The 72,089-nt window shown below is 44.4% G+C and overlaps 1 gene segment (V, D, J or C); it reads left to right on the forward strand.

Moving 5' to 3' along the window:
* The first annotated feature begins 17,541 nt into the window (after positions 1 to 17,541).
* Positions 17,542 to 18,034, forward strand: LOC134612241 (Ig kappa chain V region 3374-like). The segment is given in 2 exon segments: positions 17,542 to 17,626; positions 17,709 to 18,034. Coding segments are annotated over 2 exon segments (369 nt in total).
* The last annotated feature ends 54,055 nt before the right edge of the window (positions 18,035 to 72,089 follow it).

Here is a 72,089-nt window from a genome sequence, read left to right on the forward strand (position 1 = left end):
AACTAAATATAAATCAATATGGGGGTCTCTATGACCCCCAAATTAATAAAAGGGAGGTTAATTCCTCCCACATGCCCCTACTCGCAGCATGCCATGAGTAGGGGCATGTCGCCTAAACAGCGAACAGCCAGTGGCTACTCGCTGTCATTTAAAACTACTAGTCACTGGGCATGTATTGTCTCTCCTGACCGTGATTAGGGGCATGTGGGAGGATTTAACCTCCCTTTTATTAATATGTGGGGCATAGTGACCCCTAAACGTTATAATGCGGGGTGGGGGAGGAAGTAATATTTATTACAAGGAGGGAGCTGGTAGTGCTGATGGCTCCCTCCTTGATTTTTTTGTTGCACATGTGCACCGTTATTTCTCTGTGCTGTGGGGGTTAATTCCCCTGCAGCAGGGAGTCTATTAAACGAACGAAATGAAAAGTTAATGCATTCGGCATTTGCCCTTTCGTTTAGTTTATATTTCGCTTGTAGGGCTTTTGTTTACGTTTTAGTAAACGAATACGAAAAAACACGAATTTTCTGACAAAATTGTCTGAAGTGGTCTGGGTGCCAGGTCCATCTAGTGTTACCCCTGCTGCAGCTGTAAACATAGCAGTTATGCTATGTTTACACTAGGGTTAACACAGTCGCGAGAAAGCATTTGAATGCGCGAGCGGTTATTTCCATGCGCGAGCGGTTATTTCCATTCCATGGGGGGGGGGGGTTCCCCAGCACCGAGGGAGCCCGGCGCTGGAAAAAGGTAAGTGTTTAACCCCTTCAGCCCAGCAGGAGTGGGACCCATAGGATGTGGGGGGGGGGGGGGGGGACCTAAAGACCCTATAGTGCCAGGAAAACTAGTTTGTTTTCCTGGCACTATAGTGGTTCTTTAAACGAGCTTACAGTCTACAGGAGGTGGAGTGTAAAACACAATAGGACAAGAAATAGCAATCAAATAAGGTGGGAGTGAAGCAGAGCTGGAGGAGAGAGTAGAGTGCTGCCCTTTAGGAGAGAGTAAGAGACAGGTATGTGAGGAAGAGGTTACTCTGGGAGGCCATAAGCTTTCCTAAAGAGATGGGTTTTAAGGCACTTCTTAAATGATTGAAGGCTAGGTGAGAGTCTGATGGAGGTAGGCAGGCTATTCCATAGGAAGGAAGTCACCCACGAGAAGTCCTGCAAGCATGAGTTGGCCATATGCGTGCGAGCAGCGGACAGGAGAAGGGGCATACCTATGAATCTGTGAAGCGATATAAGAGGGGTTAGAATTGGTCAATGCTTTATAGGTATGGGTTAGCACTTTGAATTGACTCCTATAGGATACAGGAGGCCAATTTAAGGACTGACAGAGGGGTGAGGTGTGAGAGGACCGACAATACAGGAAAATAAGTCTGGCGGCAGCATTCATTACAGACTGTAGCGGGGCAATATGATTTTTGGGAAGACCAATTAGGAGAGGGTTACAATAATCCATGTGGGAATTTACAAGAGCTTGGACAAGCACCTTAGTAGCATCTTGCGTTAAAAAAAGGGGCAGATGCAGGCTATGTTTTTAAGATGGAATCTACAGGACTTGGTAACATGCTGGATGTGAGGCTTAAAGGTGAGGCCAGAATCAAGGCAGCATGCTTGCGAGGGAGAGCAAAAGGGAAGGATCAGTATTAGGAGGAGAAAAGACAAGGAGCTCAGTTTTAGAGAGATTTAGTTTAAAAAAGCGGGAGGAGGGGAGAGGTCCGAGGAGGAGAGATATATCTGGGTGTTTTCAGCGTACAGGATGTAGTAGAATCCACATGAGGTAACAAGTTTGCCAAGAGAGGCAGTATAAAGAGAAAATAGAAGGGGACCAAGGACAGAGCCTTGGGGGACTCCAACCGAGACAGGACGAATGGAGGAGGTATCATTAGAAAAGGAGGCACTGAATGAGTGTTGGGAGAGATAAGAGGAAAACCATGAGAGGACAGAGTCACACAGACCGAGTGATTGAAGAGTTTTAAGAAGGAGAGCATGATCAACAGTGTCAAAGGCAGCAGAGAAGAATTAGTATGGAGTAGTGACCTTTGCATTTAGCTGCAATTAGGTAATTAGTAACTTTGATAAGAGCAGTCTCGGTAGAATGGAGGGGATGGAGCCAGATTAAAGAGGGTCAGAGAGGAGGTGAGACATACGGGTAAAGATAAGTCTTTCCAGAAGCTTTGAGGAAAAAGGGAGGAGGCATATGGGACGATAGTTAGAGGGGAAGGATGGGTCGAGAAATGTTTTGTTTCAGGATAGGTACTACAGTGGCATGTTTAAGGTCAGCAGGGACAATGCCAGAAGAGAGAGAGCAGTTGAAGATGTGTGTTAAGGAATGCACAAGACAAGGGGAGAGAGATCTGATAAGGTGAGATGGGACAGGATCAAACGGCAAGTGGTGGGGCGAGAGGAAAGGAAAAGCGCAGCCACCTCTTGTTCAGTAGCCGGAGAGAAAGTCTGAAGGGTAGAAAAGGCATGATCTACGTGTGGTTGAGAAATAGAAAGGCAGGGTGGAGAGAATTCTTTTCTTAGCCATTCAATCTTGTTGGTTTAGTAGCATGCATAGCTATCGGCTGTAAGGTTAGTTTGGAGGGTGGCAACAGCAGGGCGAAGAAGAGAGTTAAAGGTGTCAAAGAGACACCGGGGATTGATGGAGCATGAACTAATGAGAGAGGAAAAATATAACTATTTGGGGGGGGGGGCAAGGGCTGCGCTGTATGAACATAATATGAATCTATAATGGAGAAAGTCTGACTGGGTGCAAAGCTTCCTCCAGGAGCTTTCAGCACAATAAGAGCATCTTTGCAGCTAGCTTGTTGATTTAACATGCCACGGTTGGGGGCGTGTCCTCCTCGAGGTGCATGTTTGGAGTGCGGCTGCAGTGTTCAAGGCAGAGGTTAGGGTAGTGTTACATGTGGAGATGGCCAGTGAGGGACAGGAGAGGGGAGGTGTAACAGATGCCCTCTTCTCTGGAGTTATGTTGTGTTGCCATTCTGAACCTTATTTGTAACGCCATTCATCTAAATTGTATACGAACTAAAACGAACAGACTTTACCCTAGCTGATTCATATACCGAACGTTTTACCAAACCTTTCGACCACCCAAAGCAGTCGTGTACCGTCAATTTACCTATTTGACCATATTCCAAACTGCAACTCTGAACATTCAAAGTGGTTCACTGGGTGGCCGTCGATTCGTATGCACGAACACGTGACGGGGGCCATCTTGTTTTGTCAAACGCGTCCAGCGGGGTTTGGTCGTCGAGTGTATGGAACTATTTTCGGACACTCAATGGCCTGAACACCACTGAGACTTCCAGGATCACTTAGCTTTGTCATAATTCATCCGAAAGAGGCAGCATTCGGTAAAAACAATTCCTGAACGAAGAGGCACACGACTACCTTACACACGAATGGTTATTCAAGACATTGTTCGACATTTTGAAATACACGAAAAAGACCGGCCGCACCAACTGATTTCATGGCACTATTGCGGGTAGGAGCCTCGTGTGCGGCCGGTAAAAATGGGACTTCCATGCAACTTTTGAACCCCTGAATAGATCTGGTTGATTTTTGAATTGGTTGTTCACCCAGATCGGGGCTATCAGGGGGTATACTTTTTAAGGTGTTCTTATGTGATTTTGGGGGGTTTCCAGAAATGTATAAAATATGTTCTTTTTTCGTTTAGAGATAATTGAGTTAATACAGTAATTAACTCAATTATCTCTCAAGCATAGGGGAGGGATTGTATGCCATCTGTGGGAGTGCCTCAGATTACAATGCAAGGTCAATGTGGATGTCACCTTGCTTGGGGACATGCATAAAAGGCCAGTGTGGCTACAATTAAAATTCAGTTCTGGTTAAGTCTCAACACGTAGCCTTGTCTCGTACTTGTAGGGAACCTGCTTCACAACTATATCACTAGCTCTTGTAAGAGCTCTACTGCCTTATTGTATATTTGGTCGACTGAGATGACAACTGTAAAAATACTGCAGCACTGCTCCTCCCAAGGAAAAAGGACGTCCCTAACGGCATACACCCCTTGATACTCGCGGTGGTCGTTACAGGAGGGATGGATAGGAGCTGTGAATCAATATCAGCTGACAACTGCTGGAGGTCAATAGAATTAAGATTCCTCCTGAGTTGAGGGGGGTTAGGCTGAGGTTGTTGGGTGACGGGGTTCAAGAGCATATGATAAGAGGTGGTGGTCAGAGAGGGGAAATACAGTGTTGAAAATATTAGACACTGTACATGCATAAGAGAAAATGAGGTTGAGGGGATTGCCAGCTACATGGGTGGGAGAATTAGCCCACTGCAATAGCCCAAGGGAGGAAGTAATTGAAAACACTTTAGATATGTTGGTTTAAATCCACTTTATTCTGTATACAAAAAAATACTGCCACTCCAAGGATTTCCAGAATATAATCTTTTTTTTATCACTTTATTCTGTAGTCTTAAAAATAAAGTTCATAAAAGGCGACTTATTATGTGATGACTAATGCATCAATTTTCAAAGTAAGTAAGAGGTTTATTGTTTCTGTGGTAGTCTGTGAATATTTTTTCATTTTGAGCTGTAGTTATCAATTGTTGGCATTATTTATAATACATACTTTGCCTCCGTCTGTCCATGACAACCACATAACTGCCAGTGATACATTTGCATGAGGAACTTTAAAGTATCACAGAACTGTAGATTCAAATTGACATCTCATTCCCGAACATAAATACATCACTCTTTATATGTTGCACATTGATCTGATTTCATGTACATACCAGTTTTGTTTCTTAGTAATTTATTATTGTAACGGAGCTCCTGTACTCCGAACATGTACCTCCACCCAGTCCACTTCCTAGCTGCTTGCAGGACCCTGGAACGCTTGAGCTCTTTCACCTGACCAGGCTGCAGCCCTTCATCCAGGCAGGGATCATCCCCTCTGCCTATTCCTCTGCAGCTTTTCTTCCAGGCAGATATTGTCCCCTCTGCCTATTCTTCTGGAGTTCTGCCTATCCCAGGGCCAGAGGCATCCTTCAGCCAGTAAACATTCCCAAACACTCTGTCACTAAAAGGAACTAACATACGAAACTTTATTTTTACTTGGGACTAGCCCATATGTTCATTACATATAGATTACTGTGACAACTCAATACAAGTAATACTACATTATTTTCATTGTGCCCTGATGGGCATAAATGGATTCATCAGTTTTATATTTTCATGTAATTGTTTGTTGTGCCTTGATGATGGACTGGCGTACATTCTATCATCTATCATCTTAAGTTTTCTTTTTCTTTTCTTTTTGTTGTTGTTTCCCTTTTTGAGCAGGAGCTTTCCATATGATAACAATTATATTTTTATATGCTGAAGTTACTATCTATAAATACCCAGGGGCTTAATACCAATGGGAAAAGAAATCGATTATATAATTCCTTGGTGGATCATAACATCCAGGTTGCTTTTTTACAGGAAACTCATTGGCTTAAGGATTCCAGACAAAGATGGGGTGGAGACAAATACCCAACTATTATTCATGCCTCCCTAATAGGAAAACAAAAGAGTGGTTGCACTAGTATTTAATAAAGATCTAAAGATAGACAATATACATTTGGAATTGGACCCCAATGCTAGGTTTATTATTTTGGCCTGTAATATCGATAATAGGCTCTATACTTTGGCTAATGTATACCTACCCAATGTTGACCCAATGGCTAAATTCTCTCTAATTATGGAAAAAGTTGATAAGATCTCTAAGGGCTCCTTGATCATTGCCGGTGATTTTAATTGTGTTAATGATCCCAAATTGGATAAGTCAGCTATATCTTCATCTATAAATAATAAAAGAATCAATAAACAGGCCAAAAAATTACATAGTATTTGTAAACAATTTAATCTCTTTGATATTTGGAGACTACTACATCCCTTTCAAAAAGATATTTCACATCTATCTAGCGTCCATGGTACCTATTCAAGGATTGATTATTGTCTAACTGATTCAAACACAATTCCTCTTTTTAACTCTATTATTATCATCAAAGAAAATCCTTGGTCTGATCACAGCTTTGTTTTATTTGATCTTGGCAATAATCCACCCTTGTCCCGTACCACCTGGAGACTGAATGACGCCCTTATTAAGGACGAACACAATAGGGAGGAGCTGGCCAAGTCATTAGATTATTTCTGGGCTGAAAATAATCCAGTTAATACTTCCCCTTTGATCAATTGGTGTACTCATAAATCTGTCATGAGGGGTTATTTAATTAAAATGGGTCATATATATAAGAAAAAAAATGGTAAGAATTTGAAAGATTTATATATTGAATTTTATTCTTGTTCTCATTTAAATAAGCAATATTCTACTCCAGATTTAAGGACCCGCTTAAATCATCTAAAACAATTAATTAATTTAAAGGAGGAAGAAAAGATTAAGTCCAATATTAATAAACTAAAGCTAAATAATTACCACACGGGCAACAGAGCCAATAAAAATCTAACAAAAATACTTCAAAATTAATATGCGAGGAATAGGGTGGAAAGATTGGTTATTGACCATATAGTTTACTCCACCCCCTCCCAAATAGGACAAAATTTTTATAAATGTTATCAAGAATTATACAATTTAAATCTCTGTCCAAAAACAAATGATATCCAAAATTATTTACATAATACATTAATTTAGAAAATCACCTTACAAGACTTCGTAATACTAAATTAGAAAATTACTATGGCGGAAGTTAAGTTTCAAATAGACAGATTACCTATTAATAAAACCACGGGGCCTGACGGCTTCACAAATTTATATTATAAATATATGAAGTCGCATTTATTAAATCATATTACTCAATTTTTTCATTAATTAGCTGAAAATAATATGATACCAAAAGAATTATTACAAGCCAATCTTGTCCCTATATTGAAACAGAATAAAAACGGTACGGACCCTAGTAATTATAGACCGATCACGCTAATTAATGTAGATATGAAGTTATACTCAGCTATTATTGCTGAGAGAATTAAAACCATTATATCGAAACTTATCCACCCTGACCAAATAGGGTTTATTCCTGGAAGATGGGCATCAAATAATATTCGTAGATTGATTGATATTATTGTTGGTCCAATAGACATAATATTCCCCTCCTGGCCCTGTCACTAGACGCCGAAAAAGCATTTGACAGGGTCGGGGATATTTAAGTGAAGTCCTAAAGGCATTCGGATTTGCGGGATGGATACATGGTGCTATTTTAGCTCTGTATTCCACCCCCTCTGCCAGAACAGTGGGCCTGAATATAACTGCAGGCTGGTTTGATCTTAAAAATGGTACCAGGCAGGGGTGTCCACTCAGAATAACAAATTTATCTGGACAGATAAGGAAATAAACTATTTGGGCCTAGTTATTCCTGCAAGTATTCCGACCATAATGGAGAGAAACGCCTTGAGTTTAATGAAAAATATGAACCTCAAATAAAAAAAATGGCAAAATCTGGAAACTTCTTGGATAGGTAGAATTAATATTATAAACTCTTATATTCTACCTAAGTGGCTAAAAAAAATTTCTATGGTCCCACTAAAAATGCCTAAGCCTTGGTTAGCAATGATTCAATCAAGTTTTAACAAATTTATCTGGAAGAACAAAAAACTTAGAATTAGCCAAAAAATTCTATCTAAAAAATTATCTCAGGGAGGCCTTAGTTTCCCAAGTATTACTTATACCTATTTCGCTAATATTATTCGTCATATTTATATTCTTCAAGATCCACAGGTCTTTTTGGAACCACGTTTCATCTTAGAATCGGATGCTGCCCATACCTCTGGATTATATTATTATACGTGGATGGACTTCAAAGAGATTCAAAATGATCCTACCATTTGGTATCCATCTACTTTGCTCCAAACTCTAGAAGCCTGGGCAGAAATTAAGAACATTTTGGGTATTGTACAAATAATCCCAAGATCTTGTAGACTTAACATTTTAGAAACTATTATAGAGGATCTTTCACTGACTTCCTGGGGTAATATTGACTAATTAAGTATCTCAGACATTATGCAAGGAGACACTATTCTGTCTTTCCAACAGTTGGTCGATAACATACATATTTCCTCCAGAGAGATATTTACTTACCTTCGAATTAATTTTTTTATACAGAAATGTGTTATTCCAACCTCCTTTCCGTTGGCTAAGAAGTTGGAAACTTTATTTTATTATCGAACGGTTTCTAAGGTTACTTCTGTTCCTATCTCCTTGCTTGACGAATCTAGGATCATTCCCCATAAATTGATCAATACTTGGGAGAGGGAATTACATTTAGTGATTCCCCTGAAGGACTGGCTAGTTTCCTTAATTAATACAAACAAATATATACATTGTCTTAATCTGACCAAATGCCACTTCAAGGTAGTACATAGATGGTACTTTACTCCAACAAGATTGAGAAAAATGTATGTGACGTATGATTCCACTTGCTGGAGATGTGGCACATACCCGGGCACATATATTCATATATGGTGGGACTGCCCACTAGTCAAATCGCTTTGGGTATGGGCATTCAATATCTTCTATATACTAACACTTATTAAACTTAACAAAACTCCGGCTACTGCCCTTCTACATTTGAATTGGCAATTAAAGTCACATAAATATATTTGTCTCGCCACTCACTGCTTTGTTGCAGTTAAAAGTATTATTGCCAGACATTGGAAGACCTCTAATTTATTCCAGAAATCCCATCTGATTGATCAAATTAGATTTCAATTAACAATTGAAAAATATATTATAACAAATTTGACTGCTTTCTCCAAAAAAAGTGAATGGTATTTTAACTGGCTTCAAAAAGATTTCCAACATTTAATCGTAATGTACTTCTGGTTTAGTTGTTCCCCTCCATTCGTTTCCAAATATATAAAAATATATAACAACAATAATTGGTTTCAACCCGGGCGATTTCAGTATTGTTATATACTGATTAGCTTTGTTTTCACTAGGATTTGACACAGTATTAGGAAATCCTTTCTGCTCTTGTATAGGTGGTGGTCTATCTTTACTGTCCTGTTTTAGTTACTCTTTGTGTATTCGATATATATTTTGTACAAAAGGGAAGACTCTATAGCAAATTATTGATATCAAATGTTTGTTTTTATTATATTAATTGAGTACATTTTGTATTGTTACATGTCTAATCTCTAATAAAAATCTCTAATAAAAATTTATTTAAAAAAAAAAAAAAAACAAGACAGGAGAGCACGCTAACATTTAACCCTAAACAACCACATTACACACACACCCTGCACCCACAATAGATACAGGGTAACTTAAACATAGGAATCATCCAGATACCTAATTGAAGGGTCCATCTTAAGCTTTTGGTGATGGTGACTACCGTCACAATTATGTTTACTCTGTTTGTTTCTCACATGTATTTTCACTCTCCTAGATAATCTTGCTGACATAATAAAACCTTGCAGTGAATGTTGGGGGAATTTAAATGTTGAACACCTCAAATGTGAAAAAATCTTAGGCCTAGTGTTTACATCGCAAAAGCACTGATTTTAGCCTTTCGGGATTTTCATCTTTCCAAAATATTTCCAAAGGATTGGAGAAATGTGGATTTAGTACCCATATTTTAAAATAGATTATAATCTCTGCCCCCAAAAAATTACAGATCAGGGATATTAACTTCTAAGGGTGGATAATTATTTGAATATTGATTTAGGGATACTATTCAGAAATTAATTCTGAACAACACTGCCAGTAGTAGTAATCAACATGGTTTTATCAAAGACCGATCATCTCAAAAAGAATATAATGAGAAGTCCAGAAGTATACAGTCTATAAGACTGCTGTAGTGCATGTGCTCTACTTTGATTTTCCTAAGACAATTGATGTTCCACATAAAGGTTGCTGCAAAGTTAAGAAGTAGAGAAAAAGAAGAGCAATACAAAATATATTGCTGCATGGAAAGTAATTAATTTATTTAAAGGTAACTAGAATTAATCAGAGAAACTACATAAAATAAAAAATAAGCAAATATCCTAATAAAAGTGAAAATAAATAATGTAGTAATATATACCACACCTAATACCCTCTCCAAAAACAAATTAATACAAATTATCTTGGAAAAATACTGCAGTACCTAAAATGAAACACCGGATGGCACCAAATCAAAGTTTTTATAAGCCATCTTAACCCCTTAAGACCGCAGCCAAATGTACAAGTTGTGATCCCCAAAAAACGTAAAACAAAACCTGGCATTTGCGCTATATGTCTGTCCAACCGTAATTCACCTCTTTCATATTAAATGCACCCACACTTATTAAATATCATTTTATTTAGGGGAAACAGGGCTTTAGTTTAACATCAAATATTTAGGTATGGAACATAATTTAATATGAAAAAAATATAAAAAAAGGGGAGAAAATAAGATATTTTTTAATTGTTTTAGTTCTACGTGACATTTTAACTGTGAATGTCAAAATACTGTTTGCTTTTACTGCAATACAATACACATATTTGTATTCAGCGATGTCTCACGTGTAAAACAGTACCCCCTATGTACAGGTTTTATGGTGTTTTGGGAAGTTACAGGGTCAAATATAGCGTGTTACATATTTCATTTTTTTCACATTGAAATTCGCCAGATTGGTTACGTTGCCTTTGAGACCATATGGTAGCCCAGGAATAAGAATTACCCCCATGATGGCATACCATTTGCAAAAGTAGACAACCCAAGGTATTGCAAATGGAGTATGTCCAGTCTTTTTTAGTAGCCACTTGGTCACAAACACTGGCCAAAGTTAGTGTTAATATTTGAAAATGCAAAAAACGAATTTGAACGCAAATTTTGGCCAGTGTTTGTGACTAAGTGGCTACTAAAAAAAACTGAACATACCTTATTTGCAATACCCTGGGTTGTCTACTATTGCAAATGGTATGCCATCATGGGGATAATTTTAATTCCTGGGCTACCATACGGTCTCAAATGCAACCTGGTGAATTTTAATGTGAAAAAATTGAAACGCAAACCTTATATTTGACTCTGTAACTTTTGAAAACACCATAAAACCTGTACATGAGGGGTACTGTTATACTCAGGAGACTTCGCTGAACACAAATATTAGTGTTTCAAAACAGTAAAACGTATCACAACAATTATATCGTCAGTGTAAGTGCCATTTGTGTGTGAAAAATGCAAAAAATGTCAGTCACTGACGATATCGTCGTTGTAATATATTTTACTGTTTTGAAACACTAATATTTGTGTTCAGCGAAGTCTTCCGAGTAAAACAGTACCCCCAATGTACAGGTTTTATGGTGTCTTGGAAAGTTACAGGGTTAAATATAGTGCTAGAAAATTTAATTCCCTGAACTTTCGGCCTGGGTTGTCAGGCAGGTCCTGCAAATTGTAATTAATAAAATGACCTAATTATGTAAAATTATTACATAAATATATACGTAGAATTATTATATATATATATATATATATATATATATATATATATATATATATATATATGTGTGTGTATATATATATATGTGTGTATATATATATGTATATAATTTTTTTATTATTTTTATTTATATATAGGTATATATATAGTGATATATACGTATATACTTATGTATATAGATATATATATTATTTCGTTATACATGTATTTTGATATCTATATATATATTCATTTTAAAATACAGTTAGAACAAAATTACGCATGTTTATATATTTTTTATCTATTTATTTTTTATTATTTTTTTATTTTATTTTTTAACGTATTTATATATTTATTTATTTTTTATTATATATATAAATATATATATAATGAAAATTATATATATATATTTAATCAATATCATTGTACGTGTATTTTGATATTAATATATATATATAATTATGTATATATTAATATTAAAATACACGTAGACAGTGTATGTATATTTATGCGTATATGTGTATATGTGTATATATATATACTTAGACCATATATATAATAAATATATATATGATCTAAGTATATATAATCTTATTTTTACACTGTTTTAACATTTTTTTTTATTTTTTTCAGACAGCAGGGGGAGTACCTGTCATTACAGGCGCTCCCCCTGCTGACATTGACATGGACGGCTATGCCGTCCATGTGATCGCGGGGTCCTCGCAAGGACCTCACGATCACATGGCCCTGGGGGGGCCGAAGAGGACAGAGGGGGACTCCCTGGGCTGTGTGTAGTGTGAAAGAGATATTTTTTTGGGGTAGGATAGGGGCTAAGTTCTACCAGCCCCTTTGTGCTTCTCTTTTCCCCCCTTCCCCAGCATCTCCCCCCTCCTGTCCCTAAGTGCTCTCCCCTGCCCCACTGTCCCTTAGTGATCTGCCCTGTGCCTTACTGATCTCCTAATGCTCTCTCCTACCCCCCCCCCCGTTCCTTGGTGCTGCCCCCCTCCCTTAGAGCTCTCCCTACCCCACCTGTCCCTTAGAGCTCTCCCCTGCCCCCTGTCCATTAGAGCTCTCCCTTTCATCCCTTAGAGCTCTCCCCTGCCCCTTCGTGGTCTCTCTTCTCCTCCCATGTCCCTTAGTGGTCTCTACTCTCCCCCCACCCTCCCTTAGTGGTCTCTCCTCTCCCCCCACTCTCCCTTAGGAGTCTTTCCTCTCCCCCCACTCTCCCTTAGTGGTCTCTTCTCTCACCCCACCCTCCCTTAGTGGTCTCTCCTCCACCCCCACCCTCCCTTAGTGGTCTCTCCTCTCTCACCCCCCTTAGGGGTCTCTTTTCACCCCTTCCCCTCCCCTAGTGGTCTCTCCTCCACCCCCTCCCTCCCTTAGTAAGTGGTCTCTCCTCTCTCACCCCCCTTAGGGGTCTCTTTTCACCCCTTCCCCTCCCCTAGTGGTCTCTCCTCCACCCCCTTCCTCCCTCCCTTAGTGGACTCTCCCCCACCCCCTACGTTCTCCTCACTCCCCTCCCTCCTTTAGTGCACTCTCCCCCACTCCTCCCACGTTCTCCTCACCCCACCCCCCCTCCACCCTCCCTTAGTTGTCTTTCCCCCTGTTCTCCTCACCCCCTCCCCCCGCACCCTGTGTAGTGTTGCCGAGCTCCGATTCGGTCCGCAGTACAGGAGCATCTGTTTCCTGCACTTCCTGTCAGTCCGGCTGGGTACAGGAAACAGAAGCTCCTGTACCGTGGACCGGACTGGAACTTGGCCACGCAACACTGAGGGACTGACAGGAGGGAGTGCTGTACGGTTCCCTCCTGCTGATCTCTCATATTTTGTGCTCAGGCGGCTGGCGAAGGGTGCAGGGCACCCTTTCCAAGTGGCGCCCTAGGCGGCTGCTTAGGTCGCCTTATAGAAAGTGCCAGTCCTGACCGCACATGTGGCATCTGCCCAAATCAGTTCCAGAGATTCAGTGGTAGTGGTTGGTCATTTTTGGGAGTTCCATACGAACAAACTGTCGAATGGTTCCCTTGGATCATACGTAGGGATTGTTAACCTCGGTCGTGTGAACAATCCTACCGAACAGCGCTCTCTCGGCTTGTCGTGGAAAGAAAAAGGTGTTTGTGTGAGTTTACCAATGTTTGTGAGGTTGAATGTCCAACTTATAGTTCCAGACACTAGACGACCAAGTACCACTGCCTGCTTTCGTGCAATGGCAGTTTTCCAGCGCACGTGCCACACAGAGAGAGCAGTTGAGTTTGTGGTTTCTTTGATGTTTAATGAGCCAGGGGGTGGTCGGTGTTCGGTAGATTGTTTTCCCGAACGGCGAAAACATGAATAGGGTTTGGGAACATATTACTGGAATATCTTGGACACAGGTAAAATTTGTCGCAGATTCCCCTTTGGGAATAGAATCTAAGAAAATCAACTGAGAAAAACAAGCTGAACTGTGCAGGGTATCGTACTTGTCTTTCGACATGGTGGTTTGGATTGGCCGGGCTGCGGGTTCGGGGGCACTTATGACTAGAGTGGATGTTAAAGCAGCCTTTCAGCTACTTCCGGTGCACCCGGACTGCCACCATCTGCTTGGCAGTTTTTCGATTCAATCACTGGAAAGTGTCGTTTGCCAGAGGATAAGGTTTCGGATTTGCACGGCCTGGTTTCAGCCGCTGGGTTGCTCAAGAAGATTCAATTGTGCCAGCTTCAGTCGCTCTAGGGCAAGCTGCGATTCGCATGCCAGTTTATTCCCATGGGAAGGATGTTTACTCTGGGATGGAGTACCCTCATCATTATGTGCGGATCACTTGCCCTCTGAGCGAGGACCTGGCAGTTTGGTCTGTCTTTTTGGAAGGTTTTAATGGGCATTCCTATTGACAAGCTCCTGAGGGGTCCAGTGCCGAGCTCCATCTCTTTACTGACATGACTGGGGTGGTGGGTTTTGTGGTCATCTTTTGGGCCCACTCATGTGCAGACTCCTAGCCGGAGACTTGGCATGCTGCGGGGTTAACAAGGAATTTGGTCTTCTTGGAACTTTTCCCTATAGTGGTTGCGGTGGAGCTCTGGGGGGATCTCCTACGAGAATTCCCACTTTGATAATATGGGGGTGGTGTTGGCCATTAACAATTTGTCAGCTTTTTCACCTCATGTGGTTTGGCTGCTGCGGCACCTGGTTCTGCGCTGCTTGATTTTGAATGTGTACTGTATGACTGCATGTCCCCGGGGTTGCCAATATTACAGTGATGCTCTCTCATTTTCAGTGGCAGCACAGTTCAGGGCGGCAGCACTGGGGGCAGACAATGTGAGCTTTCCATGCCCGACGGATCTCTGGGGCATTAGGCTGACCGAATAATGTCCTGGATCTGGGGTTCTGTCTCGGAATCTACATGGCAGCATTATGGTAAGGCATGGTGTGGGTGTGTGGATTTTGAAAAGGCAGCTCAGAGGTTTCTGGTTGTATGGGGAGGGTATGAAAGGTCTGCTAAAGTTAATCTGGTCCTGGGAGGCGTCGGGCTGTTTCTCCTCAGGTGTTTCGGATAAGTTGTCCGGGCTCAGTTTTTAGATCAAACTCACCAGGGCCTCGGATCTCACAAAGGATGTTTTAGTCTCAAGATTTCGGATTCCCAGAGGCCGGTTTCAGGTGCTCTGATGGTGGGCCTGTTTAGTGTTCTGTCACAGGTTTGCCCTTCTCCGTTCGAAGTGGCGCTGTTTCGGTTGGCAATCGCGTAGGTCCAAGACGGATGTTCTTGGCCATGCACTTGGGTCACATTACGGCACATCCCGGGTTTGGTTGTCTGGTAGCCTGTTTTCATGCTTTCTGCGATGTTCGCCTAGCGGGCGTGTGTCCCTTGCTAGTTCATAGGGACGCCAGCTTCTTATCTTGATTCCAATTTTCAAGGTTTTCCGCATGGCATTGGAGGCCTTGGGGTTACCTAGTGCAGAGTTTGGGGGGCTGAACTCCGTTCAGATAGGGGCTGTCACTGAGGCATCATGCCTGGGGTTGTCTGAGAAAGTTATCCAATGGATTGGGAGGTGGAAATCTAGGAGGTTCTGTTCTTCCAGTAGTAGTATGTTCATCCAGTAGGAGAATCCGTTTGCCCTTTTGTCTCTGCAGGTGCCGGAAGGCAAGTATGGGTCATCGGTCATTCCTACATTTATTGGGCACAACTTCGGACTGAAGTTCGTCCCGGGGGGACTACAACCTGGTCTGTAACTGGTTTTGGCAGAGGTCTGTTGGTTCGGTTCCCAGGATATGTTGGAGCAGGCCATGGCTTTGGTGTTGGGGCAGCCCCACTGATTTAGGGGGTAAACCAGCGGGTCTTGTGGTGGTATATGGCCCTCGTCAACTGGGAAATGGACCAGCAGTCCATGGCAAGTAGATGGGTAGGACTGTCCCTCCCCTAACCTCAGGTACAGTTATGGATAACAGACGTGGCCACTGAGGCAATAATTGGCTCGTGGTTAGCATTACGCGAATGCAAGCCCCAGGAAAGGCAGATGCCCAAGTGAATGTTTTTGGTTGGCAAGGCGGTACTCAGTGATGGATATATTGACTGAGTAAATTATGTATATAGAATGTTTTATGTTACAAAGTTGAAGTTTAAAGATTTATACATATTTAGTTTTTTAATAAAGTGGTGGCCTATTTTCTCCAAGTAAGTCTGTGGTTTATTTATTTCGGGAAAACAAGTGGTTGGGGTTTAATGGCTAGGTACGGATCATGCCCATACACAATATCCTCTACCTACGCACAAGACTCTGAAGAGTCAGGCAAGGCCTAGACAGAACAGGGACATGTGAGTGTGATGGGGAGTAAAAGGGGCAATTGGGTGGAATAGTATAAATAGATGGGCATCTTACAGGATAAGCATCCATTCTAATTATCAGTTGGAAACAGCTTCTCCCCTCCCTCCCTCCCTCCCTTTGTTTGTTTTATTTGTGTTTGTTGTCTGTGTTGTTTCTTGTCATAGCATGGCAGTATATGGCCCTTGTCAACCGGGGGTTGGACCAGCGGTCCCTGGAAAGTGGCTTCCCCTCCCCTAACCTCAGGTACAGTTATGGATAACAGACGTGCCCACTGAGCCAATAATCGGCTAGTGGTTAGCATTACGATAATGGAAGGCCCCGGAAAGGCCCAGGAAAGGCTGTGTGCTGGTTGGAACGAGAGGGAGGGCAGCTGCCTAAGTAAATGTTTTTGGTTGGCAAGGTGGTATTCAGTAACGGATATATTTACTGGGTAAATTATGTATATAGGATGTTTTATGTTATAAAGTTATAGATTTATACATATTTATATATTTAATAAAGCTGTGGCCTATTTTCTCCAGGTAAGTCTGTAGCTTGTTTTTTTCGGGCAAATAAGTGGTTGGGGTTTAACGGTTGGGTATGGGTCATGCCCATACACAATACCCCCTACCTACGCACATGTTTCCATTGATATCGGAAAAAAGAAGTAGTGTATGAACTGTAATGAATATAGCATAAGGTAACACAAATACAATAAATCATTGTTAAGCAAATACAAATATTAAATGTTATATAGATCATATAAAAGTTTAATACAAATAAATTAAAACTAATAGTGAAGTGAAAAGCGAATTGCTAAATTCAGGTTAAAATAGCCAAGCCATGTAGCTGTTTTGGTGAGTTTCCCCAAACAAACAATTTAAATGTTATCAAATTAAATCCAAATTTCTAAATGTGGCCTGAAATAGCTGACAAGTAATACTTCTCCAGCACAGTTACAGATCAGGTATTTAAATCTAAATTCTGCATATTTATTTTGGTAACTGCTTAGGGAATAACACTAGTTAAGTACCCCAATAAGAAGTCTGAGAAAACAATATTAGGGTATAACATTATTCCACAAATATAAGGAACAAGGAACAGCAAAAGCAAAAGTCATTATAGGTTTTTTCCATTTATTTTTTGGTTTCCGTGAAAAATGTCTTCTTGATCTTGATCTCTTGCTTATCCAAACTCAATTGCAATTTCCCCTCTCACTTTAACTCTCAGGAAATGCTCCACTTATTGTCTGTATCTGGATTATAAATGTTAAGCCTTTTGCATGGTATTTGCATTCTCACAAAGGGGAACTCAAGTACAGGTGTTAGGCTATTTATTGTAAGCTTAGAATCAGAGAGAGCTGAATAGAACATAGCACATAATTATTCATAAAGTAACGATGTTACAGACATTGCTATGCTGTGTATTTCTGTGGACGTCATGTAAGTTAAAGAGAAATATTTTATTGTCTTGTTCTAGTGTTCTGTTTTAAAAACTGATTTTGATCTCTTTCTATCTTTACAGATGTTCGTTCACAGACCCCAGTACTAAGTCCTCCAGTTGCATCTGTTGTTTCTGGACAAAGCTTCACTTTTAATTGCATCGTAGGAGTCAAGGATACCAGTGTAATGGCTTTCCTTAAACAATCAGAGGTTGAACCTCCAAAGCTCATTTTTGCCAACCATTACTCATATCAATCTCCTGTGTATGGACCAGGAATGTCTTCAACCCACTACACTGGCTCAATAAACAGCGCAGGCACTGAGTATCAATTAATTATTACAAATGCAGATATTACAGATACTTCACTGTATTACTGTGCTAAGTGGTATGTAAGTCTTGATGGATGACACAGTGATATGATGCATGACAAAAACCTGCTTAACTCGCCACTACCTCTAAGCCACCCACCATGCCAGACAGGTCAGACCTCGCCCGGGCGCCCGACACAGCCCATCAGAGCCCCAATCTCACTGGCCTGTCCCAGAAAAGACAGCCGGACAAGGCACCCAGCATGAGACAGCCTGATCCTGCCTCCCCTGAGCTCCTCCAGACACCACCACCTGCAAGGCCCCAAATCCCAGACAGCCTGGACTCTGACTCCCAGGTACACTCCCAGCCCCTGCAGCAGCTAAGTGCAAACAGTATAATATTGCACAGACCAGACTCCCCAGGGCCTTCACAAGTGCCACAAACACATCCACTGGAGCCCACAGATGATTCAGCTCCAACCACCAAACGAGACCTCAAAGTTCTCCTGGCAGAGATCCATAAACTCCTGGCAGCTGACTCAGCCACCCTCAAGACTGAATTACGCACAGTCGCAGAACGGGTTAAAACCACGGAGGAAGAAGTGGTGACAGTGCAAACTCACATGTACCAAATGGAAGACACCATCAGACAAATTCAGCAACAACAAACCTACCTGACAATTAAAATGTCAACAATAGAAGACCGGCAACGCCGTTCCCATATTAAAATCAGGGGCATACCCATGGCGATTTCTGCCGACGAGCTACCACACTATGTCAGGCGCCTCTTGAATACAGTGTTACCACACTCACTCGCAAGGAAAATCGTGACCGACGGGGTATACCGCTTACCTAGCGCCCCACACATAAAAACTCCACCGGCCAGAGATGTCATCTTCAAATGTGTCTCTGTACAAGATAAAATACAAATAATGGCGGGGCTGAAAGGCAAGACACCACTGCTATTTGAAAACTCCTCATTAACATTCTTCCAGGACCTGTCAAAAGCTACCCTCCTGTGGCGCAAATCCTACGGACCGATCACCACGCAGCTACGCTCTGCGAACATAGCCTACAGGTGGGGCGCTAACGGAACTTTGGAGATAACACACAATAAAACCACTCATGTACTGACCTCAGTAGAAGGAGCAACACCCCTCCTGGATACCCTGGGACTGTCTAGACCTGCGAATGCTACACGGCACAGACCTCAGACGACGGCCGGGGACCCAGCGAACATCGCCCTGTCCGAGCCAGAACTCAACGGATTACAACACCCCGTCCCGTGACCGGTGTGGACTGACACCACCAGTCTTCCCAACCCAACAGTGGCAAACCCTTCCTGTTTGGACATTAATGTTTATTGCGTTTGATATTGCTATTTGCCCCCTTTTTTTTTTTTTTTTATATTTTTTTTTTTTATATTTTCCCTTTTTTTTTTTTTTTTTTCCTCTCTCTTTTTCTTTTCTTTTTGTTTTTATAATACACTTCCTACAAACGTTTTACGCTACACTCAAGCTTCACCACCATGGGTCCAAGGCTCACTAACCCCACACTAGAGGGCCACAAAATGGTTAGCACCACAAGAATCAACACAACCTGTGCCCGCACACTTGGCGTCCACACACTCAAACCTCCCCTCCCCCCGCTGCCCCCTTGGTTAGGGGTACTCAATCGATGCGAAAGCACCACCTGCGACTGACTCCCTCACTAAGCTCCAAACAAAGAGCTAGACTCACGAACACAGCCTAGGCGCAACACAGGCACATCATAACTACACCAACTCACCATTGTCCACACGGAGCGCCAACACCAACAGACCCGCAATCCGCAAGTACTGCCACCAAACATCCAGCTTCACCCTACTCACGAGGGTATACAAAACATACGGACACACCTAGATAGTACAGCATACACAGTTCCATATGTTGATGTTATTTCTGATTACGTTATTGCTTGACCCAAAATTTGGTGCAAAATTTAAACTATATTCTTTCAAAATGTTATTGGAGCACTCACGTGCACATCTGTCTGTGAAACTCAAATATCCTGCACCACAAACGAAAAATAAAGAATTTAAAAAAAAAAAAAAACCTGCTTAACCCCTTGAGGACACATGACATGTGTGACATGTCATGATTCCCTTTTATTCCAGAAGTTTGGTCCTTAAGGGGTTAACAGAAACCAGAGAAAAAATACAGGAAGCTCCCCTGCAAAATACAGTACAAAACATTTACATACACACACAAATAATAGATTACCTAGTATATTGAAAACACTAATTATCTGTTTAAGACAATAGGTCAATTTTGTTTCTTTTTGTGCTTTAGTAAATATTTGGTTTTCACCAAATTGTGTCTGTCTTAGAACATGAATCTACAGCTAACATAGAAACATAGAATGTGACAGACTCGTTTGGCCTATCTAGTCTGCCCAATTTCTTGGAATACTTCCATTAGTCCCTGCCTTATCTTATAGCTAGGACAGCCTTATGCTTATCCCACGCATGCTTAAACTCCTCACTGTGTTAAAGGGACACTCCAGGCACCCAGACCACTTCTGCTCATTGGAGTGGTCTGGGTGCCAACTCCCACTACTCTTAACCCTGCAAGTGTAATTTTATAACATGACAGGAGGCTTCGTATTTGCTTAAGTCTCTCTTTACTAGAACTCCACAGCAGCACAGAAAAACAACCAATCAGAAAAAAGTTAGGTACTATAAAACTCCCCTCCCCATGCATCATTTCCTCTTTCTTTGCTGCTCCGCATCAGTACAGGTCAGAGTACCTCTGCCTCCTGCTTATAGTGGGTGGCTTTGGGTCTTATTATGCTTTCTTTAGGTTATCATTATATCTATCTTATGTGTTTTTGTATTTTGTCATTTTTATTATATTGATATCATATTTTATCTATTATATATATTGCTTGTATATATTTTTTGCTATGTTTTTAGTTATAGCCTTTCTCCTTTTTTATGTTTTCTTTGCAGATTATTCATAGTATTTTTCGTTGTTTTATTTATTGATTTTGCTTCAGGTCTTCCCCCCTTTCCTACTCATTCCCCCTGTGTCTTTGGGGATGTTTTTTCCCGGAGATGTGGTGTTTTTTGGGGGGGTCCCCCTGCGGTTTACTTTCCCCCTCCCTCCACCCTCTCCCTGGCGCCATTTTATTAGTTTCCCCCCCTTCTGGGGCTGCGGGCGCTCCGCTCGGGATGTCAGGAGACTAGCCGCTTGGCTGCCTCCTCTGACTCCCTGAACTCTGGTGTGAGCCAGCCGGCGCCCGGGGTTTTTCTCGCGGTCAGACGCGAGTACCCCGCGACCGGTCCGCTCACACACGTGGCCGCCTTGCCGCGGCCGGGTTCCTCTCAGCCACGTGGATCCGACCGGCTAGAGAAGGGGCGCCTGCTCGCGGCCCCTCCTCCCTCCACGGTCGGAGCTTGGCGTTTTGCTGCCCTGCTGGGATCCCCCGGCGGATCTCAGCAGGTCTACCTGTTTTCTACACATGACTATATTTTACATACAGTGTATATCTGGCTGTGAGCCTTATGGTTTTTTATATCACTTTTCTTTGCATATGAGGCTTATGTGTTCTATGACAGTTGTTTATTTTATTGCTAGGTGTTTTACTGTGTGTGTGTATGTCACTGTTTTTCTGTCAGTGTATGTCACTGTTTTCTGTCAGTATATGTCACTGTTTTCTGTGTGTATTTCACTGTTTACTGTCAGTGTATGCCACTGTTTACTGTCGGTGTATGTCACTTTTTTCTGTCAGTGTAGGTCACTTTTTTTCTATCAGTGTATGTCACTGTCTGCTGAGAGTGTATGTCACTGTCTGCTGAGAGTGTATGTCTCCGTCTGCTGAGAGTGTATGTCTCCGTCTGCTGAGAGTGTATGTCTCCGTCTGCTGAGAGTGTATGTCTCCGTCTGCTGAGAGTGTACGTCACTGTTTACTGAGAGTGTACGTCACTGTTTACTGAGAGTGTGCGTCACTGTTTTCTGAGAGTGTGCGTCACTGTTTACTGAGAGTGTGCGTCACTGTTTACTGAGAGTGTACGTCGCAGTTTGCCGAGAGTGTACGTCGCAGTTTGCCGAGAGTGTACGTCGCAGTTTGCCGACAGTGTACGTCGCAGTTTGCTGACAGTGTACGTCGCGGTTTGCTGACAGTGTACGTCGCGGTTTGCTGAGAGCGTACGCCGCAGTTTGCTGACGGTGTGTATCACGGATTTCTGCGTGTTTTACTGTTGGCGTATATTGCAGATTGCAGTGTGTCTTACCGACAGTGCATGTCACATTTTTCTGTGAGTTTTGCTGATAGTGTATATCGTGGGATACTGCGAGTTTTACTGACAGCGTATATCACAGATTGCTGTGAGTTTGGCTGACTGTCTATATCTCAGGATACTGTGGGTTGTTTGCTGACAGTGTCTGTCACGGTTTCCTGCGAGTTACAGGTATTAGGATCTAGGATTCATGTGCTTCATAGTATATTTTTCGGGTCCAGCCATGGGGTCTCAGAGGAGATTTTTCTGGTACGAATTCACCGTCCATGGCATAGATATAAGGTTACCAGACCTGGATCTGGCTCACACTGGCTTGGGAAGACCAGTCTGCACTGCTACTTTATATATTTTTAGAAATGAGGATGGTATCTATATTAATGATGAAACATCAACAGATCTGTGTGAGCAGGTGCATTCCGCTTCACAGTAAGGAGCGTATCGCTCAATGCATCTTACTTTCATGGACTTGGTAATCACTCACACAACTTCCGCTTATACCCAATGCAGCTGGGATACCGCTATTTGCCGACTGGGCATTTAGGGACTGCCCGGCCCGGTTCAAGTTATTCACACGGCACTAAGCTGTCTAAATGGGTTGATGTCTGGGGGCCTATGTCAGAGTGCTCTGAAGATCTGCAATTTTTTGGGGAACTCTACCCCAGCTTAGAGGTCCCCATTACTCATGCAAGGCTCATGGTAAAGCGCAGCGGAATTGGATGGCGCTATATAAATAACACATAATCATATGATATAATATACAACCCAGGATTGGCTTGCTATGTCTGTGCCCATAAGAACGGCCTGCTATGTCTGTGCCCATAAGATTGGCCTGCTATGTCTGTGCCCATAAGATTGGCCTGCTATGTCTGTGCCCATAAGATTGGCCTGCTATGTCTGTGCCCATAAGATTGGCCTGCTATGTCTGTGCCCATAAGATTGGCCTGCTATGTCTGTGCCCATAAGATTGGCCTGCTATGTCTGTGCCCATAAGATTGGCCTGCTATGTCTGTGCCCGTAAGATTGGCCTGCTATGTCTGTGCCCATAAGAACGGCCTGCTATGTCTGTGCCCATAAGAACAGCCTACTATGTCTGTGTCCATGAGAAAAGCCTACTTGTCTGTGCCCATTATAACGGCCTGCTATGTCTGTGCCCCATATATTGGCCTGCTATGTCTGTGCCCCATATATTGGCCTGCTATGTCTGTGGCCCATGGAATAGCCTGCTAGGTTGGTGCCTACTTGAATGGCCTGCTAGGTCTGACTTTTTGCTTGGCTAACCTTTCTTTGGCCTGCTGGGCCTGTGCCCTATTGGCGGACCCGCACTATTGGTACCGAACCCCCTTTGGCCTGGGGTAATATCACTGAGGTTAACCCAGTGCCCACCAGTGATATGGAGATAGGCAGGTGTCCAGACAAACACCTTTGCCGTAGTGTTCTAGAGGACACCAGTATCCGGCCATCTGATTATGGTGGGAAGGGTGAAGGCCCTAAACCTCATGCCTGAAGGGCAATGTTTCTTATGTGGACCCGGACACATCCACGGTTTACTCCAAACCGGCGAAGGCACATCTCCAAGGAGAATTTTCGCACAAGCTAGGACCGGTACCCAGACTCCTCCAGGAGAAAATTGATTTTCCTTGTCTTTACAAGCTACTCCGTAACTGCCTTCCGGAATCCTTATAGGTTCAGTAGTTTTTTTCCTGCGTTAGGTTAGCTCCTGGCCCTGTCCAGTGGGGCTTACTTTTCTTACCTTCCGGCCTGCTGTTTGCCTTCTATCCGAGATAGAATTGGTGTATTTTCTCTTATCTACGTTAGTCGTTGCGTTTTTTGTTTTTTGTTTTTTCAGGACTTCTTTTCATTTTCGCTCGGGTCGTCGTGAGGCCTGACTTGGCCTCCTCCGACCTCCCGGGCACTCGTGGATAGCGGAGAACGTCTCCAGCTTTCCTCAGGCTACCAACGGTCTACCTGGACCCCGCGCGCACGGGATCCGGATAGTCGGTTGATAGTTTTCCATAGTTGTTTCCGAAGATTGCCCTCAGCCTTATGCTGACATAAGCCTTATGCTGACCGTCTATGCTCTATTTACCCCTCACGAGAGCCATTTTGTTGGATTCGCGCTAACCTACTTTTCTACGACCGTCAAGGAGTCCTACGAGGCTTCATGGAGGTTCCTGGGGTGCCCCGACTCCTACACAGACATCTTTCACTGTTGGACGAGGGCATTTCTGGATGGAAATCTGCGTTCCAGTTTGCTTTTCCCATTCCTTTGAAGTTTTTCTGGGATTCACTATTCCCAGAGTAGTCGTCCACTGTTTCCTCCACACAAGTTCAATTCGGAACCCTGAATGGACGTCCTTTGGAGTCTTTTCTCTACTGCGTCCGAGGTTTACACAGTCCATTTGGAATATTGGTATCACTTAGAGTAGGGCTGGTTTGGCCACACTCTTGCCTGCATTATGGTTTTATCCTCGGATGAGACATCCCACCGGGTAGGACAGGAAGGAACGGAAGATCTTCCTCAGTTTTTCTGTTGCGATTTTGGTGGGGGACTAAGGCGCATTCCTCGAGATTGGAGATCTACCTGCAAGGCCGCATCGCCGAAGGACCCTGGCACGGAGGCGGAGGAGCCGCCTTACGAGTCGTGAGTCCGAGCTTGACCTTCAAGATTTTACAACTACAGGAATAGGGCTAATAAATCAGCTTGCCAGCTCATGGACCGACTGCTAGGAAACAGGTCGCTAGACCGCGTACAATGGATTTACCAGCGGATGGTGCTTTTTTCTGTATTGGAGATGCTTCGTCGACTGGCATCTCTTTGATCCGTCTGCTGTCGTTTATCGTTCTTGGAATGTCCGATTAGGTTTATTCTGAAATTTCCTGGAATAGATACCAGCGACACAAACAGCGTTGGATTGGTGAATTGAGCGTTGAAACAGCAAATACGAAGCCTCCTGTCATGTTATAAAATTGTAGATTATGCTAGCTTTAGTGTACCTATAATCTTAATTTTATTAATGACAGGAGGCGAGTATTTCCCACCCATTCTGGTCCCTCCCTTGTTTAATGTTTTAGTCTAGATTATCAGGTACGTATGCAACTCTGTTTGTTGCCTCTACTACCTGTCGCTTGTTTCTTATGTCTGTTTTCATAGTAGGGTTGGGATATCTACATATTAAGGTTAATTTTGGTTGCTACATTGGGTTCCTGCATGTTTCTTCAGAGTACATTTCATTGGCTAATCAACCTGTTCGATTCTGTTTTTCTCTCGTTTCAGTTTACGGTCCATCAACGTTATCTGGTTTGACAGTCTTTCTCGGAAGGTGGACATCGTTGTATCTAGGACTTCGTTTCTTCCCCATGATGTTTTTCTGCCTTTTGTTCTGTTTTGTCGCAGCTTGAAAGAGGAAATGATGCATGGGGAGGGGAGTTTTATAGTACCTAACTTTTTTCTGATTGGTTGTTTTTCTGTGCTGCTGTGGAGTTCTAGTAAAGAGAGACTTAAGCAAATACTCGCCTCCTGCCATTAATAAAATTAAGATTATAGGTACACTAAAGCTAGCATAATCTACAATTATTGCAGTTTTTCATAAACTGCAATAATTACATTGCAGGGTTAACTCCACCTCTAGTGGCTGTCTACTAGACAGCCACTAGAGGTCACTTCCTAGTTTGTAGCACAGGTTTCCTGTGCTAGAGCGTCGCTGGACGTCCTCACGCTGTGTGAGGACCTCCAGCGTCGCTCAAATCCCCATAGGAAAGCATTGAAATGATTTTTCAATGCTTTCCTATGGGGAGACGTAATGCACATGCGCGGCATTTCCGCGCATGCGCATTAGGTCTTCTCGGCCGGTGAGCGAGATTAGTCTCGCCCACCGGCCAACGTAATCACTAGGAGGAGCGTCGCGGAGGCGGAGACAGCGGCGAGGGACATCGCTGTCCCTTCAGTAACCGGGGATTGGGGGGTGGGAGGGAGAGGGACCCTCCAGTGCCAGAAAAACTGATCGTTTTTCTGGCACTGGAGTTTCCCTTTAACCTCTACCACTTCAGCTGGAAGTGTATTCCATGCGTCCACTACTCTCTCTGCAAAGTAATACTTCCTGGAATTAATTTTACTTCCATCTTTCTACTGCTAATACCTCTTCTATAAAACCAAGCATTCTGCTAGCATTTCTTGCTGCTCTGTTACATTGTCTGCCTACCTTTAAGTCATCTGAAATAATTACCCCTAAATTCCATTCCTCGGATGTTGAGGTTAGGGCTGTATTAAAGGAACACTATAGTCACCTAAATTACTTTAGCTAAATAAAGCAGTTTTAGTGTATAGATCATTCCCCTGCAATTTCACTGTCATTTAGGAGTTCAATCACTTTGTTTCTGTTTATGCAGCCCTAGCCACACCTCCCCTGGCTATGATTGACAGAGCCTGCATGAAAAAAAAAACTGGTTTCACTTTTAAACAGATGTAATTTACCTTAAATAATTGTATCTCAATCTCTAAATTGAGCTTTAATCACATACAGGAGGCTCTTGTAGGGTCTAGCAAGCTATTAACATAGCAGGGGATAAGAAAATCTTAATTAAACAGAACTTGCAATAAAGAAAGCCTAAAAATTGCTCTCTTTACAGGAAGTGTTTATGGAAGGCTGTGCAAGTCACATGCAGGGAGGTGTGACTAGGGTTCATAAACAAAGGGATTTAATTCCTAAATGTCAGAGGCTTGAGCAGTGAGGCTGCAGGGGCATGTTCTATACACCAAAACTGCTTCATTAAGCTAAAGTTGTTCAGGTGACTATAGTGTCCCTTTAAGAGATTTTTCCAAATAGTTTTTTGGTCTCTGTGAAAAATGTCCATTTGATCTCTGACTTATCCAAACTCTATTGCAATTCCCCCTCTCACGTTAAAGTGTCTTCACTGTCAGGGAACGCTCCACTTATTATCTGTATCCGGATTATAAATGTTAAGCCTTTTGCATGATATTTGCATGTTCACAAAGGGGAACTCAAGTACAGGTGCTTAGGCCATTTATTTTAAGCTTAGAGAGCTGAATAGAACATAGCACATAATTAATCCTAAAATAATGATGTTGCAGTCCCTTTTATGCTGTCTATTTCTGTGGATGTCATGTGAGTTATGAAAAAATATGATTTGATTGCTTTCTATCTTTACAGATGTTCGCTCACAGACCCCAGTACTAAATCCTCCAGTTGCATCTGTTGGTTCTGGGCAAAGCTTTACTTTTAATTGCATTGTAGGAGTCAAGGATGTGAATGGAATGGCTTTCCTTAAACAATCAGAGGGTGAATCTCCAAAACTTATTTTTGGCAACCATCACTCATTTCAATCTCCTGTGTATGGACCCGGAATGTCTTCAACTCACTACACTGGCTCAATAAACAGCGCAGGAACTGAATATGAATTAATTATTAAAAATACAGATATTACCGATACTTCACTGTATCACTGTGCTAAGTGGTATGATGCATGACAAAAACCTGTTGAAGGGAAACCAGAGTAGAAAGACAGGAAGCTCCCCTGCAAAACATTATGCAAAATACATACATACACACTCACAGATTGTATAACCTAGAACAGGGATAGGCAACCTTCGCGGCACTCCAGATGTTGTGCACTACATTCCCCATAATGCTCTTACACCCATAATGCTGAGAAAGCATAATGGAAAGTTGCATAGTTACATAGCTGAAAAGAGACTTGCGTCCATCAAGTTCAGCCTTCCTCACATATGTTGTTGCTGTTGAAACATCTGGAGTGTCCAAAACATCTGGAGTGCCGAAGGATGCCTATGCCTAACCTAGAATATTGAAAACAATAATTATCTCTTTACGACAATAGGTTAATTTTGTTGGCTTTGGCACAAACAACATTTGCACTATCTATGTAAATGCTTTCTCTTCAACCTAGACATCTAGAAACTTTAATTTACTTTTTAATATGTTTAACGATTTTACATTTGAATTATATGTTGGTTTTGCAATTTTTGTTTGTGGTTTTCACATAATAGGAAAAGTATTTTGTCTCCTCAGTTTTATTTTATTTTTTTATCAATGTCTTTAGGGCTATATCCCTTTTTATTTTTCTATTTGTTTCCTTTCCTTCTTAATGTCACTTTAACTAAGTTTTTAATTAACATCCATACGAGATCCTCAAAAGTGGACTAACATCCTTCCTTCTCTTGCTCCTCTTTTCTCAGCCGATGCCTTAACTACTCCTACGGATGCACACGTGTGTATGCATTGATGAGGAATGATTGACTTCACCTTATTTTAAAGTAACAGTAGCCCAAATTACATGTGGGCTAAATTCATATACCACACCACACACTTATGCCTATTTAAGTCCTTTTATCATATGCCTGCTTTGCCCTGTTGCGATCTTAGTAACCTGAGAGTGCTTTATAATATTCAGGTTTTTTTTCACCTAAACACTGCTGGTACTTATCAGGATTCATATAATAAAAACTGCTCTGTCACCTTCTGGGGTATTTGCATATTATGCAAAGACTCCAACTGGTCACTGATCCACTTGTATTCCACTAGCCATGGAGGTCAGGTGACGGTAGCTTTGACTTGAATGAAACTGTCCTTTGTATGCACTGCCATCTTCGTTCACAAGGTCCTCTTTATCTCCTGGTGCTTCAACTGCCAGGAGCCAACGAAAGCGATCTACTCACGTGCATGCCCAAGGGTACCCTAGATAGCTCTACCTTTTGTCAAGAGTAGGAAAAATACTTAAGATAAAGTTGTCCCTATTTTGTCTTAATTTGTGGGGGTCACAGAGATGCTTTAAGTCAAAATTGAAAGCACTCCAATCCTCAACATGGAAATTATAGTTTCTAATAATATAAATGATGTAGCTTATAATATGCTTTCTGGTTAAGATTTGGTGAGTTTTAACTATATTTTTTATTTTTACAGCTCCAGAGGGAAGGAGCAAACAGCTTTAACCCCTTAAGGACACATGACATGTGTGACATGTCATGATTCCCTTTTATTCCAGAAGTTTGGTCCTTAAGGGGTTAAAGAGTCCCTGCATAAGATACTATTGGATACTGAAGGGCTGTACCGTAAAGGAAGATCATCACAGCTTCATCCAAGCCCTAGTCAGGAGGATATGAGGCCTCTTAAGAGTAAAGAGCGGCTAGCAATATCTGATAATAGGTCACATGTGCAATTATTGTGGGACACTGGAGAGCAACCCCAAACTCGGACTCTACCAAACAATCCAGGACTGTTAGGAAACATGGCTTTGTAACAACCTATGATAATTTATGGTGCACATAGGTCCTCTTGTCACTGTACCTAGGCATAGTTTTGCTTATAACTGTGATGACTTTCAAAAGATAGCAATAAGCAGAGTAGGAAGTTGCTCTTTAAAGGGACACTATAGGCACCAAGACCACTTCATCTCATTGAAGTGGTTCGGGTGCAGTGCCCATATTCCCTTTAACCCTACAATGTTAATTATTGCATTTTCCGAGAAACTGCAATAATTACCTTGCAAGATTTATTCATGCTCTATTGGCTTTTTACCAGACAGCCACTAGAGGCACTTCAGGGTCCTTAACGGAGTCTAAATGACACTGGACATCCTCACGCTTTGCAACCAGCGTCTTTAGAAACCTTATAGAAATGCTTTCCGATGGGGAAGCCCAAATACGCGCGCATGAGGTACCGGATGTTGGCAGAGCCTGACCCAGCAATCCGGTAACTGACAAAAAGGGTGCAGAAGGAACTATAGTGTTAGCAATACAGTTTGAAATTCTTAGCACTATAGTTTTCCTTTTAAAACAAAGAGTCTTATCTCTTATTTCTAAATTGATATAGGGTCCCATAAAATCTATAATGCCAAAAAGGCACTCCAATCTGTGTTCAACAAGAGGAACTGAGGTTTCTTTGTTTTTTGTGTCTTTTTTCTCCTCTAAAATCCACCATCTCATATGGCCATTTCATCACACCTGCTATAGAATTGTAGTGATATCATAGAATAGGACATAGCAAGTGCTGTTATTATTTTTAACTAAGTAACACAAATTGCATGTAAAGGTGTCAGCAATATACTTTATTTCCTCAGAGTTAATATGCAGTTTAGACTTTATATGTATAGTGAAAAAAAATATAAAAGTCAAAATCTGAAAAGCCAGAGTGTGGTTATCCAACATGGAGAACGTTCAATCACCTGCAAAGAAAGGTTATATGGCATTAGGAAGGCCGTAGCTTTCTAATATAATGATCTTTCTCTCTGAGCGGTCCACGATTCTTAATCACTGGAAGATGAAGGTCACGTCATGTCTGCAGCATGTGTTCCTAATGGAGAATGAATTGTTTTACCTATGCAATGCTTAGTGAATATTCCCCTATACATACAGAGTAATATATATATTATGTTACAGAGTGTCAGTCTCATGTCCTGCTTTTTTGCTTCTGTATTTCTTACTACCAGCTAAAAGTATATACTATATACAGGGCTTAGAAGACTGAATGGTCAGTAGGCCTGATTATAATACAAGATACTCATGCTTTGAAATGGTTAAAAAGCATTTTTGTCTACGTTAAGTCATTCCACATCTGCAAGGGATAAAAACAAGAATTTTCTCTTTTGTCTGCAATCGGTATCCCTTTTCTCTTTCTCAGGGAAAGCAAAGCCTCCCATTCTCTGTCTCACAGGTCACAATAACCTTCGCATAGTATCGAGAAGACGTGCTAGACATCGCAGTAGATTTCCTGTAATACGTAATGTTATATGAATAATTATACTTTTTGCACTGAATGTCTATGATTGGGTGATTTTGTCTTCTGTTGGATACACCCCTATGAAAACTGTGTTTGTTTCATATATACACTGTACCCACATTAAAAAAGCTACTATTCTTCTGGAACTTCATAATGACTGTTGTATATTAATTATTCTCTGCAGTAAACATACATAAAAAGATTAAGGAAAGCAGGATGTGTTACCAGCATAAGTCCATGGCAGCTTAAGGGTTACAGATCCTGTAAATTTTACAACCTAACAAGTAGGGGCTCCGTCCTAGGGGGAGGATTGAGAACTAACTGTAAATACAAAGTTATTGACTTTTTCTGTCTTTCTTGGTCTCCTCGCTAGAGTTTCACAGTTTTCTTTCTTGAACCTGTATTATGATGTGAGGAAAATCTGTCTATTGGACAGATAGGGAGAGGTGGATAACAGGATCGGCCCTCTGCCTCTGAGGTTTATAACGGGATAGGCCGTTTGCCTCTGTACAAGTTTCAATATAGACATAGGAGTTCTTGAGATCTGGTTGTTGAGAAGTGGGTACAAGATAGGCCGCCATCTCAATGAGTATTTAGTGTTGTCGGGAATAGGCCTCCCATCTCGACATCTAGTGCTTTAAAATCACCCTAGGGGGTGATGTCTGTTAGAATCACGATGAGGGTGATGTTTGTTATTTGTTCAGTTAGTCAGGGAGACACTTAGTGAGTCTATATATGAATTTATTATCTGTTTAGCTATTTAGAAGGGATTTAAAGTGTGATACACTCTGTCCCTTATTGGATTCAGTGGAGATTGGATTTCCGTTGATTCAGCTTTAAGTGAATACACCCTCTTGGGTTGTAAAACGTTTTACCACTAATGTATATCTCATTTACTGTGTTCTTTTAATATTGTGAAAATTTACTAAAATATTGCAGGAGATTTCTTTGACTTTTTATAATTCCTTGTTACCATAACTGTAAACTGCAGATGCGTGGGGTTTGAGGTTTTGGTCAGGCTTGTAGTCTGGATCAGTTAATCACAGACAATGGTACTTTCTGCTTTTGTTTGACCCTTGGTTATTCAACTTTGACCGGTCAATTCAACAGTAGCCAGACAGTTAACATGGCATAGCTTTAAAGATATTGAATATCTGAAGCCAGATAAATTGCAGAAGACGCCAGATCTGTGTCACCTGATTAAAGACTTGATAAATGTTTATTAGGTTGAACTAGCATAATCTGAGAAATAAAATATCTACAGGGTGCAGACCCTGTGTGGCCGGTGTAGTCGGCATACATGCAATTGCTAAAAAAAAGTTGTAAATAAATCTGAGAACGAGCGCGCTATAAGAGGGGACCCCTCCTCTCTAAAACATACTAAGATGTTTACATAAATACATTTAACCATTGGTTGAGAATTATATAATATAATAATACAATGGTATACCTTAAAATAATATATCTGTTACATGTTTATAATGTATGTGTTACAAACTGCCTTTTGTAACTGGTTCTTTATGTGACAAATTGCCCTGTTTCCCTGGCTTATGGAGAAGACTGATTGCCAGCCTCCTGCCTCATGACTATGGCCCCTGGTTAGTATTGCCATTTAAAAAGTCTGTTTGGGTTTATTGGATTTTGGGACACTTTTTCTGCCCCTTTGAATCCATGGGATTGTATGCATGTATACTTTTAAAGGTATAAGAATTGCATAAAAACTGTATTTCCCTGCCTGTGATAATTACATTAGCCCATTGTGTACAGTAATTCTATCATGGGCAGAGGGGAGGATTTCGCTGGAATGAATGGGAGTGTTTGACTGTATTGTAATGTTTTGATTGGATGTTCCACAATACCACGTGGGTGATAACCTTGTGGGAAAAGTTGCATGTAAGTGCTAATAAACCCTCAGACTGCTGAGTTCCTGTTTTACCCTCAACATAGAGCCTCGTCTCATGTGTGGGGGAAAAGGCTGCATCTACACTGGGGATTGCTATACACTGTATATTTGCTTGGCTATAATCTCTAAGCTCTTTTAAGAGCTTGTTCCTGCTTTGCTCTCTGGAGGAAGAGAGGTTTGGTCTGCAGTGCTTATGGTGTCGAGTGGAGTGCTTGAAGCCCTGAGGAAGCACTAGGAGCATCCATCAACGGAGGTACTCGGTTGGAGTACTAGGAGCTCCGTTACAGTATGGATGCAATGACTATATGTTAATGCATGATTTGAATGCCATTCCTCAAGATGAAGGTATGAATATATGGCCTATGCAACATAACTGACAATTGGACGGAGTTGTCACTGTGTTCTGTTTTGTTTTGAATCATTCTGCCCAACTCTGTAGATGTAGTTTGAAATCCCTGCCTAAGAGCTTATTGCATTAATGTTTTATGGACTGTTGTATACTATGGCAATTGTTGCCTCTATGGATTCGTGGGCGGTGTAATGCAAAGCTTCGCTACATCCGTTGTGCCAAGGAGTAATAAATTTCAAGGTCTCGAGTTGCCATGGTTTGTTTCACTGTGCAGAGTATAGGAATACAATTAGAAAAAATATGTATGTTGGGGAAAGGTTTGAGGCATGTTTAATTAAAGACTAAGGTTAAAAATGACACTTGGTGTATGAAGGTTAAAGTATGTTATATGGATAATCTGGATGAGCTAGAGTTTGTTCAAACTCGATATATCCTCATTAGAACTTTTTAGCGTGAGAAGTGACTTACTTATTTTTTTAACCTACTTTGGGTTGGTTATCTTTTATCTGTGTATCCATGACTGTGCTATTTGCAATGGCAACTCTGCTGGTTGTCCGCTGTGTGTATCCACTACTTTCTTGCTTTCTGTTTGAGTAAATGACTCCATGTATCTTATTGCAATGATTGTTGCGTATGGATTCTATGTTTTGCAATGGATAGGTGTGTTATGTGTCCTTTGTTTATGACTTTAAATAGTAATGCAGCCCATGGAACAGTACGACAGGGGAGTGGGCCTTGACAGGGCCAGGAGTTAGGCATGGACAGAGTTAAAGGGGTGGATATCGGTAGGGGCGGGGTTTCAGTCCCAATCATATATAACATGCCCATTTTGTGCAGTGGCCAACTTAATTCAATCTGCATCTACCTGTTAGTTGTCTGTCAGGCTGGTCTGGGTTTTCTGCTTTGTTTTACAGATGGATATGATTGAAGAATTCCTGGCTAGAGTGTGTGCTGTAGTGAGGTATCATGGATTTGCATGGCTACAGGAGAGGATTGGGGAAGCAGGGCCATCAACGGCCGCCGTGGAGGTTCCAGGGCGCCGGTCAACATGGAGGACTAGACCTCCACAATGCCTGAGTCCCAGTGTTTTGCCAGCTCATCGCCAGAGGAGGAGCCCAACGATAGCTACCGGGGGGGGGGGGGGGGCGGTGAGCCTAGGAGCAGACTGGAAGATTCAAATCCGGAACAGCAGCCTGCAGCGGTGGATCCTCCTGCTACAGGCCAGAAGCAGAGGGTCATGCAGTCGTGTGTTGCGGCCAGTACAGCCCCCTGGCTTGCAGGCGCACGACTCACGGGAGGACGGTGAGCTCCATGGTACCCAGGAGAACCACCAGGAAGGAGGATGCTGGAGGCGCCCCCCATTGTCCCAGTGAGTCGGCCCCGAAGAGCCAAGTAGCCAATTCTGGGTTGGGGCAGGCAGGGATGGATTCTGGGCTCAGGGGACAGTGGGCCAGGGCCATTACTTCACCGGGAAGGGGGTAGGTTGGAAGTTGTGGCCCCTGTTGCTGTGGGGGCCAGGCTGCCGACTGCGGCTGCTGGCTCCAGGCTGAGCTGTCAGGAAGAAGACAGGTCGGGGGCAGCCAGCGGGGGCACTCTCAGGTGAGGCGTAGTGCATACTGGAACGAGGGGAGTGTGGAGCGTCACGGGGACAGGCACAGGTGCTACGGTGACAGGCAATCTACCACTAGGAGGAGCAGCGGGAATCGGAGCCCTGCCGCTAGGCAGGGGGCGAGCAGTGTTCCCAGGCAGGAGGAGCAGCTATTGGCGCAGAGCTTCCATGTCCTCTAGCGGGAGCTCACCACCGAGGCGGGTAAGGTCACCTGTGAACATTTTACCCAGGCTGTTTTCTACCCGCAGGCCTGCAAGCCGCTCTCCCATAGTCCCACGGCGGGATCAGGCTGAAGAACACATACATGGCACCACAGCTCCTATCCTTCAGCGGGTCGACAGATGGACAGCTCCCCCGAGGCCAGCGAGGGAGGGACAGGGGTCGCATTTCAGTCAGGTGTGGGTCCTCCTCAGGGGACCAGTGAGGCGAGGGTTTAGAGCATAGCTGTGGGGAACAGCAGAGTTCCAGGTGAGGCTGGGGGGGGGGCTTCACAGGCACCCACAGCTTCAGGGGTGGCCGGCGAGAGGGCTGAGTTAATGGGGGAAATCCCAGATGTGGCGCGTCAGAACATGCATGTCTGGGCTGTTATTTAAAACAGGAGCTGAAGGAGAAGATCTAGAAGGAGTAACTTTGTTGAGATCTTGCTTCTCTCCCTGGATGAATATTTGGATCTGAATGAGAAGGATAAGAAAGATTCCCAAAAAGTGGAGGAGAAGAAATGGCGACAGTATCAGAAGATACCATAGTCGTTTGGGAATTGGCTTAGGGCCTTTTGTATTCTGGCAAGCGTGTTGGGGGAGAAATCTCCTGACCGATATTCCCAGCTATTTTGCTATCTAGATGGGATCTGGGAAGCCTACCAAACTTATGGTGGCTTGGCATTGTGGCGGTATGATAAGTAATTCCAGCAGTTCTTCTCCACCAATCCGGGTATGTTATGGGACCAGATGGACCTACCGCTCTGGATGAAATTAATGATGGCGCGGAAGGCGGCGAACTTTCATGGTGGGGGCGGCTGGAGTGCAGTCGCCTTGTCATTGGCCAGTCAGAAGAAAGGTTTGTGCTGGCTCTTTAATGAGAGCCAGTACAAATGGGGGGGCCTCATCCAGATTCAAGGATGAATGCTCCGGCTGCAGGGGGCTCATGGGCTTGCCAGATGTTTTAAGTGGGGTAAGTCTTCTGCTGCCGCCAGTGTCAGCGGGGCCGGGGTCACACCCAGTGCTACTGGGGGTAACCCCAGTGAAGGTCAGCACGATGTTGCCTTGGCTAAGTTGTTACGGTAACCAGGGTGAAGCGGAGTTGTCAAATGATTCTTTGAAGGGTTCTTCATTCCACATCGGGTTAAAGTGGCTGAGCACCCAGAGGTGGTCCGCAACAAATTGGGTAAGGAAGTACAATTGGGGAGGATGGCTGGGCCATGTGCCTAGCCTCCGCTGGTCGAGTTGCGAATCTCACAGCTGGGGGTTGTCCCCATAAAAAAAAGGGGTAAATTTCAGTTGATACACCATTTATCGTATCCAAAGGGATCTTCGGTGAATTATGATATCGATGCCACCCTGTGTTCCATTTCCTACGCATTATTTGACCAAGCGGTTGAGTTGGTTAGGAGGGCGGGACATGAGGAGCTGATGGCTGAAGCGGACGTGGAATCGACTTTCCGTTTACAGCCGATCCATCCCGATTGTAACCACCTATTGGGGTGTTTCTTTGATGGGGCATATTTTGTGGATCTTTGTCTGCCCATGGACTGCTCAATTTCATGTGCCTACTTTGAGAAGTTCAGTACCTTCTTGGAGTGGATGGTGAAGAAAGAGACGGGTGTGGTACACTATCTCAACGATTTCTTGTGTGTGGGTTTGGCTGGGTCTGATCGTTGTAGGCAGACGTTGAGGTCCTTGGAATGGGTGGCGCAGTCCTTCGAAATACCATTTGCAGCTGACACAATGGTGGGGCCCTCAACATGCCTTAGCTTTCTGGGTTTGGAGATTAATTCATTGTCAGGGGAATGCCGCTTGCCCGAGGACAAGCTGACAGCACTCCGCTTACTCATGGCATTGGTCAGGTGACGTTGAGGGTACTGCAGTCCCTGATGGGCAGCCTCAATTTCGTGTGTAGGGTGATTCCAATGGGGAGGGTCTTCAGTAGATTCTTCGCCCAAGCTACTTGTGGGATCCGGTTCCCACATGATTATGTGCGGGTTATGGGGCCCATGAAAAAGGATTTTGGAGATTTGGGATACTTTCCCCCGGGATTTCAATGGGAAGGTTTTCTTTAGGGAGGCTATGTCCTCGTCGGAAGATATGGAGCTATTTACAGATGCCTCGGGTAGTATTGAGTTTGGAGCATATTTTGCAGGTCGGTGGTGTGCGGAGGGTTGGCCGAACGCATGGCAGGGGAACCCTATCATGCTGAACTTGGCATTTCTGGAATTATTCCCATTGGTGGTTGCCTTGGCTCTTTGGGGGAATGTCTTTTGGGATCGGAGGGCTGTCTTTTTCATGGAACACAGGGCGATGGTGCAGGCTGTCAATAACTTGACGGCCTCGTCTGTTCCGGTGGTGCGCTTGCTTAGGCGTTTCATATTACATAGAATGTGATGGCAGATAAGAACCATTCGGCCCATCTAGTCTGCCCAATGTATTGTTGTGCATGTCGTGTAATATTGTTTTCCCGGCTCGTCACATGCCTGGGTTGTTGAATGTGGTGGCTGATTCCTTGTCTCGTTTACAGTGGGAGCACTTTCGGTCAGTGGCACTGGGGGCGCAGGAGGAGGACCATGTCTATCCGGAAGAGATGTGGCGGCTCGGAACATCCTGCTTAGAGGGTACTTAAGGAACTCGCTGACACCAGGCACGTGGGCAGCGTACAACAAGATCTGGAATGAGTGGGACGAGGCTGTAGGTTGCACAGGGGTTGCAAGTGGGTCGCACGGACACCCTCTTGTGGTTTCTCTGCTGCTTATTCGTACAACGGGCATCCCCATCCGCAATCGATCAGACTATGTCGGCACTGGCTTTCTTGTTTAAGTTGCAGGGTTTGGAGGACTTAACCAAGCACTTCATGGTTCGGCAGGCATTGCGGGGGTTTCAGAAGGGTAAGATGTCAGGGCACACTAGGAGGCCAGTGTCCTTTGAGGTCCTCCAAAGGTTGGTTTCAGCTCTTCCAACAATTTGTTTCTTACGATATGAAGAGGTGCTGTTCTCAGTGGCTTTTGTGTGGGCATTGTTCGGGGCATTTCGGATTGGAGAACTGGTGAGTATTAACAAAATCGGAGTCAGGGGAATTCAATGGTCGGCTGTGGACCTGGGGTCAGACAGGGCGTCGATTCGGCTTTGACGCTCCAAGACCGATGTGGTCAGGAAGGGCTGCTTAATGACTCTCTATTCCCTACCGGGCTCAGTGACATGCTCGGTGTCATGTACCTCTATGTATCTGTACTGTCGCCCGCGGGTTGAGGGTTTTACACGAGGATGGGTCTGCCCTGTCCCGTTTCTAGTTTTGCAAGGTTTTCCGGATGAACCCTGTGTCTTCACAGCAGCAGGGAATGGCAAGGTAAATTGGCAGCTGCCTGGAGTAGGAAAGGGGGGCATGGATAGGTTTAAGAGGATTTACCCAGGAGTTTACCTGGTGGTAGGTTCAAGCTCTTTGGTGGCTCCGAACCTGGTGGAGGAGTTTACGTGGTTGGTAGGTTCGAGCTCCGTACCTGGTGGTGTAGGGGTGTCTCGGTACACCCCTACATTTAATAAGTTGGTTATGGGGCCGATGGAACGGCCATGTTATGTACATATGCATATTGTAATATTATGTTTATGGTGGGGTCATTGCCTGGTGACATTATGTATGGGGGAATTATGGTGATAATATGCCATGTTGGTTGGTGGCAATGACCCTAATTGTTATGATTTATGATATATATTAAAAAGGCTGTGGACAAATAATTCCAGCAGTATAAAGTGGTGTCTGTGGTTATTGGATTCCGGGCTAGGGATATAGATATGCCATGATACGACTGTGCAGATGTCATGAGTAATATTTACATGTCACTAACGCAAGCTTTAGAATTTTAAAACAGGTCAAATGACTCTCGGGTCATATCAAAATACACTTAGAATGAAATTATATATATATATCTATGTATATCCCCTTAACGACCGTGGACGTACTATGTACGTCCGACAAAAAAACGGTAGTTAAGTACCGTGGGCGTACTTGGTATGACTGCGGCAAGTAGGAGCCCTGGACTTACCTGGACCAGTGATCCGCGACGATCAAGGTCGGGTGGACTGCCGGAGACCACAGCAGTACCCCTGCAGCAGCTCCGGCCACCCCGGCCCTCCAGGGTCATGTGATCACCATGATCACATCACCGCAATAGGAGTCTAGGAGCTACCAGCAGGGGGACTGTCGGAGCTGTCAGTCAGTCCCCCAGGCTGCTAAAAAGTAAAAAACATTTTTTAATAAATATATTATACATATATATGTATAATATATTATAAAATAATTACAAAAATGTATAATGTATTATACATATATAATGCATACATGATTTCATTATAAGTGTACTTTGAGATATATACACAAATATATCTCAAAATACACTTATAATGAAATCATATATAAGCATTATATATGTATAATATATTATAAAATGCTTTAATTATAATTGTGACAGACCGCCTAGCACCCCGACCGGGTACCTCCGCCAAATGCTGCTTCCTGTACTGGAACATCATAACCACCGTAGACTCCCACAAACCGCTGCAGCTTGTTTGGGGATCTCGCCGTCCTCCACCCACCCTGGACCCAAGACCAGGATCCAGCTTTCAGTGGGTAAACCTCTCCTAGTCCACAGAGCGTAGCAGGAACAGCTCTTATAAGAGCTAGTGATTATACTCAGGGGAGTATTGTGATATAGCAATTCACAGAGTGTATGTAGTTCTCCAATCCCCAAACATGAGCCAAGACTTCATGAAGAGGTAAACAAATCTTGGTTTAATGGGAGCCACACTTGGCCTTATATGACAATCCCCATGCAAGGGGTACTCCCACATGGACCTTGTGGGGGACTGATTTGCAACTTTACAGACCAATAACAATAAGGATACAAGGCATGACACTCCCACACACAGCACACAATCCCTCCCCCCTGCCTGGGAGATAATTGGATCAGTAACTGTACTAATTCTAATCCAATTATCTCCAAGCACAGAAAGAAAAAAAAAAACACACTTTTTTAAAGCACCCCAAAAGTACCCTAAAAATACATAAAACCCCACATGTTACATCCCCTGATAGCCCTGAACTGCGTGACCGACATATACAAAAATCACCCAGATCAGTTCAGGGGTTCAGGAATTTCCTGGAAATCTTATTTTTGACCGACCGTGCACATGGTCCCATGCCCAAAACAATTCCAGAGAATTAGGGCTGGCGGACGGTCTCTCTGTCTGGAGTACAAAAGTACATACTTCACATGAACAGAGCCTTTTAAAGTGCATTGGGCAAGGTATATTGCAGGGCCCATAGTCCTGAGGCAAGAGGCCGGCCAGCAGGCCCCTCCAAGAACCCGGGACGAGGTTCAGTTCATCACAATAATATATTATACATATATAGGAAATAAAAGTGTGTGTGTGCATAAATATATATACACACACCCATATACGTATTATACACACACATATTATATGCATATGTGTGTGCATATATACATATATTTCCTGGCTAATCATGGCAGCCTATACGTATATGGGTTAGCTCCGCCCCTTACAACCAATAGGACAGGAAAAACACCAAAGACTTAAAAGGAGGCTATAGTCCTAAGGTCTTCAGTTATTTTCCTGTCCTACAGCCCTTAGAATAGAGAGCCTATGCTCTCTTCTTAAGTTCTACTTACATGATTTATTTTTCATCTTGTACCTTTAAGTCTGCAGCTGGATCCTGTGCCCATGGGAATTTTTCTGGGGTGGGGGGCATAATTGTAATGACATCCATGCTTGGTCCCTTTTTGACAGTGTCATGAAAGAGAATGGGCATAGTCATTATCACATAAAGTCACTATAGTGTTCCTTTAAGCAAATTAAAGGAACATTCTGGTCACCATAACAATTTCATCTAAATGAAAATGCTTTGATACTAGGCTCTCTTTTCTTTAAGGGGTTTAACCACTCTCAAATGGTTTAACCCCAAAGGCTTCCTCCACCAATAAAGATATATTTCAAATAGGGAAGAAGGAGGAGTGCAGGAGGGCTTAAAAAACTATGTAAAAGGCAAATTTCTATAATGAATATGTGAAGTCATGGCTAGAATATATGGCTTGAAGATTAGGCTAGGGCAGATGTCTGTTAGGTGGGCACAACATTTGGTCCCAAGCCAGGGGACCCAGAGGACAGTCACCGATGCCAGTAGAACCAGCCTGAGGTATATGTCTGACTATAAACTGAGGCCAACAGTATAAGATCTTCAATCAATTGTATATCTTCTACTATTTTATTCCTGAACCGTAGACACTATTCTCTGCCTCCAGAACCTGGAATAAGAATGTGGCCAGTATTTATAAGGTGAGGAAGTAGTCTTTCTTTATTCTTCACATGGAATAGTAAGAGAATGTAGTAAATACACTTCTGGGGAAAAGGTTATAGGGAAGCCTGTGGTGAGAGTCGGATTCATGTTCTTCCCAAATAGCTGTATGAAAGTGCATGACAACGAGAATTTTGGGTCATATCCCGCAGAGAAAATGAGTAGTTTGGTGTTTTGTACCAGTGAGAGAGAGCATCTTATAATGAGAGGACAACAAGAGGTCACCCCCTGTATTGTTACTATTAGAGCTGGAGGAAAGGACACTAGGGCCCTACTTACAGGGCCAGATTAACATAGGGGCTGATGAAGCTGCAGCTTCTTGATTTAAAAAAAATAAAAAAAATAAAAAAAATATATATATATATATATATATATATGTATATATATATATATATTTATTTATTTATGTATTTTATTACTCTTCACATGCTCTTGTATGGAAACTTGGGAGGGATGTAGGGGAACAAAACTGGTGTGCACTGGCTGACAATGAAATGAATGAAGGTAAAGCTGACTTTGCGCACTATGCAAATGCTCTTGCTGCTTCAGTCTTTCTAACATTGCGGTATGTTCCCTTTATTCTACACTCACTATATACACGTTTTTCTCTGTAACATGAGCTTCTGACTGCTGGTAAGAAGGTTAGGAGAGGAGTGAACCAGCGAGTGCTAGGGGACAGTCCTTAGAAAGCGTAGAGCTAGCGCATCATTAGACACATTTATGCCAAGTTTACGGTGCTGTCTGCACACTATGCCCTTGATTGGTCATCCTGCTTGATTGGCAGGCAGCCTGACATGCATTAACGCCAGACTGATGATCTAATTCTTTGTGCAGACACTCACTCTTTTTAGGCATGTTTGTCCCTTTGGGCGGTTTTGGTTATGTGATTCACATCAGTGACCAACCCTTTTATCCAGCCCACCGAAATCCTGCTTCACCGGACACTGCTGTTAGGGGGTATGGATTTACTTGAAAGACAAAAGCGAGGGATTAGCATAGGGTATGTGTTTTCTGATGGCTATATCCTGTGAGTTTCCCTCCAGCACCACCTCCACCAGATACATGACGCTTGGGAGGTATAACTGTTTTAGTGTTTTCTGTTGATAAGGTTCTGTAATTAGAACCATCAGAATTGTCAGCACCAGGTCCAATGGGCTCTTAATCCAGCCCTGCCTCCTTATTATAAATAAGGCCTCCACCCGCTGGAATGGGTGGGAGCCTATAGAGGGGACAATAAGTGTCCCCCCCTTATTATCAATATTAATGTTTCCACCCACTGACATAGGTAGGGGCCAGGGGAGGGGACACTACCAATGACTGCCCAGTCACTAGTTACTTAGTAAACTTACCCCACCTACCGGATTGCAGGTGGATGCATATAGATGTACATTACCTCCATTATAGTAATATGGGGATCATATTTACCCCCATAGGATTTTTATTTATTTAATTTTACTACTTTAATATGGCGGATGGCTAGCTGCCACATAATTAATCCTTGCGCTGGCCAGCTACCGCATAATTAACTCTTGCATTGCTGAAGGTTTTTAATTATTTGCCTGCTGGCTGCTAGGGCTGCCAGTGGATAAACAATCTTTTGTTTTAAATCTAGGCTCTGAGTTTAATGTTCCAAGCCTGGATTTGCCGCATACAGCCCGGATCTCTGCTGTCCAATGGGGATTGGCCCGGCTGAAATCTGAACCAATTTCATTCACGTTTGTGGTCAGAATTACAAAATCCACACGTTGATAAATTCTATCAGCGATCCTGTATGCAGCTGGATGGTTTTACCCTATTTGATTTGGGACTCTTTGGACTTTAGTGAATACAACTTTTAGATTTTTTTATTTACTGCTCCTTCTCTTTTTCCCTCTTTTAGTTATCCTTTCTTATTTGATCTGTGAACCAAATGGCACTATTAGTCCGCTATTTGGGGGCAGTGAACTATAGCATCTTAACCTTCCTCATTGTTAAATGAAACTTTATTTAAGCTCCCATCTGTCACCCCCAGGTGCGGTCTTGGGAGGGACACTAGGTCCTCCCCCTGAATATTAATATTAGGGCCCCCACATCTTGCCAATGGGTGGGGGTGAGGGTGATAATTATATAATATTCTAATGCCCCCCCTTCTTTTATTAAATAGCCCCACGTGATAGCCATATGCTCCCCACCAGATGCCCACTAATGTGATCAGTTGTTGCTTAGACACTAGTTTTAGTAAAAGTTTTAGTAAAAATGTTTTAGTAAAAATGCCTCCTGAAATGCAAAATCTGAATATTGTTAAACAGTGTGAACTTACGGTTCAAATGCCTCATATGCAGCCAATGGTTTAGCCCCATTCAGTACAGGGTAATTTGGACTTTAGTGAATAACCTCAAAGACATGTACCTGAAGACTGTGGAGTTTGGTATTGAGGGACTTGATGGGAGTCATTGAAATTGATGGACCTGATTATACAATATAACAACCCAAACACTGAAATGAAGAAACAGTATGAAAAGCAACATTCCTACAATTTAACTTGACACCGGCATACCAGGATATTTAAACTACAAATCCTAGTATGTGGGTCTCTGGAAGCATTTTGGGTTTCAACAACAACTGTTCTAAGAAATAAGTTCGATGGATGAAGCCATGAGAAAATATAAATGGAAATACCTGAGCAGTTTGCTGCCACCAACTTCTCCACAATGTTAGGACAAATAAAAAAATAGAGGAGGTTGTTGTAAATAAGTTCTGAAAAGCCTGAGTCCCAATGGGAAAACAAGCTTTGCTAGGTAAGACAGTACTGTTTTACTGACAGAGATGATATGGTCTACAATGTCCAAATCTTATAAATGTTTTTCACATATTGTTTAAATATCAAAAGCAGGCGAGGGTGGGCAACTTAAAATCTACTAAATATTTTTTGTTTGTATGTTTTAATTTAGTATCCTTCTGGGTGTAACACTGGTTTTATATTCTTGAGCTGTACTTTTTAGTTTGTTTTTTGGCATTGTTTATAAATCTTGTTTTACATATATAAATCAAAGATAACCACATGAATAACTGCCTGTGATAAATTTGCATCAGTAGCTCCACAATATTCCACGTTCAAGGTATAAATACAGCTCTATCCCAGCATGTACAGAGCACACATAGACATCTTATATCTGACCATGAATATATTACTGTCTATATGTTGTGCATTGATCTGGATTCCATGTATGTACCAATTCTGCTTATTAGTCATTTATAATGTTTACTCAGTTTGTTTCTCACATGTATTTTCACTCTCCTAGATGCTGAATCTCAGACAGTATTGCTGACACCATCGAACCCTATAGTGAATGTTGGCCAAAGTGTAACTTTTACAAGTAATATTGGAGTTAAGGATGGAAACAGTGTGCATTTATTAAAACAGATCCCAGGAGAAGCTCCCCAGCTTATAATATACAATCACCATTCAGTTTCTTCTCCAAGATATGGACCTGGAATATCTTCAGATCGTTTTACTTCCTCCATTAACAGTGCGGCAACAGAATATTACTTTACCATTCGTAAAACAGAGATAGCAGACACTGCTCAGTATTATTGTGTGAAGTGGTATGGGAGTAATACTGGATACCACCGTGTTACACAGTGTGACAAAAACATTGCAATATATTACAATATATAACGTGAAATGTATGAAGACATTCAGTCATGTTTCACTTCACAAGCTGCACCTGGTCCTAGCTGATTCTTTATACACATGCTGATTATAACTAGTGTATATTTTGTATTGTCTCCTATATTCATACTGTTTATAAAGAACTAAATTAGTCTACATGTAACAACCTATTTGATGTTGACAGTGTTTTGCTGCTGGTTTATTCTTGACTTACGTTAATAAAAAAAACCTAGAAAAAATTACCATTTTACAATTAAAAAGTCTGGTTAAATTACTTAAACAGATTAAATAAAATCCTTTTTTTTTTTTTTTGCCAAAGAGATAAATCATTAAATTACCAATAAAAGAACAATTACTAATGTAATCATCTTGTCACTAATATATGTAGTGCTTCACCATTACACCAGTGCGAATCTGTGTGAATATAGAAACATAGAATGTGATGGCAGATAAGAACCATTCAGCCCATCTAGTCTGCCCAATTTTCTAAATACTTTCATTAGTCCCTGGCCTTATCTTATAGTTAGGATAGCCTTATGCCTATCCCACACATGCTTAAACTCCTTTACTGTGTTAACCTCTACCACTTCAGCTGGAGGGCTATTCCATGCATCCACTACCCTCTCAGTAAAGTAATCTTTGGAAGATCACGTTTTCTCACAGAGATCAGAGCCAGTTGCTGTTCCTGAAATCTGATGCGTTCATAAAGGTTTATTTGGATTCAAAATGAGGTAGCAGAAGGAATATAAATGTATAATAAAACTAATCTCTACATATGAGCTGAAAATGAAGTATGTTAATCAGGACCAGAGTGGGAAGAAATTCAGCCCACTGAAGAGGGGGGTGTTTTTTCATCACCAACCACAGCACGCCCCCTCTCAAAGTGAGCATGTTGGTTCAATGCTCTTCCAGGGGAGCCCATGTGTAGAGACCTGCTTAAGAGCCCTTGAATGAGAAAAAAGGGCCTTTATTTGTTCTGCGCAGTGCAAGAAATGTTTTATATTGTATATTCCTGTGTATGTCAGGAATGCAGTGTATGAGTAGGTAGTGCAGTGAGTAGAGGATTCAGAGTTGTGTATAGGATCTAGTGTGTGTGTAAGGGGTGTGGAGTATGTGTGAGAAGTGCGGTGTGTGTGTGGGGGTAGTGTGTGAGTGAGGGGTGCATTGTGTGAATGTGTTGGGAGATATTGTATATAGGTTGGGCAGATAAAGGCATAAATAAATATGCTTTTTTTCTAATTAAAAAAACATACTTTATTTCCCTCCTTTCTTACCTTTGCTCAGGGAGGGGGGATACTGTAAGCTCTGGTGGTCCGATGGTGAATTAACTTTATGCTTGCAGCTCTTCCGGCTAGATCACAGCGCTCTCACAAGATCACAGTGTTGCCATTGGTAACTGTGGCAATGCTTCGACCTTGCGGGAAGAACCCAGCGGAACTACAGGCTAGAGCGACCCGGGTCCTCTATCCTCTCCAATTTACCGGATTTCAGTGCCAGTAAATCGATGAGGGAAGTTTTTTATTTGCAAAATGCAGATTTCTCTTGAAACCAGTACTTTGTTTTTTTTGCATAATACAAAGGGGACATGTATACCCCCCAAAACACTTAACCTATTCTGAACAGAATTGATTATTCAGTATTCAGGCTCACCACCCACATAGTGTAAAATTAAAGAATGAAATCTTCACTTCTGGAACATCTTGAGTAAATAGAATAAACAGAAGAAAAAGTCAGTTAGTGTAATACATAAATTTTAATAAAGTATACACTATCTGACAGTTTCTTCAGCTTATTAACCCCTTAAGGACAGAGCTTCAGAAGCTTGTCTTTCACTTAATGACAACAACATTTTTTGCATTTTTTGCTGTTTGCGTTCAACTGCAATTTGCATTTTACTAATTTATTGCACCGACGCATATTGTATACCGTTTTTTAAAGGACAGAAAGGGCTTTAATTTGATGTAACATATATATATATATATATATACACATAAATGCTTATTTATTATTAAAAAATACAGAAAAATGCAAAACAAATGAAAAATTTAGATTTTTTTTACAGTTTTTGCAATAATAATGTGTGCACAATTAGTGCAGGTTAAGGAAAGTAATTAAAAATAAATTCATTTAGTTGTTCTGATTTACAGAATATATAATGTGTCTGGGATTTTAAGTTTTTTTTGGTAGTTACAGGTCACAAAGCACAAGGAGTAAAATAAACTTTTAATATGGAGCGATTTTAGAATTTGGTATGTTTGTCTTGTAAGCTTAATAGCCATAAAAGAAAACAAAATTGCCACACAAAAGTATATATTTATATAAAGTAGACATCACAGGCTATTTACCTAAGGTTGTTTTGACACTTTCTACGTAGCCATTTCACCGCCAACCTCTGCTAAATATTGGAGTAAAATTTTAGTTTTTGGGGGTTTTGGCACACAAACTTATAACAAAGAACTTCTCATGTGTATTTTGTAAAGTTGGTGTGTGCTATTCCTGTACAAAGTTTTATTTTGTATTCAGTTACATCTGCTGAGTAAAATGACACCCCCATTGTATGTGTTTGGCACTATTTTGTGAAGCTACAGTGCCATATAGGAGACCTGTCCTTTTCAGTATTCACAGTCGAATTTTGAGAGACGGATTTAATGAGCCTATGCTTCCATTTGGAGTATTATAGTAGTTTGACTGTTCAAAAAAACCCCACAAAGGCCTACCATTTGTAAACATAGACACTCCAATGTATCTCATGAGGTGCATATTGTGCCTTAACATGCCCCCATTATTTCACCAATATATGACAAAGTATGTGGTAAAAAATAATTTTGTGCATTTTTTACATACGGATTGCATTTTTGCTGGGCATTTTGTATATTTCATATGTGCCACTAAGTTCAAACCCCCCAAATTATGCTCAGCTAAGTCTTCCGAGTAAAAAGACACCCCCATTGTATGTCTTTGGCACTATTTCGTGAAGCTACAGTGCCATACAGGAGACCTGCCCTTTTCAGTATTCACAGTAGCGTTTTGAGAGACGGATTTAATGAGCCTATGCTTCCATTTGGGGTATTATAACAGTTTGACTGTTCATAAAAACCCCACAAAGGCCTACCATTTGTAAAAGTAGACACTCCAGGGTATCTCATAAGGTGCATATTGTGCCTTAGCATGCCCCCATTTGTCCACCAATATATGCCAAAGTATGTGGTAAAAAAATTATTTTGGCCATTTTTTTACATACGGATTGCATTTTTGCTGGGCATTTTGTATATTTCATATGTGCCACTAAGTTCAAAACCCCCAAAATATGCTCAGCTAAGTCTTCTGAGTAAAAAGACACCCCCAATGAATGTCTTTGGCACTATTTCGTGAAGCTACAGTGCCATATAGGAGACCAAGCCATTCAGTTTTTACCGAACTTTAAATTTTGACGCTGGGCCTATGTGCAATTTCCAAGCATTTTCACAGGTTTTAAATTCAAACTACCCCACAAAGGCCTACCATTTCTTAAAGTAAACACCCCAGGGTATTTCAAAAGGCATATTTTGAACCTTAGCGTGGGATAATTTTTCCGCTAGCGTTCACCAAGTGTAGTGGTAATAAGCGTTTTTTTCTGCCTTTTTGACACACAAAGTGAGTTTGCACAGTATATTTTGCAAACCTTATGTGTACTACGACTTTATAATACTTAATATGTTGCTCGGCTATGTCTGCTGAGTACAAAAATACCCCCGTATGTACCTTTGCCAGGTATATGTGGACATTGGAGGGGCACATTTGGGACACAGCCATTCAATTTTTTTTCAAACTTTACATTTTTACGCTGTGCCCATGTCCCATTTTAGAGTATTTTACCAGGCTATATAATCCAAATACCCCATAAAGCCATACCATTTCTTAAAGAAGACATCCCAGGGTATTTCAAATGGCATATTTTGAACCTTAGCGTGGGATCATTTTTCCGCTAGCTTGTACCAGGTGTAGTGGTTTCCCTCTTTTAGTTATCCTTTCTTATTTGATCTGTGAACCAAATGGCACTATTAGTCCACTATTTGGGCGCAGTGAACTATAGCATCTTAACCTTCCTCATTGTTAAATTAAACTTTATTTAAGCTCCCATCTGTCACCCCCAGGTGCGGTCTTGGGAGGGACACTAGGTCCTCCCCCTGAATATTAATATTAGGGCCCCCACATCTTGCCAATGGGTGGGGGCGAGGGTGAGAAATATATAATATTCTTATGCCCCCCCTTTCTTTTATTAAATAGCCCCACGTGATAGCCATATGCTCCCCACCAGATGCCCACCAATGTGATCAATTGCTGCTTAAACACTAGTTTTAGTAAAAGCCAGCTTGGCTCCTGAAATGCAAAATCTGAATATTGTTAAACAGTGTGAACTTACGGTTCAAATGCCCCATATGCAGCCAATGGTTTAGCCCCATTCAGTACAGGGTAATTTGAACTTTAGTGAATAACCTCAAAGACATGTACCTGAAGACTGCGGAGTTTGGTATTAAGGGACTTGACGGGAGTCCTTGAAATTGATGGACCTGATTATACAATGTAACAACCCAAACACTGAAATGAAGAAACAGTATGAAAAGCAATATTCCTACAATTTAACTTGACACCGGCCTACCAGGATATTTAAACTACAAATCCTAGTATGTGGGTCTCTGGAAGCATTTTGGGTGTCAACAGCAACTGTTCTAAGAAATAAGTTCGATGGATGAAGCCATAAGAAAATATAAATGGAAATACCTGAGCAGTTTGCTACCACCAACTTCTCCACAATGTTAGGACAAATAAAAAAATAGAGGAGGTTGTTGTAAATACGTTCTGAAAAGCCTGAGTCCCAATGGGAAAACAAGCTTTGCTAGGTAAGACAGTACTGTTACTGTTACTGACAGAGATGATATGGTCTACAATGTCCAAATCTTATAAATGTTTTTCACATATTGTTTAACCCCTTAAGGACACATGACATGTGTGACATGTCATGATTCCCTTTTATTCCAGAAGTTTGGTCCTTAAGGGGTTAAATATCAAAAGCAGGACTGGCCGGCTGGGGGGCGTGGCTTGGACGCCGAGGCTAATGGCGGCGTAAACCGGGAGCTCCCCAAAGGCTCAGCACAAATCCTCGCCCGACAAGCGATAACGACCGCATAAATGGGAAGAAACCATCGGACATCGCAGGCCAGTCAGCCCTCCAGCACCCCGAAGGGGGCACAACACTCAGCCATGAGGCAATTTCTCGTGCCGCCGGCCGAGCCGCCAGCCCAGGCCTCAAATGACTCCGAGGCCTCAGGCCTCTCCCGCCCGACCTCACCACATGTCGAGCACCCAGGGGGAAACAGCACCCATAACCCCCAGCCTGAATGGATCGAGATGATCCGAAACCTACCCACTAAAGCCGACCTGAAAGAGGCCAACGCCGCCCTACACAAGTCCCTCTCAGAGGAACTGCGCACCATGCGGGAAGACATTCAGGGCACCCAACAGAAGGTGGCCCAATTGGAAGCCGACTGCGACCACATGGCAGCGGCGCAATCCGCAACCACCTGCAAACTCCAACAGCAGGGGGTCCAACTACGGCAAATGGCGCAGCACATTGAAGACCTTGATAACCGTGGGCGGCGGCAAAACATACGGATCAGAGGTATGCCAGAGGACTTAGACCAAACCACCCCTATCAGGGACACGTTGTCAGAGCTCTTTAACAACCTCCTCGGCCGACCGCCAACCACCCACATAGAATTTATTAGGGCACATCGGGCCCTCAGGCCGAGAGGACCCCCTGACGCCCCTCCTAGAGACATCATTTGCTGCCTTGCCCACTTCCAGACAAAGGAAGACATCCTACACAAAGCCAGAGACACCAAACAAGTGATCTCCAATGGGGTAGAGGTACAACTGTTCCCCGACCTATCACCAGCGACACTTGCCTACAGGAGAGCGATGCGCCCTCTCACACGGGCACTGCAGACCAACAAGGTCCGTTACAGATGGAACTTCCCTACGGGCCTACAAGCAACCACACAGAACGGTCCTTTCACTGTGAGAAGCGAAGAGGACATGGAAGACCTCCTGAGGGAGCTACACCTCACGCCGGTCCAAATGACCTGGCCAGACCCTCTGAACTTTTACTCCTTTCCACAGGGGCCGAACCCCCCAGCCCCAAACCAACAGCAACGAGTGAGGAGGCCCCGACAGCAAGCTACGAGACCGTCTGGCGCACCACACTAACGGCCCGAAGTGGATATTACCCGAGACTGGACATTGTGAAAGACTTGGCCTAACCCTGCACGGCCCTCCTGAACACCCCCGACCACATGCCTTCCCGAGACACTGCCTGAACTGTTTACCACACGGAACCAGCACAGCAATGTGGAACTGTTACCGCAAGCGACCCCCCTGACGGGCCGAGCCACCACACCAGCGGAACCACCGAGAACTGAGATGGACTAACGCTGGTGGACTAACACTAACACTGCCAGACCTGGCATACAGAACTGCTGTGAGCCCTGGCTACTACCAATACTGCCAGACCGGGCATACAGAACTGCTGAGAGCACATGCTCGCAAGTACCCCAGGGCCGTTAAGGAGGGGGGAGGAGGGGGGGAGGGGGGGACCTGACCCCCTGGCTGGGGCCTGTCGCCGCCACCCACCCGGCCAGTAACGACCCTCGGCGAGCTGACCGGGAGGGGTGGTGCCGGCGGGCCACACCTGGGGAGAGGGTTCCGGGGTGGCCCGGAGATACTGGAACCCGGGGTAGCCGGATCGCAGACTTGACAAACATTGATGGAGTGACGACAGGGACCCACGGGGCCAACACACACAGAGGGGCGACGACACCGGGGGTGACCTCAAGCCCACTCACTAAGCACACCCCGGAGCCAAGACGAAGCGGACAGACCACTGACAGACAGGGAGCGCACAACACACACTACCCGCTGAAATAGAGACCAAATGGACGGGGGGGATTGAACGGGAGGGGGAGGCGAGGGAGGGATCCGGGTCATGACATAGAGTAATAGGCCTCTACAGGCAAGCTTCACGATGTCCACAGCTAGTTGGCCAAAACTTTGTTATCGTTTTGATAGACTCGTTGTCTAATGTATGCAATGTTAATGTTAATGTTTTAATGATGTTCTCGATGATATTGCTAAATTTCGTTGACTTTACTCCCACACAGGCCACGAGGCCACACAACCTCGGGCGAGGATTACGACACCAGCCACATACGAGACGCGCATTGGAGCCACAGGGGATCGACACGGGTCTGTGACGGCAGTAGGTGACCAAGGAGAGATCCGACGGTTACGGACCGGACTCAGACGTGCCCGCTAGGTGAGCCCTGACCTCCTTTCACTACCCCACGGGACGAGGCGTCAATCCAAGGTGGGCTGCCCACACGGGTCTCAAGTGGAACCGTGCGCCGCAGCTCCCCGACGCCTACACCCAGACGCCACCGTAAGGTGACGAGACCTATACACCCCCCTACCCCTGACACTTCCCCCTACACCACGCCCCTATACCCCCTCCCTCACCCCGCACCCCCCCCCACTACTGACGGAGAGACCCCACTAGGCAAAACATGGCACTGACCCCCGCCCCCCTCACTATCATGACTGTCAACGCCAGGGGACTCAACCAGCCCGAAAAACGGACTGGAGCCCTGAGGGACTTCCATGCCCGCAGGGCCTCAGTGGTCATGATCCAGGAGACACACTTCAGGAAAGGTGACAGACCGAAACTGACGGACCACCACTACCCGCACGGATACTTTAGCGACTTCCAAGGAGGCAAATCTAGAGGGACTGCCATCCTCATTAACAAACGAGTGCCGTTCCAGGAGGGGGGGTGCCTCACCGACGACGAAGGTAGATACCTTTTCCTCAAGGGCAAGATAGCCGAGCAGACTTACACATTTGCAACCATCTACGCCCCTAACAGACGTCAGTGCCGCTTCCTACTCCAGACACTACGCAAACTCCACACGTTCGCTGAGGGGACACTGGTACTAGGGGGGGACTTTAACATCACACTGGACCCAACCTGGGACTGCTCCTCCGGCACGTCCCATACCCCACCACAACAGCTACACTCCCTCAAGTCACTCCTTAGATCACACCGGCTGGTAGACTGCTGGAGAGCTCATCACCCCGACGAAAAAGACTACACACACTTCTCCCACCCCCACCAGACATACTCCAGAATAGATCACTTCTACACCACACAACACGCGTTACCTCTAGTGGAAGACGCGACGATTGGTGTGGCGACGTGGTCGGACCACGCACCCGTTACCCTACGCTTAAAATCCCCGCTCTACCGCCCCTCCATCACTAAATGGAGACTCAATGAGTATCTCCTGACCAGAACAGACCTCACAAACCACATCGGAGGAAAAATCAAGGACTATTTCCTAGACAACCCCCCAACAGAGACGTCCCCGACGCTTAGATGGGAAGCCCACAAATGCGTGATTCGGGGACACTTTATACAACAAGGGGCCCTACTCAAGAAACGCTCCGAGGCCCGCCTGACCCAGATCCTGACGGACATCCAACACGAGGAAGACCTAAACAAACACTCACAACACTCCACACACCAAACGAAACTCCTACAGCTGAGACGCGAGTTAACCTCGCTGCTCCACTCTAAATTCCACAGGGACGCGATAAGACACAAAGCGTTCTTTTCCATACACGGGAACAAGAGCGGAAAACTTTTGGCCAAGATGCTTACCAAAAAGAGACAGCTCACATACATCGACAAAATTAGAGATAAAAGCGGTAAACTCCATCGCCTCCCGACCGACATACTGACCACTATAAGGACGTACTACGCGGACCTATACTCCCTGCCACAACCACACACAGAGACGGCGAAAACACGACTACGAGACAAAATACGCACATATCTCATCACCCACACATCCCCGACTATAGATGACACAACTGCAGCACTGCTAGACGAACCTATCACTCTGTCAGAGCTGGCACAGGCGATCAAACAAACCAAACCGGGCAAGAGCCCAGGCCCTGACGGCCTCCCATTAAAATACTACAAGACCTTCTCGGACAGTTTATACCAGCCACTAGTAGACTCCTTTAACGCGGTGAGAGAGGGCCAACACATCCCCAAACAAGCCCTGACAGCCCACATCACCATAATCCCCAAGGAGGGCAAGGATGGGGAACACTGCGGGAATTACAGGCCAATCTCCCTCATCAATTGCGATGTCAAACTCCTTGCAAAGATCCTGGCGTCGCGGCTCCAATCGCACATCCCCAGGCTGGTCCACCCAGACCAGGTCGGGTTTGTGGGAGGTCGTGAGGCCAGGGACAACACCATTCGCACACTCACCCTCATGCACGGCAGGGGGGCGGGAGCCGGGGGCCTTCTCCTGCTGTCCACGGACGCGGAGAAGGCCTTCGACAGAGTCGGTTGGACATACCTTTTCGACACCCTGACACACGCGGGCCTGGGAACCCACATGATGCGCTGGATCACCGCCCTATACCATGAGCCGACGGCACACGTCCTGGTTAACGGCGCGCTGACCCCCGAACTCACAATACACAACGGCACCAGACAGGGCTGCCCCCTATCCCCACTTTTGTTTGTCCTAGCCTTAGAACCATTCCTGACACATATCAGAAGCAACATTGACATCACAGGCATCACGACGGGCGACGTCCACCATAAAGTGGCCGCCTTCGCAGACGACCTGTTATTCTTTATCACCAACCCAGAAATAACCTTGCCCAACATCCAACAGGCCTTTAAGGAATTCGGAGAGATCTCCAACTTAAAAATCAACTATGCTAAATCCCACATCCTGAACGTCAATATCCCCAAAAGACGCGCTGACCCCCTACGCCAGAGCTTCCCATTCCAATGGGCAGACCAAAAAATCAGGTACCTAGGAACCTGGCTGACTAGGGACAGCAAAGACCTCTTCCAAGCCAACTTCGCCACCACACTCACCACCTTCCAGAAAGACATGAAAGAATGGGCACACCCACACATATCCTGGCTCGGGAGAGTCCAGGTCATCAAAATGAATTTCCTCCCACGCCTACTATACCTCTTTCAAACCATCCCAATTAAACTCCCCGGGGCGTTTTTTGCCACACTAAACACAGCCATGATCAAATACATCTGGGACGGTAGACGTCCCAGGATGAAAACCACCACCCTAATGAAACCAAAAAACATGGGGGGCCTAGCACTGCCGGACTTCCGCTCATACCACACGGCCACACATCTCCAGAGGGTGATGGAATGGACGAAAAGCGGAGTCCATAAAATGTGGAAAATAGCGGAGGAATCGGAAGCGAGCATGCCGCTCGCAACCATACCCTGGGGCAGGAAGGACCCAGACACCCGAGCCATGTCCCCGTACATTAAATCCACTCTGGACATCTGGCGCAAAACGGCGAAAACACATAGCTTGGCACCCTACCCATCCCCCCTGACACCTCTGGTACATAACGCAGACTTCCAACCGGGCTTCGACCCGAAAGCCTTTCAAAACACCCCCCAGACCCCGATTCCGAGACTGCACCACGTCATCACCAACGGCAAATGCACACCACTAACATCCATGCTAGGAGGTGAGACACCCACCTTCACACAATGCTTCAAACACGCTCAACTTACCGCCTTCATACGCACCCTACCGCAAGGCACCGCACTCACCAGGACCCGGACAGCGTTCGAGACACTGTGCGATAGCCCAGACCCAACGACACACGGGGTCTCCCTCATATACACATTATTACTAACAGGGACACCTACTGCTAAACCTTTATTCATGGGGAAATGGGAAGCGGCACTGAACACGACATTCACAGACGCAGAATGGGAGCAGATATGCTACCTCACCCACCACTGCTCGACACACAGCAAGACCCAGGAGACAGCATTCAAACTCCTGACAAACTGGTACCGCACCCCACACCTCCTCCACAACATAGACCCAGAACACACCAATCTCTGCTGGAGGTGCGAGAAGGAAACAGGGACCGCAATCCACGTATGGTGGGAATGCGAAATAATTAGACCATACTGGGAAGACATACACAAAATTGTAAAGATCTTCTCGGACGCCCCCCCCCCCCCTGGAACCGGCAGCAATGCTCCTTCACCACACCACAGTATCTAAATCCAAATACAAGAGGTCTATGACGGTTAGGATCCTAAACGTAGCTAAACAGATAGTCCCCCTCTACTGGAAACAAAAGACCGCACCCCCGCTGAGGGTATGGTTTGCCAAGATGGAAGAACTTAGGGCCATAGAAAACCTGCTCATGTCAGCCTCAGACAAACCCCAGACATACGCTGAGACCTGGACATTGTGGCTCCTTGAAACCGCCAAGGACACCTTCCTGGACAAGCTCAGAGACAGAGACACGACTGGACCCCGACCCCCCCCTCCCCCCCCCACCACGGCTTAGACTGAACGCGACTCGAGACTGGAACCCAGGACCGGCCCACCCTGGAGCTCCAATGCGCACCTCCATTCTACTAAAATAAAGACACGTTCACTCTGCGCTGCTACCTACACAGCAGCACTCAACATATCACGCTTTCAGACACAGGTTTAAGTATACCACAGCGATCACACGCAACGCCCCGCTGTGGCACACATAGCTAACAGATCCCGAACGGGAAGGAGACCCAATACCAAGTACTGCAACACTCCTCCCAGAAGGTGCATACTACCATGAGCCTCGAACACACACTAGGGATGCAAACAATCCAAGCACACGAAACTTGACTAACATAACGCTGCATGCCCACATGTTATACGGGACCTGCGAGCCAGACATTACAAGGGGCCTGCGAGCCCAACTGAACATGCAAAAGTACTGCCCTCAACAAGGGACAGGGCACACATTATGCTCTTGCTCAAACACCTGTGACACTGTATCAACCTGTTTACTTACCCATGAGGGCCTGCGAGCCCGAGATCTTTTTGATACTGATCGTTAAACCTGTCTGCATATTCTAACTTGACTAGAGACCTGCGAGTCTCCAAACTTTGAACGTAAACAAAACAAAAATAAAAATTATATTTACAAAAAAAAAAAATATCAAAAGCAGGCGAGGGTGGGCAACTTAAAATCTACTAAATATGTTTTGTTTGTTTGTCTGTTTGTTTTAATTTAGTATCCTTCAGGGTGTAACACTGGTTTTATATTCTTGAGCTGTACTTTTTAGGTTTTTTTTGGCATTGTTTGTAAACCTTGTTTTACATATATAAATCAAAGATAACCACATGAATAACTGCCTGTGATAAATTTGCATCAGTAGCTCCACACTATTCCACGTTCAAGGTATAAATACATCTCTATCCCAGCATGTATAGAGCACAGACATCTTCTATCTGACCATGAATACATTACTGTCTATATGTTGTGTATTGATCTGGATTCCATGTATGTACCAGTTCTGCTTATTAGTCATTTATAATGTTTACTCAGTTTGTTTCTCACATGTATTTTCACTCTCCCAGATGCTGAATCTCAGACAGTATTGCTGACACCATCAAACCCTACAGTGAATGTTGGGGAAAGTGTAACTTTTACCTGTAACATCGGATTTAAGGATGGATACAGGGCTTCTTTATTAAAACAGATCCCAGGAGAATCTCCCCAGCTTATAATATACAATCACCATTCAGTTTCTTCTCCAAGATATGGACCTGGAATATCTTCAGATCGTTTTACTTCCTCCATTAACAGTGCGGCAACAGAATATTACTTTACCATTCGTAAAACAGAGATAGCAGACACTGCTCTGTATTATTGTGTGAAGTGGTATGGCAGTAATACTGGATACCACCGTGCTACACAGTGTGACAAAAACATTGCAATATATTACATGACATGTGCACAGTCGTTATTCGGCATGTGCTAAACCCGTAATAAAATGACACCTGGACACAAACTTCTGTTGGAGTATAAAGTCCACAGCTTTATTAAATTAAATATATAAATTAAACAATTTAACAATTTAGGGTCATTGTCCCAAGTATTAAATTACGTCCGACCTTCTTGCCCAATACCTCCGACAATGACCCTACCAAATAACAATAATAAACATTCCAAATAACATAACATTTTAACACATGGCCTACCAACGAGGCCCCTTAACCATATGTTTAACTGTAGGGGTGTACCCAGACACCCCTACACCCCCAGGTTCGTAGCCACCAACGAGCTTGAACCTACCAACCATTTTCCACTCCGGCATACACCAGCCTAGACCTTGGCCTGCCCACTTCCAATTCTCCCTAAATCCTCTTTTAGCCCACGCCCTATTCCCGCCGCTGTGACCAAACGGGAACAGCCTAAAACAACAAAAAGGGAGGGTGGGAGGGACAAGAAACAAGTAAGTGAGATTTAGGTTAAAGAGGGGGAAATCATAAAATGGCCGGTATTTAAACCCTAACTCTCCTCCCCCCTATGTCAATATTAATTTGAACCCACCCCCTGACCTTAACTTCACCTGCCAACTCTCTGGCCCTGTCAAGGCCCACTCCCCGCCTGCGTTGTTCCATGGGCTTCATGACATGTGCACAGTCGTTATTCGGCATGTGCTAAACCCGTAATAAAATGACACCTGGACACAAATTTATGTTGGAGTATAAAGTCCACAGCTTTATTAAATTAAATATATAAATTAAACAATTTAACAATTTAGGGTCATTGTCCCAAGTATTAAATTACGTCCGACCTTCTTGCCCAATACCCCCGACAATGACCCTACCAAATAACAATAATAAACATTCCAAATAACATAACATTTTAACACATGGCCTACCAACGAGGCCCCTTAACCATATGTTTAACTGTAGGGGTGTACCCAGACACCCCTACACCCCCAGGTTCGTAGCCACCAACGAGCTTGAACCTACCAACCATTTTCCACTCCGGCATACACCAGCCTAGACCTTGGCCTGCCCACTTCCAATTCTCCCTAAATCCTCTTTTAGCCCACGCCCTATTCCGCCACAGCACATGACTTGATCCCCTTAAGGACATGTGCGACCCCCACCACACATAAACAGGGCCTGGGCAATACCGTCTTGGAAACCCAAATTAAGCAAGTCCGAACCCACATCGGATAGATGTACCCCGTCCTTCCTGAAATAACCAGGCAGCATGCCCTTCAACTCCCTGTGACGCACAACCACGCCACCCATCCTTCTCACAAATACCGCCATGGTCTTGTTGACCTTCCCTCTACTTCGTGCTACCGCTGCAGGATCCCTAGCATGTCTCCACACAAAACGAGGCACCATCTCCGACCAGACCACTACAACGTCAGGAACCAGCTCCCGCAACTTATCTAAGTCCCTTTTCATCCTCCTCAACAATTCCCGCTGGGGGAACAAACCCAGATCGTTCCCCCCACCGTGAATCAATATGACGTCTGGGGGAGATCCCCACCGCAACTTATTAAACAATACCGTACTGATGTTCTGCCAGCTGAAACCCCTGAACCCCATCCATATTAAAACAGTCGTCTCCTTTGGGAAGCCCAGTTGTGCACCATTGCATCTCATCACGGCCCTCTTCTGCGCCCAATACACGTACGAATGTCCAATCAGCCATACCAATCGACCTAAAATAGACAGAACAATGAACAGCAGAGCAACATAACAAGAAAAACGCCATCAACCCTCCCCATTATACCAACCTGTCGGGTCTAATGTACGAGCGGAATCGAATAGATTCCCACCTCCCTATCCGCTTGATCCGCTCGTCGCCCAACCCTAAACGGGTTGCTTCCGTCGCAGCCCCAATTCTGAAAGAATGCGTCCCAAACTGCATGGGGTCCAGGCCCAACTCACCCAGCCCAGCCCTGAAAACCCGAACAAACTGAAAACGGGACAACGCCTTCCCGTCCGCATGGACGAAGAAACAGCCTTCCTTCTCGGGGCGGACTGCCAAGAACTCGGCACCGCAAGCAACAGGGCAAACCTTGGACCCTGGCAACTTAAACAGCGTCACCGCGCATCCCTTACCGAAAACATCCGTCTTTGAACGGCGCAACTTAATCTGCACCTTATCATTACTGACTTCCACGTCTCCCCGTTGAAGTCCACCCACCCCGGCTCTGTTGCTGCTCAAAAGTTCCCCAATCCGAAATGCCCCGAAGAAAGCCCAGACAAATGCGCCGGAAAACAGTACTACTTCATAATCCGAGTAACATAAAGTTGGAAGAGCCCCCACTAAACCTTGCAGCACCGCAAAAGACACCGGCCTCCTCGCATCCACCGATTTCTTACCCTTCCGAAAGCCTCTTATGGCTTGCCTAACCAGGAAATGCTTCGTTAAATCCTCCCATCCGTTAAACTTAAACAAGAAGGCCAGCGCAGACATGTGCCTGTCCACCATGGCCGTAGATGCTTTCCTGGCGAATAATCGACATAGTACCCACAACATGTCTAGCCGCTGCTCCGCTGAATGGTCCCCTCCTACCTGTGCCACTGTCTCCTCCCAGTCATACCAAACCTTTACATATGCCGCCCAGGTACCCGGCGCCAGGGAACTCCTTATGAACTCCCCAAGCACGACATCCCGAGCTGCCACATTTCCGCTGGACATGCCTGTCCGTCCACTCGTGCCTCCGGAGCTGCTTCCCGGAAACGGTCCCACTGTGAACGAGACAGTGCGTCAGCCACCACATTCAAGAAACCCGGAACATGTCTCGCTCTAAACACTATGTTGCTGGCCATACACAAAAATACCAAATGCCTTAACAACCGTATAACCGCCGGCGATGATGCAGACAACCCATTGATAGCCTGGACCACCGCCATGTTATCCGAATAGAAAACCACCTTCTTGTTCGCCATCTGTTCACCCCATAACGCTACCGCCACTACCACCGGAAAAAATTCCAGGAATGCTAGATTCCTTATCAGCGGGCTCGCCCTCCATTCCGCCGGCCACTCCTCAGCGCACCATTGACCCGCTAAGTACGCCCCAAACCCCAAGCTCCCGGAAGCGTCAGTGAATAAGCCCATATCCCTGGAGGATACCCTCGGTTCCCGAAAAATTATCTTACCGTTAAAGTCCCTTAGGAATCTTTCCCAAACCCCCAGATCTGCTCTCATATCCGCCGTAACCTTGATATAGTGATTCGGCCTCCTCACCCCGCTCGTCGCCTGAGCCAACTGTCTACAAAAAACCCTGCCCATGGGAATCACTCGACATGCGAAATTCAGGCTCCCTAACAGTGACTGTAACCCCCGCAAGGTCACCTTTCTCGCCTGCCTCACGAAGTCCACCAGCTGACAAAGCTTAAGTAGCTTATCCGCGGGCAATCTACACTCGCCTTTTACCGAGTCAATCTCCAACCCTAAGAAATTGAGGCAAGAGGTGGGGCCAACCGTCTTGTCCCCCGCCAAGGGAATCCCAAACGAGTGCGCAACCCACTGAAACACCTTCAGTATCTGGCCACATCGCTCGGAGTCCGCCGGCCCCACACACAAGAAGTCGTCGAGGTAATGTACTATCGACCCCCCGGCTGATTCATGCCTCACTACCCATTCCAAAAAGGTGCTAAACTTTTCAAAATAGGAACACGAGATAGAACAGCCCATCGGTAGACATAAGTCCACAAAGAAACTCCCTTCGAAGAAACACCCCAGTAGGTGGTGGCATTCCGGATGGATGGGGAGCAGCCGAAATGCTGCTTCTACATCCACTTTCGCCATCAGTGCGCCGTGTCCCGCTCTCCGAACCAACTCGACCGCATGATCGAATGACGCATAGGATACGGAACACAGTGCTGCATCGATATCATCATTTACCGAAGTCCCGCGTGGGTGCGATAAGTGATGTATCAAGCGAAATTTACCCTCCTCTTTTTTGGGGACCACCCCCAGCGGGGACACCCTCAAATCAGCCAGCGGCGGGGCTGAACTTCTTTTGACAACTTTTCCCGTCCTATCCCCGGATGTTCGCGAACCGACTTGAGATTTGCACACATGGTTCCCGGACCCTTAACCCTAAATGGAATAACAAAACCCTCCGTAAACCCCCGCCATAGGAATGTCGCGTCGGCTTGATTACCGTATTGCCTTAACCAGGGAAGCATCGCGCCTACCTTCACCGGCGACGTTCCCAGGTGCAACAGCTGTGGCAGTTGACCCTGTCGTACCTCCAAGACTGGATTTCTTTTTAAAACATCTGTTGACTCCATGATTGCCCCCGCAGCCGGAGCATTCATGCTTGAACCTACACGATGCCCCCCACTTGCATTGACCCTCATTGTAGAGCCAGCAAAACCCCTTTTTCTGTCCGGCCGACACGGTGCCACCTGTGACCGTACCGGCCGTCCCTTGAAAGGGGGCATTTTTTTGCGCCATCATTATTTTCATCCATAAAGGCAGGTCCATCTGATCCCACCTCATGTTCGGATTTGCTGCCAAGCGCTGGCGGAACTGTTCGTCATACCGCCACCAAGCTAAGCCCCCATACGTCCTGTAAGCGTCCCCTATCCCGTCCAAATAACAGAAAAGCTGCGAGCATCGCTCGGGGTGTTTCTCCCCGACTACACTCGCCAAAATACAAAAGGCCCTGAGCCAATTCCCAAAAGTCTTCGGTATCTTACGATACCGACGCTTTTTCTCTTCCTCCTCCTTTTTGGCATCTTTTTTTATCCTCCTCTTTCAAATCGAGGAATTCCTCGAGTGGAAGCAAGGAGAAGATTTCCACAAATTCCCCGTTTCCGATCTTTTCCTTTATCTCCGCTTTTAGGTGACACCCCAGCAGCCCTGCGAAGGAGACGTGGACGTTTTGTCGTGCCGCGTCTGCTATCTCACCACCCCCGACTACCCGTTGTCCTGACCCGTCCGCCTTGTCAGATGCCGACTCCTTGTCAATATATAAAAACAAAATCTACAGAAAAGAGAATAAAAACTCGGGGCCGACTCCTTGTCACCTGTATCGTTGCTGCCTGACCTACGTGTCAACGTCACCTCGGCCCTCTGCTCCCTATTTTCCCCGCCCTCTGGCGACCATACCCTGTCGAACCGTGGAGGTGACCCCTCCCTCCCCGCCCATGAATCCAAGAAAGATTTTAAACAACCCAGTAAGGTCCCCGTGTGTGGTGCAATTCGTGACTCACCACCGGTGCCCCCGACCGTGGCCGGCCGCGGGGTTGCCGTCCTTCCGTCCGCCTTCCGAGGCTCCGGAGACTCCTGTTGTCGCCGACTCCGGTCCGCCTGGCCCCTCCTCGGAACCGTAGGTGACACGCTCCTCGACCTGCAGGGAGAGTACAACCTGGGTAGTCTGTCCGCACGACATTCCACCCGCCCAGCGTCCCTGCGTATCCTCGCCCCGTCCTTGCCACTGCTCTGTCTCTCCGCCTGACCCTCCCGGCCGTATAACCTCCTCCGTCTACCTGTCGCACTCCTGTCTGATGAACTGGAAGCACTGCTCCTATACCCTGTCCTCCGCTCCCTGGTACTGGACCGCTGTCTGCTTCGCTGGCTCCTAGACCGGCTCCTGTCCTGGCTTCCCTCCCGCTCTGCCGACCTCCCCTGGATGCTGCTCCTGTCCCTGTCACAGTGCTGGTCGCTAGCCTCGCCTGGCATCCTGTCCCGGTTCCTATCCAGCCGAACCTGGGAGCGACCCTTAAGTGGCCCCCGCCCGTCCCTGTCTGCGCTGCCTTGCTCCTTTCTCCTTGGACCCTGCGCCTCACCCACACTCCGGGACCTATCCTTTGACATCCTGCTTTGTCCCCTTCTGCCATCCTGACCGCTTCCTGAGGGCTGGGGCAATCCCCCCCCGCGCTTCCACTATGCCTGGGGCTGCTGTCGCTTTCCCTGCTGCGTGACCTGGGTCCCATCCCAGTAAGGGTTAAACCCGTTGCTGACCTGCCATCTGCTACACCCCCTGTCACCTGAGGGGGCGCTGGCGCCGAGCTGTCCCTTATTAACCTTCCCCCCTGCCCCTGAGTAGTGCCACCAGGGGCAGACTCACCGGGACGGTGCAACTCCGGTCCGGATTCTCCATGCTGCCCGGCTGCCTCCAGATTTGGGCTGGATCCAGCCGCATTCCGCGGCCTCCCTCCCGCTGACGTGCGGAGGGGCGCACTCCGACCGCAAGGCCTCTGCGCCCGGTTACTTCCCGACCTGCGCACGCCAACCCTCGCGGCCCGTCCATCCGCCTGGGCCGCAGGTCCAGCTCTTTGCGGTCCCGAACTCCGCCGTCTCCTCACCGCCGGTGCGGCCCCTGGGCTCAACCGTTGGGGCGGACGTGCCCTCCTCACCGGCCTCCTTCCGATCACCGCTGCGGGGGGAGCAGACGTGCTCGGAACCCCCAACTGGTCCTGCAGCCACGACATCCCTTTCTCCTCCACCAGTCTTCTAACACCATCCAGGATTTCTTCAGCAGAAGCCATACCTGCAGCAAAGAGAAAAAACAAAACCACACAGACTTGCAAGAAACAAGTAAGTGAGATTTAGGTTAAAGAGGGGGAAATCATAAAATGGCCGGTATTTAAACCCTAACTCTCCTCCCCCCTATGTCAATATTAATTTGATCCCACCCCCTGACCTTAACTTCACCTGCCAACTCTCTGGCCCTGTCAAGGCCCACTCCCTGCGTTGTTCCATGGGCTTCAATATATAACGTGAAATGTATGAAGACATTCAGTCATGTTTCACTTCACAAGCTGCACCTGGTCCTAGCTGATTCTTTATACACATGCTGATTATAACTAGTGTATATTTTGTATTGTCTCCTATATTCATACTGTTTATAAAGAACTAGATTAGTCTACATGTAACAACCTATTTGATGTTGACAGTGTTTTGCTGCTGGTTTATTCTTGACTTACGTTAAAGGAACACTATAGTCACCTACATTACTTTAGCTAAATAAAGCAGTGTTAGTGTATAGATCATTCCCCTGCAATTTCACTGCTCAATTCACTGTCATTTAGGAGTTGAATTGCTTTGTTTCTGTTTATGCAGCCCTGGCCACACCTCCCCTGGCTATGATTGACAGAGCCTGCATGAAAAAACAAACTGGTTTAACTTTCCAACATATGTAATTTACCTTAAATAATTGTATCTCAATCTCTAAATTGAACTTTAATCACATACAGGAGGCTCTTGCAGGGTCTAGCAAGCTATTAACATAGCAGGGGATAAGAAAATCTTAATTAAACAGAACTTGCAATAAAGAAAGCCTAAATAGGGCTCTCTTTACAGGAAGTGTTTATGGAAGGCTGTGCAAGTCACATGCAGGGAGGTGTGACTAGGGTTCATAAACAAAGGGATTTAACTCCTAAATGGCAGAGGATTGAGCAGTGAGGCTGCAGGGGCATGTTCTATACACCAAAACTGCTTCATTAAGCTAAAGTTGTTCAGGTGACTATAGTGTCCCTTTAAGCCAACATTCTACCCAAGAATGAGAATGTCAATCGTTTAATAAGCTGAAGAAACTGTCAGATAGTGTATACTTTAATAAAATTTATGTATTACACTAACTGACTTTTTCTTCTGTTTATTCTATTTACTCAAGATGTTCCAGAAGTGAAGATTTCATTCTTTAATTTTACACTATGTGGGTGGTGAGCCTGAATAAAGTTGTTCAGGTGACTATAGTGTCCCTTTAATAAAAAAAAACCCAGAAAATATTACCATTTTACAATTAAAAAGTCTGGTTAAATTACTTAAACAGAATAAATAAAATCATTTTTTTTTTGCCAAAGAGATAATTCATTAAATTACCAATAAAAGAACAATTACTAATGTAATCATCTTGTCACTAATATATGTAGTGCTTCACCATTACACCAGTGTGAATCTGTGTGAATATAGAAACATAGAATGTGACGGCAGATAAGAACCAATTTGGCCCATCAAGTCTGCCCAATTTTCTAAATACTTTCATTAGTCCCTGGCCTTATCTTATAGTTAGGATAGCCTTATGCCTATCCCACGCATGCTTAAACTCCTTTACTGTGTTAACCTCTACCACTTCAGCCGGAAGGCTATTCCATGCATCCACTACCCTCTCAGTAAAGTAATCTTTGGAAGATCAAGTTTTCTCACAGAGATCAGAGCCAGTTGCTGTTCCTGAAATCTGATGCGTTCATAAAGGTTTATTTGGATTCAAAATGAGGTAGCAGAAGAAATATAAATGTATAATAAAACTAATCTCTACATATGAGCTGAAAATGAAGTATGTTAATCAGGACCAGAGTGGGAAGAAATTCAGCCCACTGAAGAGGGGGGTGTTTTTTCATCACCAACCACAGCACGCCCCCTCTCAAAGTGAGCATGTTGGTTCAATGCTCTTCCAGGGCAGCCCATGCGTAGAGACCTGCTTAAAGGGACACTCCAGGCACCCAGACCACTTCTTTTTTAAAACTGCAATAATTACCTTGCAGGGTTAAGTTCTCCCCTAGTGGCTGTCTATTAGACAGCCACTAGAGGGCACTTCCTGCTAATAGCACAGGTTTTCTGTGCTAGAGCGTCGCTGGATGTCCTCACGCTGTGTGAGGACCTCCAGCGTCGCTCTATTCCCCATATGGAAGCATTGAACTTCATTTTCAATGCTTTCCTATGGGGTGCGCTAATGCGCCCACCGGCCGACGTAAGCAGAAGGAGGAGCGGCGGGGGAGGAGGAAGCAGCGACGTGGGACCTGTCGCTGCCTCTGGTAAGTGACTGAAGGGGTTTTCACCCCTTCAGCAACTGGGGATTGGGGGGTGGGAGGGAGAGGGACCCTCCAGTGCCAGGAAAATTGATCGTTTTCCTGGCACTGGCGTTTCCCTTTAAGAGCCCTTGAATGAGAAAAAAGGCCCTTTATTTGTTCTGCGCAGTGCAAGAAATGTTTTATATTGTATATTCCTGTGTATGTCAGGAATGTAGTGTGTGCGTAGGTAGTGCAGTGAGTAGGGGATTCAGAGTTGTGTATAGGATCTAGTGTGTGTGTAAGGGGTGTGGAGTATGTGTGAGAAGTGCGGTGTATGTGGGGGGTAGTGTGTGAGTGAGGGGTGCATTGTGTGAATGTGTTGGGAGATATTGTATATAGGTTGGGCAGATAAAGGCATAAATAAATATATGGGTTTTTTCTAATTAAAAAAACATACTTTATTTCCCTCCTTTCTTACTTTTGCTCAGGGAGGGGGGATACTGTAAGCTCTGGTGGTCCGATGGTGAATGAACTTTATGCTTGCAGCTCTTCCGGCTAGATCACAGCACTCTCACAAGATCACAGTGTTGCCATTTGGTAACTGTGGCAATGCTTCAACCTTGCGGGAAGAACCCGGCGGAACTACAGGCTAGAGCGACCCGGGTCCTCTATCCTCTCCTATTTACCGGATTTCAGTGCCAGTAAATCGATGAGGTAAGTTTTTTATTTGCAAAATGCAGATTTCTCTTGAAACCAGTACTTTGTTTTTTGCATAATACAAAGGGGACATGTATACCCCCCAAAACACTTAACCTATTCTGAACAGAATTGATTATTCAGTATTCAGGCTCACCACCCACATAGTGTAAAATTAAAGAATGAAATCTTCACTTCTGGAACATCTTGAGTAAATAGAATAAACAGAAGAAAAAGTCAGTTAGTGTAATACATAAATTTTATTAAAGTATACACTATCTGACAGTTTCTTCAGCTTATTAAACGATTGACATTCTCATTCTTGGGTAGAATGTTGGCTTAAAGGGACACTATAGTCACCTGAACAACTTTAGCTTAATGAAGCAGTTTTGGTGTATAGAACATGCCCCTGCAGCCTCACTGCTCAATCCTCTGCCATTTAGGAGTTAAATCCCTTTGTTTATGGACCCTAGTCACACCTCCCTGCATGTGACTTGCACAGCCTTCCATAAACACTTCCTGTAAAGAGAGCCCTATTTAGGCTTTCTTTATTGCAAGTTCTGTTTAATTAAGATTTTCGTATCCCCTGCTATGTTATTAGCTTGCTAGACCCTGCAAGAGCCTCCTGTTTGTGATTAAAGTTCAATTTAGAGATTGAGATACAATTATTTAAGGTAAACTGAAACCAGTTTTTTTTTCATGCAGACTCTGTCAATCATAGCCAGGGGAGGTGTGGCTAGGGCTGCTTAAACAGAAACAAAGTGATTTAACTCCTAAATGACAGTGAATTGAGCAGTGAAATTGCAGGTGAATGATCTATACACCAACACTGCTTTATTTAGCTAAAGTAATTTAGGTGACTATAGTGTTCTTTTAAAGATAGAGTACAGGAAATTATTTATGGTAATTTTTCAAGTTAGACAAATATGGTAAGTTGTGAACCTCAGGGTACTGTTCTGGGACCACATCCATACAACATATTTATAAATGATCTTAAAATAGGCATTTAAAGTTGTGTTTTAGTGTTTACAGGTGACACAAAACCAGGTAAGGTGATACAATGTGAGCAGGATATTACTTTGCTGCAGAGGGATTTGCCTGAGAGATAATTGCATGAGAAAAAGCTATAACTTAATTATCTCTCAGGTACAAAACAATATACAATATTTTAAAACATCCCAAAAATACATTTGAATAACTTCAGAACCCCACAAAAGTTATTTAGACTGGTAGAATGGAGATTTAGTCTAGGACAAAGGAAAGTTTTTTTGTTTTTTTTTTTACCATAAGAACAATAAGGACCTGGAATTCTCTTCCTGAAAAAGTGCATTTATCAGCATCTGTACAGATGTTTAAACAGCAACTGGAAGAATACTTGCAAAAACAGAATATTCAAGGATATAAATTTTAATAAGTGTGGTAACAGCTTCTTGATCCAAAGGAAATCTGAGTGCCATTCTTGGGTCAGGAAGGAATTTTTCTCTAGTTTGTTGCAAAATTGGAAACTGCTTTTTATTTGTTTTTTTTTTTCACTTTTTAAAATATCTTGCTAACTTTATTGCTTAGGGTTATTTCAATATTTACATAGGTGGATTATCTCACAGCAAGTTGGACAACAGCAATACAATAAAATGCAGGATGGGGTGATCTAAAATGAAGAAATAAAAGACAAAATACTAGTGCAATATTGCCTGTATGAAAAGCCAAAATACATTGAATATGCATATAGCACTCACAAAAGTTTAATATGCAGGCATAGTAAGATATAAATATAAATATATATAAATCTAATTTCCTCAATGCCTATTTTGTATTATAGTCAACTTATCTCCAGTCTTTGTTTACTGATTTAATGGCCCAAAAGAATAAACCCTCGGTTTTGAGTATGTATTATCTTGAAATGTTGAAAAACACTATGTGTTTCCAGGCCCTTTTTAATATTCCTAATGTCTTCTGCAATTCTAACATTTGTTGCCTTATAGTTCTGCCTTCATGCAGGAGGTTGCAAGAAAACCTTTTAAGATGTACAGTTGCAAGAAAAAGTATGTGAGCCCTTTGGAATGATATGGATCATGCACAAATTGGTCATAAAATGTGATCTGATCATCATCTAAGTCACAACAATAGACAATCACAGTCTGCTTAAATTAATAACACACAAAGAATGAAATGTTGCCATGTTTCTATTGAACACACCATGTAAACATTCACAGTGCAGGTGGAAAAAGTATGTGAAGCCCTACACTAATGACATCTCCAAGAGCTAATTGGAGTGAGATGTCAGCCAACTGGAGTCCAATCAATGAGATGAGATTGGAGGTGTTGGTTACAGCTGCCCTGCCCTATAAAAAACACACACCAGTTCTGGGTTTTCTTTTCACAAGAAGCATTGCCTGATGTGAATGATGCCTCACACAAAAGAGCTCTCAGAAGACCTACGATTAAGAATTGTTGACTTGCATAAAGCTGGAAAGGGTTATAAAAGTATCTCCAAAAGCCTTGCTGTTCATCAGTCCACGGTAAGACAAATTGTCTATAAATGGAGAAAGTTCAGCACTGCTGCTACTCTCCCTAGGAGTGGCCGTCCTGTAAAGATGACTGCAAGAGCACAGCGCAGACTGCTCAATGAGGTGAAGAAGAATCCTAGAGTGTCAGCTAAATACTTACAAAAGTCACTGGCAAATGCTAACATCCCTGTTAGCGAATCTACAATACGTAAAACACTAAACAAAAAAAAAGAATGGATTTCTTGGGAGGATACCACAGAGGAAGCCACTGCTGTCCAAACAAAACATTGCTGCACGTTTACAGTTTCCACAAGAGCACCTGGATGTTCCACAGCAGTACTGGCAAAATATTCTGTGGACAGATGAAACCAAAGTTGAGTTGTTTGGAAGAAACACACAACACTATGTGTGGCGACAAAGAGGCACAGCACACCAACATCAAAACCTCATCCCAACTGTGAAGTATGGTGGTGGGGGTATCATGGTTTGGGGCTGCTTTGCTGCATCAGGGCCTGGACGGATTGCTATCATCGAAGGAAAAATTAATTCCCAAGTTTATCAAGACATTTTGCAGGAGACCTTAAGGCCATCTGTCTACCAGCTGAAGTTCAACAGAAGATGGGTGTTGCAACAGGACAATGACCCAAAGCATAGAAGTAAATCAATAACAGAATGGCTTAAACAGAAGAAAATACGCCTTCTGAAGTGGCCCAGTCAGAGTCCTGACCTCAACCCGATTGAGATGCTGTGGCATGACCTCAAGAAAGCGATTCACACCAGACATTCCAAGAATATTGCTGAACTGAAACAGTTCTGTAAAGAGGAATGATCAAGAATTACTCTTGACCGTTGTGCACGTCTGATCTGCAACTACAGGAAACGTTTGGTTGAAGTTATTGCTGCCAAAGGAGGTTCAACCAGTTATTAAATCCAAGGGTTCACGTACTTTTTCCACCTGCACTGTGAATGTTTACATGGTGTGTTCAATAAAAACATGGCAACATTGGGGCGGGGCCTGACCAGCAAGATGGCCGGACGTGTTTACTCACAGCTCCGACCTTACACTGCAGAATCTGAGGCAAAAATGCCTACAAATGGTAAAGTGACCCACCTGGAGTACCGGTGGAGAGTCACTGCTTCTACCGGCACCCACCGTACGACGGCATCGTTCCAGCCAGAGCTACCTCTGCAGCCCACTGTGCCCGGTGATTGGGGGAGGCGGCCGATCTCCCGACCCGGCGAGCACACGGCTCGGAAACCACTCAACAGCCTCGAACCCCCCCCCCTCTGGACCGGTGGGGGTTATCCCGGTCCCCGCTGGCGCACCTACTGGCTCACGTCCACAAGCCCTGACAGGGCACACGGAGCGGCTGTACTGCCACGTGAGCTCCAAGATGGCCGCCGGAGGAAAGCCTGAAGCAAAGCACCCACAGGGAGAAGACCGCATAGCTCAAGCCTTTGAAAGATTCTGGGCGCAGCTCTGGAGTGCGGTCTACCCTCAAGCGAAGACACCAGCGACGAAACATGTGGCCCCAACCCGACTTCCCGGACATCGCATCGTACAGCAACCCATTAAAAGAGGCCTGATCAAAGTACCTGCAGAGCAGAGGAAGAGACGGCAACAGGCCTATTCCCGCCAAAAGCCCCGACCTGCGGAGTCCCTTCACAGCCGCGGACAGCAGTCTCTAAAGAGACATTCCTCTGGAAGCTCATCCTCTGCCCAGAAAGCCAGATCCCAGAGCGAAGGGAAGCAGTGTGGAGGAAGATCTCGAGCCCTGATCCCAGCTGCAGCTACAGAACGGATCCCTAAGACTGTAACGCTGGACTGTGCAAAGGTCTGGGGGAGATGGGTGGCTGATCGGGGAGGCCCATACTACTTACCATTCAGCGGTGGGAGACTCTATGCAAAGGGTATAGGTTAAACCTTACCAGTTTTTTGGGGATCACCACCCTGTCTCGCTAGGTTACTACCCACGGGTATTAACTCCTTCATGTTATTCTACTGTGAGTGTGCCCTGCACACTACTAACTTATGTTACTAAGCCCAAATAGCCCTCACATACTTCTAGTTATGGATTCACTCTTGTATTGATCGTAAAAATACACAAAATGTGCAATATATGAGAAGCCATACCACTGTTAATGTTTGTT

The sequence above is a fragment of the Pelobates fuscus genome, chromosome 5 (genome assembly GCF_036172605.1).
Source record: "Pelobates fuscus isolate aPelFus1 chromosome 5, aPelFus1.pri, whole genome shotgun sequence".
Lineage (NCBI taxonomy): Eukaryota > Metazoa > Chordata > Amphibia > Anura > Pelobatidae > Pelobates > Pelobates fuscus.